Source organism: Anas platyrhynchos, chromosome 1, assembly GCF_047663525.1.
Source record: "Anas platyrhynchos isolate ZD024472 breed Pekin duck chromosome 1, IASCAAS_PekinDuck_T2T, whole genome shotgun sequence".
Classification (NCBI taxonomy): domain Eukaryota; kingdom Metazoa; phylum Chordata; class Aves; order Anseriformes; family Anatidae; genus Anas; species Anas platyrhynchos.
Genome location: NC_092587.1, coordinates 186,698,456 through 186,770,544, shown reverse-complemented (window position 1 = coordinate 186,770,544; position 72,089 = coordinate 186,698,456). Strand labels below are relative to the sequence as shown.

Below are 72,089 nucleotides of genomic sequence, written 5' to 3'. Positions count from 1 at the left end.
TTTTGTGTTTGCAGATGACAGCACTGTCACCAGGCAAAGGAAGTGGCAACCACAGTGTTAAGCGCTGATGCCACACCTCTGCTTTGAGAGGGAAGTCATACTTTGACACCCAAATGAAAGAAGACATTTTCATAACTGACTGTTTTGGTAACTTTTGGCCTATGTAAATCTCCCAGCAATGCATTAGGACCTTAAAGAGGTTTAAATGATGAAAGCCTCTCAGCTTATCTTTGAGCTTACCTGGAGTTACAGTGTTTATCCAGAGCTTGGGTATATTGTTGCCTGAAGGGTGACAAGACAGTCAGAGAACAGATAACAAGAAGTCTGTCAAACCGTATGCTCTATACCCTGGGTTATCTGCACAGCTCACTGTTTGATTCAATTTACCTAGTGATTTATAAACTTTAAATGGAAGACTGGCTTATTCCAGTCTCACCTTACAAACCCTGTATTTTCATTTAGCCTGGTCATGCTGTGTAACCCAGAGCTTGGGGCAAGGACACAGCAAGCCAAGCCTGGGGCTTGCTGCAAAAGCTAGTTTTTAGAATGTGGATTTGGTCATGTCTAAATTAGATACAACTAAGACTGCCTTGTCATAGAGGGAGGGATGCTTAAAAGCACCAAAAAGTAACAGCAAGGGAGGCTGTGCAGTCTGACCCACCATCAGGTGGATTAACTGGCCAGTTTCCCTGTGAAACAGGTGAATGGTACACTGTGGAGTCTCCTCAACAGCCAGAAGCCCACCAAGGCAAAGGATTGTTTTTCTCCAGTTGTAAATAAAGATTTTTAGCTATACCTTTCTGTCTGGCTCTGAGTTTGTTTTGTTTTTCTGAAAAGTGTGGTTATTTTCAACATAGCAGTCAAAGACACTGCTAAACATTCCCTGCTGGTGAGACTGATGGTGCAAAGACTCACTGGGATTTACAAGTCTGATTAGAAGTTGCTGGCCTTATAAGAGACTTTATTAGGATGAAGCTCAAGAAATGTTTCTACCACATTTTGTGGCCACATTGCAAGTGATGTGAGTAATGCATTTTCTCAACTGTTCACCCCCAGCAATTGGAGGTCCCTGTTCCTGCTTCAGGGATTGCTCAAATTCTTCTAAAGCTGCATCTAAATTATCATGATTTACTGAATGGTGTATTAAGGTAAATAGACACATATTAATGCTCCAGGTTGTAATGTGATTCACAAGAGCTCTTATCAAAAATAAAAAATGAAACTGTCAGCAGGAAGAGCTCTTTCGATGCCAGTTAATGTGATACAACCCTCACTTCTTCAAAAAATAGGGCTAACTTCAAAAAGGAGCAGGAGCCTGGATACAGCTTAATGCTCAGGTTGTATAAACATCAAACCAGAGTGCTCGTATTGCAGGAGCTCTGGGTCTCACTCATCCCTGCACCATCTCTGTCTCATTTCTCTCATGCCTTCTGCCATGTCAGAACTGCAGTAGAAAGCACTTTAGGCCAGGCGCCACGTTTTTTTATATTTCGTAAAGCACCTAGGATGCTTTTAGCTGCACTAAGACAATGGACATTGTATACAGAAGAATGAATTATCACCGCTGTGGAAGGAGATTTCTACACACTGCCCTAAGTCTGTGACTGTTCCTTTTACAATAAAAACAGTGGTAAGAGCTTTGGATACTGTTCAGTAAGGCATTAAGTGTCTAAGGGAGTTATAATACCCCTGTACTACCATGATTACCAAAGCATTAAACATCTGCACTGGAACAAAAACTGAATTTCATAGGCAAAATACATAGCTGTACTACCATTTTTAATGCATTGTCATCAAAATTAGCTTTTCATATAAAGCAACATTGTTCCTTTTGGTCAGAATCCAAAATTTCAGTTCCACAAGACTGCTCCTGAACTCCCTGCCATACACACACCTCTTTATTTTGGTGCTGTGCCATCATCTTTTCCAGTCTCCATAATGTCTGAATCAACAATTCTTTGTCTTTAATAAAGACCTTGCAGTTCTCCGGGTTTTTAGTCATTCTCTTTAATGGCTGTGTTCACTTTTCAGAGGTTTTATGCTGCCTGTGGAAGGACAGATGCTCCCTGATCTAACATCAAATATGCAGACAGATTATACCCAACTGGGCATAAAGCCTGCCAGTACAATGTTGATTCATTGGTGCTCTAGAAAAGATTTGAACCAGCAGTGAGTTTATGCTAAATCAGAGCTTGGCTTCAGATGGCTATGGCATTTCTGAAGCAGTAGGATCCCCGAAGGAAGATTTACCATACTGCCAAACCATGGCATTAAGGCCACTGGCACATGTCCTCTTCTAGTTCCAGCTTGGTCAGATCAGGTGGCTAAGTCCACTTATGTCCATGACTTTCCCAGAACACTTTTATGCTGAAGAACAGTGACCAAAACTCCCAAGCAGAACTTTTGCTTGTCTCTGGTAAAGATTGATCATTACCTCTGCCAACACTTAGCAAAGCTGTGGGAGGCAGGTGTTGTCCCACTGGGTGGACTTCAGCCCCTGCCTATGAGCAGGCTGCGAGAATAGCCTGGCATGTTCAATGCAACATATATGAACATGATACAACACTGATGTTAATAGGGCTGAAATAACTCACACCAGCTAGAGACCTGATGAAGGCACAAAGGTATTGCTAATAGCTGCAAGAAAATAAAATGAAAAATATAAAACTTCAGCTGAAATCCTCAGATATGTGGCATTATTGCTGACTGAGGCATAGCTAGTCCCATCAGCATTCTGCCTTGCTTTCCAAGGAAATGGGAAATGACCTGCAAGAACAGCAGCACAATACAGGAACTGACTCCCTTCCTTTCTCTCTCTTTTTTTTTTTTTTTTTCTCTTTTTAAAGCTTTGAACAAGAAATTTGTTCTGGACTGGAGAAGGAATATATTTTTATACCCATAAAAAGCTATTGTCTGGAATTAAATGTAATTTCAAAGACCTTTCTTCATTTCCAGCAAATAAGCACAGGGACCATTTTCAGAGTCCGCTCAGACAGCTCAACCAACTCTTTAAGATTTTGGTCACCAACCACTTACTGATGGAGAAATGGGCATAATGGGAATGTTTGGCAATAACTGCCTACAGGACTGAACTGTGTTTGCACTGAGTAGGCAAAGAGCTTCAAACTCTCCAGTAAGGTGGTTAAAAACAGTAACAGCAAAAGTTATCCAGTGATCTGCAACAACTATTCTGCCCAGCTGTAACCAGTACTTTCCTATAAATGAAGAGACATTTCTTCTGGGAATTACAGCACAGTTTAGCAGCTTTCACTTTATTCTGTCTCTCTCTCTTCCTGTCTCTCAGCTTAGCTGCTACAAGGAAAAAGAAGCTGAGAAGTGTCATCACAAGCCATACAAATGAGTAGCATCCAGAACAGAGTAAAAGAAAGTGCTAATCAACAGACTATATCAAATATAAAAGAACTAGAGCTGGTACAGCTCAGAAGAAAAACAAATAAATGACTAGGAACAGCTTCTAGTCAAAGGACCCATCCTGAACTTTCCATGTCTTCAGTGAAAAGACAAAGGGTCAACATACACAGGCAGAGCTGACCCAGAGCAGTTTCGATTTTGTTATGCTGTTCTGAGTGTTGGTCACTTGCTACATTGCAAATAATGGTCCCTTTTTGTCATCGAAAGAACAATAACTGCGACACCAAAATGCTTTTCATGCCATTCAGTGCAAGTCACTGCAGTGATTTTGTTCTGGCCTCTGCTTAATTCTTCCATCCCAATGGCTGCAGCGTTTCCCAGCACATCCAAAACACTTGGATCCGTGGTTCTTCTCCCTTAGTCCCAGTTGCACAATGATTTTGTTTACAGCTTATTTCTTCTCTCTGGATACAAATGATTCCAGCGAGGCACTCCAGCCCTTTCACAGTCTGACAGCCCCAGATGCAGATCACAGAGGATGGAGATGTTTGCTACCATCTGCTGGTGAACTAGGGCTGAGGGGCTGAGCAAGCATCACGGACCTGTCTGCTTTTCTGCATTCATTACCTGACCCCTTTTGAGTCACATTTATTTAGGGGTTTGATTGAAGCTAAGAAAATGCTGATACTTTTGTTGGGTGTCAAGAAGCCAGAAAAGCCAGGCATACTATACTGTAAGCAAATAAACAGGGAGAAACAGATACTAGTCCTTCACAGAAGAACAAATCTCTGGTAGCAAGACCTTTGAGGAGGCATGTGGGAGCTGCAGAACTCCCAGAAGTGTAATGACAGGCAGAAAACCTTGGTCTGCCATCACAGCTTGAGGTACTAAAGCTCTACCATTGCTGCTAGAAATAACAATGTCATTGCCTCAGAGAGTACTTGCTTCTATGGCAGTAGCTCCCAAATGATGCCTCATAATCCCAAGTGGGGCTAAGCAGTGTGCAGTGTATTTCAGGGTTGCTGAGACAAACAGTGGGGTCATATACTGTTGCTGAAGTGCTACTGTTGTGAAGAGTGAAGGAAATAGGTCAATCTCTCCTTTGGCTGCATCTCAAAGTGACAAAAACAACTAACAAATACACGAAATGGGGTGCGTCTGTACCCAAGAGCAGGGACAGAAAATAAACACATCTCTTGTGCCTGTCAGTTCATAGAAGCTGATGTAACAATATGGCTGGTGTATATATTGGAGAAGTCTTTAAAAGCTAAGTAGAAAAAGCATTTCAAGACAGCCATAACTGTTTCTGGATGCTTATCAAGGAACTTGTACTTGGAAGTGCTTAGCAACTCTATATTTAACTGAAATGAAGTTCAACAAGAAATGCACTGTTCTGCAAGCTGAAAACAACATCCAAGGTAAAGAACAAAGTGAAATTCTTCCCCACAGGTGCTGAGCATCCCCAGCTTCATCATCTCCTCAGCTTCAATGGGATCTGGGGACAAAGCAGCTCCCTGGGGTAATTGAACACCTTCCTAGATTAATCCCTAGAGTAATCCATTGCAGAATGAACCACAATCACGCTGCCCTCCTCCTGCACTCAATTCTCTGCAGGTGAACTTGAGACAGGGACTGAATGAGCATCACAGACCTGTCTGCTTTTCTGCATTTATTACCTGACCCCTTTTGACTCACATGCATTTAAGGGTTTGGTACATGGCTAGGAAAATGATGATATCTGCTGTGTGACAAGATGACATTTGTCATCACCACACTGTCCTGCTGCTCATGGTCTGCTCCTTTGATATAGGGTGCACGAAATCCATGCTCTTAGATTGTGAGCTTTTCTGCTAAGGCCCTTTGCTGTTTGCACTGCATTTACCCCAGTGGCTTTTGACTCCGGGGGTTACCCAGGCACCACCACAACAAAGCAATAACAAGCTGCACTTACTCTCTCAGCACAGGCCAGAGCAAAGTTCTCTGTAAGCCCAGCTGAGGCTTTTGAAACAGCAGCAAGGAAGGTTGCTGCTTGCTGCTGCCTACTTTCCACGCCTCACCTCCTCTCCTGCCCTCCCTGGCCTGTGCTTAGAAGGAAAACACAGGGCCCCTGATTTTCCTGGTTTTCTTATCACAGATACCGCTTGGGTTGTAGGACTCGAGCGTTGTTCTCTCATCCCTAGGGAGGAGTTTACATCGTCATTTCTCAGCAGCCGTTCCAATGACAAGTCCCTGCCCCAACGGCTGCAACTGGCAGGGAGGGCGAGCCATTGTGCAGCCTTTGAAATTTGGCATCAAGCTTGCGCTGGCTCCCAACCGCCTGCAAAGCAGCCCCAGCTCATTCATATATCCATGTCAGGCAGACAAAGCGCAGGGCTGAATTGGCAAGAAATCCCGAGGTAGGCTGATCCCCATCGAGTGAACTTCCTGGCCTTGAATAGAAAAGCACAGAGCAGCAGTTTTTGGTGCTTCCCCCCCCTGCACTGTTCAGGCAGGATCCAACAAAACAGTGAGAGGAAATCAATGGGATTCACGTGCAGCTAATCCTCAGCGAGTGAGCGCATTCTGTAACTAAAGCTGGTTGTGCCCTGTGAGTTTGAATTGCACTCATCTAAGCAGCATGCTGTCTGTTCCCTGGTTAGGAAATGGTAGGACTTTGTTGGTGTATCAATAGCTGTATGATCTTGTTATCTCTTCCTAAAGCCAGATATATGACACAAAGAGGTGCAATTCTAGACTCCCCTAACGCTGGCAGCAAAGGATGGAAAGTGCAGCAGTGATTCACACAAGCACTACCTGAAAAGGCCTTTGAAGAGGGGCTCTGGCCAAGCTGATAGCAGCCACAGCCCGATTTGTGTCACCCAGACATATCACGCAGTGCTCAGCCCCCTGCTCTCCCTATCAGCTCTGCGCCTGTCAACAGATCGAGAAGCACCAGCAGGCTGCTCTCCGAGGAGCTGGCAAATGAGCGGAGGCAGACTGACACGGAGACGTGAGAAAGAGCAGCCCCATCCCCTCCTCCAGGCTTCAGAACAAAGATGCTTGCGGTTTGTTATAAAGATGCTTCTTCCTTTGGTTTTCAAGCACTGGTGCCTACTTGAAAAGACACGTTCAACTCCGAGCCCTTTGCACTTGTCAGCACCCTTTTCAGCTGTCACCTCCCTCTAAGCCTTCCTGTACTCACGCCCTCCCCCACTACTAATTAAACTAGATTTTACAAAACAATATTTTGACAAAAGCGATGAGCTTTATGCACTACAGACCGTGAAATGCCTAGAGCAGGAGTCTCGTCTTTCTCCCACAGTTTCTGAAATATCATAAAAATGATTATTATACATATAATTAGAGTAGGCTTCAGCCTTAATATTTTTTCACCAATATTTCTAACTATAAACTAATTTCTGATAGGAATAAAAACTTCATAGCGTGGGGCAGAAACACAACAACTTGGGACAAAACTTGTACCATTCTTCCTGTCCATGTCTCTGTCCTCCCTCCTCCAGCAGTGATGTGACCTCTTTCAGCTTCAAAGGATTTAAATTAACTTGCAGTACCAGTGCTGTTCTAGCTGATATAAGGACATAAGCAAGGCAGGGTTGTAGGGAAGAAGTATCTTTCATCAGCCTGCCACTGTGAAAACAGAAGGCTTGTGTGCCCAAATCCTTGTTGGATTTTTCCAACTGTCAACAAAAGAATTGTTGGTCAAAAAAAATGTTACCTTCCTCTACAAAGACTTTTTAAAATTAACTTTAAAATTATTGGGATTTGTGTATGTGCATTTTGTTGTTGATGATTATTTGGTTGGTTTTGCTTGTAAGTTTTACTCCAAAGCCATCTGTTGGCTTGGCATCCCATTTTGGGATATATTCCATACAGTTGCACCTACTTTTTGACATATTTTTACTTCCAGGTAGCAAAAGCACAGCATGATAGGATCCAGTCTCCCTTCCCATTGCAATTCCTTCCTCTACATGCTTTGCAGCCCAAAGGCAGAGTTGCAAGTCCTCACAACTCTGATATGAAGGCATAAAAATCCAATATACCATTAGCAAGTGTAGGTAAGGCCACTGTATTTTTTGAAATACCATTTAGTGAACACTCACTTTGGGAAGATAAGATTTCCTCATAAGTAGGGAATCTGAAGTAATACCACTGTAAACTCCTACACAGAAAGAAAGCATCCAGTATAATTCATTTCAAGTGAATTTTACTCCAAACACACTTTGCCCCGGCAGCTGATTTTTATTTAGGATTTATGCTGCAAATGGTACAGAGCTGGGCTGGGGTCACACTGTACCAGGCACTTTAAAGGGCTTGCAGTAACACCTTCTGGGCAGTGTCTACCTCACAAGCCAAGAGAAAAGACAGGTCAAAAACTGAGAAAGGGATACAGCAGAGATATATGACAACTACTTATGCAGCATAATGAATCATGCAGAGCTGAAGGAAGAGCAGCTACCCTGCCCTGTCACACTATCCAGTTACTCATAATTGGCTCTCATCTTAAATACATAATAACAGATGGAGGTGAGGTTCCTTCAGTTACTGCTCTGCAAGCAATTGACTCTAAAATGAAGTTTTTAAAGCAGCACTTCAGAAGATAGTGAGTGGGTGTATTATCAAACAGCACTGTAGTGAAAGCACTGGTAAAGAAAGGAAAGGCAACGATGTTAGTCTCATCTCATCCTGACAATGCTGGTCTCTTCAAGATGAGATTGGAACGTGTGTCTCAAAGAAATGAAGATCTGATCTGAATCTCTGAATGGGAGAAACAGCTGACCTGCAAAGCAGCTCTGGCTTCTGCCTAATTTTATCACAATCACATGCCAGGTAAATTGCGTGTCTAGATTTTTGTTTGATTATTTGTGTTTTCCTTCAAGTCCTTTATTATAGGGTTGCATTTTTTTCTAAGTTATTGTATCTTGGTGAAGTTGACAAATCCTCGTCATCCCTATGTTATCTAGGAAGCTTGAAATATTTCCCCAAAACACTGCCCCGTCCTTACAGAAATTAATAGCTTGTGCTTATATACCTCTCTGCATTTGCTGTCGATATAAATACAGTAGCATTTCCAGACTACAATGAGGAAAGTGGCTGTGCATTTGGCTATTTTAAAGTCAAAAGACAGAAGCTTTAAAAGGCAACTAGTAATCTCTTCTCTAAAACCAGATCCATTTAGTCTGTCTAGTTCCAACCAGTGGTGCATACGCCATTTTGCAGTGCAGTTCCCTTTAAATGTTATTACTCCCCTTAAAATTTTGTAAACATGTCTTACAGTTGGAAAAACACGTAAAATACGAATTTGCTGTGCCACCAGCTGCTTTACATGATGCATATCTGAGCTTACCTTCCATGTGACGGAGGGGCAAGCTGCCAAGGTGAAGGTAACTTTCTCTGTCACCACATTGAAGGTGACCCGAAACATGGTTTGTATTCCAGTAGCCTCAGACCCGGGGCAGAAATCTTCAGCGATGGCCACACTGCTCACTTGTGTACATGCTGCCAGTCTCCTGTCACGCTGCACTATACGTTCAGCAAACCCATAATGTTATGATCAAAGCTGAAGCCTGAAACAGCTGTAAGGGTCCAGCTTTTCCCAGCAGCCTTGCTCCTGTGTGTCAGGACTAATCAGATTAGCTGGTTTTACTTGTCTGAGTTGGGACTAACAGGTTAGCAGAACAGTTTGGGTGGGGGAAGGGAGCAGAAAATAAATCAAATTAGGGCATTTAGTAAGCAGCTGAGATTTCCTTCCTGCTTGCTTTTGTCTCTTTACAAGGCTCACACAGAGCCAGGACAATGCACCACAAAAACGCAGCTTTGTTTTAGAGCAGCTCTTTGAATAGGAGAATTTCCCTAACTTTGCCTTGATTTGATTCGTTTTTGGTTGCCAGTGATCACCAAGAGGAGAGCTCTCCCACAGTAGCCTGGATGTTGTGCAGATAAACAAGCCTCAGACAGAAAAGGCAAGTATTGTGTTTTTTTCGTCCCACACTACCCGCCAAGGCAACACGCAGGCTGTGCCAAGAGATCAGTCACACGACCTGCTCTGCACAGTGCTGGATAACGATGGTCACAGATGGTCAAATCTGAAGACTAGGGCAAAAGGGTCAGAGGGACACAACAGGAGAGAAAAATGGACCAAGTCATGAACCTCAGCCACTTTAGAGTACCTTTTCACCTCTCTGAGTAAGGCAGATTTACCCTTAGGGGAAGGAAAATTAAAAAGGAGAAAGAAAAAAGGCAAATCAAGTAGTGCAGTAGCCTCCTCCCCACCATTAACAGTTCTTGACTAGATGCATGAGCTCTGATGATGACATGACATGAGAGACACTGCATGTGGAAGACCCCTGATGAACACAACCGATGCAGTCAGCTCTGCCTGATACCATCACACAACAGTACTAGCATGCAAACAACAGACTTAGTTTGGGAAATGTCTCTCATCTGTATTTATCCTTCCAAGAAATAAGTCTGTAGTTCGAGCGAGTCACTCAATTTCCTACCCTGCCGATGGAATAAGATCAGGTCAACTGGCCTCTGCAACTGCCTCTTTCTCACCACTTACTGAAGAGAGGGAGGCTATACACTGACATTTCAGAGAGCCGATATGACATGAGATCAAGACATCCCTTGAAAACTTCTATTAAATCTTTGGACTGAGTTCCAAGATGCATTTTCTTTCCCCTATTTGCTCTGTGGGTCTGATCTGTGACTCTAGGCAGATGTTTGTTGTAGAATGAAAAGGCCATCAGAATGTCCTGAATTCTACTAATTAGTAACTGTTCCATGAGTAAAACATCCATGGTGTTGGAAAGAGGCCATTTTGAGGACCTTTTATTCTTACAGGTGAATACTGTTTCATATAATTGTACTGACACTGGACAGAATAGACATGCTACAGCTCTCCAAAGGGAATAGTGCCTTGACAATCTGACCCTGTAAGAATTCATTTATTCTAATAATGTATGGCCCAGAAGAAGCCACAGAGAAGCAAAAGCTAAGGAATGTCCCAAACGTTTTGATGATGGCATATGGGTGGATTGCTGTACTTCAGTGCCTGCACTGGCAGGAGTGAAGCCCCCAGTGTTTAGAGGGCACAAAAGCCTCATCACAAGACTATTATTTAAAACCATAAACAAACAAAACCCCAAAAACCCAATAGCCTCATAGCTTAACTCCCAGCACTTCAACATGAGTCAGATGACAAAGGAGAACTTTGTAGGAAGCCCACTATGAACGCTGCCATACAGATCTGATGCTCACCTTTAAAGAACAGAATGATGTCTTGTCATGTAAGCCAGAGCTGGCTAGACAGACAAATCTTCTGTTTGTTATGATTATGTAGTAGTTTTTAAAAAATTACTATTATTTTCATAAAGAGAAAATAAGATTCAACTCCTTGTAAATAATACACCAATAGTAACATACTTATGAATTCCTGAAGAGACTCATGCACGGTGAAATGTGCTTCTTGCCTCTCATCAGCTGACTTCCTCTTGTCTGCTTTCATTTACCTACCTAGGTAGTTTCTCTTAGCACTATTCAAGTACAAGTCGACCAAGTGGAGGCAAAATAACATGAAGTATCTGCTTGCTTTGGTTTTATAAACTCAATGGTTTTTCTTTTATTTGAAGTGCTGGTTTACTGGGAATCTGAAATAGAAAGTTTCCTTTGTGAGAAAGACAAGCTTGTAAACTGTCTTCCAAGTGCCAGCAATGCCATTGTTCCCATGAATTATAGTTGTCACAGGCAGTCAGGCTCAGGTCGAGATAGGTCCTCTAGTAATTTGTGCCACACTGATAGAGAGCTCTGGGGATGAAAAGCTGTATCATGAAGACAAGTGAGTTTTAGGCTGGTATGGTCTCAGTGCCCCCTGTGCTACTGTGCACAGAGCGTGGTGCTTGTTCCTATTTTTAATCAACAGTCTCATGACTCCAGAAAATTACAATAATTGGGGTTCAAGGTCATTACAGATGCTTAGATTGCTGTAACTAATTTCCACTTCCAAGAAACAGAGCAGAGGGCATGTTAAACTGTTTTTGGAAAAAAAAAAAAAAAAAAAAAAGTTTCTGTGAGATACTGCTACAAACAAAAAAATTAAATGCATTTATACTTATATAATGCTGTGTACAAATTACTCCTGGGAGTAGTCCCATTGCATACATAATAAAGAAGGACTTGACCATAATAAAACAACAAATGTATTTTATTATGGAACTGATTAATTCAGAAAGAAGTGGCTTTGACATTTAACTCATTGATTATTGCACCTGTTCTTTGTAATCATTTTCCAGCTGCCTTATATTGGGTCTCAACCTTATCGATTAACACTGAGACAGGGTCCACCTGCAGATTGCATCTTGCACAGCAAAGCACCTAGCACAAGATCCTCACCTTTAACAAGGGCTGGACATTATCATGGTAAGAAGAAATGAGAAAAGAGCTCAACATATGAAACCTCCAAACTAGATGTTCAGCTAACACAATATACCTTTTCCTCCTCTCCACGTTACCTTTTAGCTTCTCCCTTCTCCGTTGTATCTTCATGCTCTGTGATATATATCTGCTTTTCATGTCTTGTTACCATTCATACTGTAAGCTCCTCAGGGCAACATTTGATTTATTCTATGTACAGCCCCAAACTTATGCCTGAGTACTAGCAAGGTCTCTGGAGCACCAGTGCATTATAAATTAAGTTCAGCATATTAAGACAAGCCTGAACTGCTACCTTCAAGTGTTTAGAGAAGTTATTCCTCAGACACATTTTCCCCTCCTGTTAATCCAAAGACATGCATAATAAATTTTTTTAAAACAAATACTCTCAATATGCTGAATATATTGACTTAGCAAATTGCGCAGAAGATCACAACTGGGAGCTCAGTGACAAATACTGCTTTATGGCATACTCAGAAATAGTCTCTACTGATTTTCCCTTCCCTTCCCTTCCGTTTCCTTCCCTTCCCTTCCCACACCTAGAATCATAGAACCATTAAGGTTGGAAAATCCCTCCAAGATCATCTGCTCCAACCACCCCCCTACCACCAGTGTCACCCACTGAGCCATGTCCCCAAGCACCACGTCCAACCTCTCCTTGAACACCCCCAGGGACGGTGACTCCACCACCTCCCTGGGCAACCCGTCCCAGTGCCTGACTGCTCTTTCTGAGCAGAAATGTTGCCTCATTGCCAACCTGAACCTCCCCTGGCACAACTTGAGGCTATTCCCTCTGGTCCTATCACTTGTTAGCTGTGAGAAGAGGCCGACCCCAGCTCCTCACATCTTCTTTTCAGGTAGTTGTAGAGAGCAATAAGGTCTGCCCTGAGCTTCCTCTAACTTATATGTTAGCATGCACCCTGCTCTTTGGTAACACCCCCACTGTTCTTCCTTCCCAAAGAAACAATCAGATCCAGAAGCATATCCCAACATGACAACGATTGCAGACATAAGTCCCGAGATCTGTCCAAAGAACAGATCCTATCTGTCCTGGCATACAAGAAACGTTAACTGAGACACCATTATTTTGTGCTAGTACCTGCTCCTCCCATGGACAAATATGGGTTTTACTCTGTGAAATATATGTACTATTGCATCTTGCTAGTGTATTACAGGCCATCATTGTGACTCTTCTACAGGGCCAACATTATAATAGCACAGCAAGCTCTGAATGGCAGTGGGCAGTCTTATCTGAGGTCCTGTCCCTCAGGCTTATTCAAACACACACTAACACAGAATGTGCCATCCACAAGCCACCAACAATACATTTTCAGGCTGCTGTCAAATGAAAGGAAGTGTAAAACGAAGATAGGCAGAAGCAACATGATCTGCCCTCCATTGGCTTAACTTTTTCTGGTCAAAAGCGCAAAGCTCATAGAGAGAAGGCCACTTAGGAATCCCAATACCTCATTTTATGAATCTGATAATGAGACACCTGTACTGGACTAAAAACAAATAATTGCACATTTTCACATCAACTCAGAAAACACATAATAACAGTGGTTTGGTGCATTTTAATTGCCAGCGAGCTGTGGTAAGTGGAATTTCAGGTTTTATTTATCCTTGCAGATGCTGCCTCTAGCCCCTCTGAAGTGTTTTGCGGGTCTTTTAGCCTAACATCTTCCAGCTGACCTAATGGAAAATGGAAAGCTTTCACACTCCTTGTGCTTTGAAAATATCTGCTTAAACCTGCCTCAATGAATTTCCCATCTCTTTGGATTTGGATAGTATTTGCTAGTATATGTTCAAGGAATTATGCCTGAAATCTCTCCCTTAAGCATCTTAAACCCCGTGAAATCAGTTTTGCTTATGACAAGACAGTGGAACAGAAAATGATGCAGACTCTAAACGAGAACTTTTGCTGTGTTTCAGAGCAGGACACTGCAAGAAAGGCTGCTTGCCTGCTCCATTATCCTACTGCTTGCACTGCTGTACAAGGAATTCCTGCTTCGAAAGAAAGCCTTTCTGAATTCAACAGCTCCTTCTGGTGGTCTAAAAGAAAATGCTTGATTACAGTCGGCTCATGGCAATGCAGCAGCATTAATGCACAATTCATTCAGTAATCATATGTAATAGAAGTTATGAGGTGAGTAAAATAACCATTAAAGTTATGATTCAATAAATATGCCATGCCAACTATATTTTGCATTACTCTCATAGAAGAGACAAGGTTTCTAGAATATCCTTTTTCTCCCATTCTACCACAATATTGCTGTGAATTTTCTTTCTTTTTGTAAATAAGTAAATATGAAGACAGGTGATGGGATGAAAAGTGGTAGCGGTCAAAAATTTTGAACTACTGGCCCAGAAAAATGAAGAGAATTCCTTAAGGATGTCTTTGGCAAGGACATCTCAGAGCAAGTGATTCTGATTTTGAGGAAATGATCAACATATAAGAGAGGGATCTGATACAATCCTTGCTGAAGACAGAGGGGCTTCCTCTAGTAGTATGAGTGTGCTTTTGGTCAGCCTCAAAGACACCACCTTTGAGGAGGAAAAATACATTACAAAATCTCCGAGCAGCAGACCTTCTGAGATGCCAAAGAGCTTTCATTTTCTTGATTTTACCCTCAGATTGTCCAACATTAGGACAGATACTATTCTCTTTTTAGGCTCACCCCTTATGAGTAACAACCACAGAGCACAACATGCATTCTGTCCTTGCCATACTCACTAACATCAGGTCATTCCCCAGCCACCCAAACAAAACATCACTTTGGGAGTTATAGGCAGCAGTCCCTCATCATATTTCTAAATGATGCATTGCTTTAATTAACAAAATTTCCTGTCGGGCCTCTACAACTGCACTTCCTATCTGACAGTCCTTTTAAGATTTATCTGTTGAGATGTTCATGGCTGCTGTCAGAGGGCTCCAGAGAAGATCTTTCACATCACACCCCCAGCTGGGCAGCGTGATAACTGCTCAGCTGGATCCCAGGTACCTAAGATTATGCTTAAGTGAAATACCAAATAGATCTTCAAGTTAAAACAGCAAGATAAATTTTATTTAAAAATATAAATGAGTCATGTTCTGCCCAAACTTTCACCAAATTTTGATCGGCAAAACCCAAAATTTTACAAAAGTAATGAATGAGACAGATATTTAAATTAACTGCAAAAGCCACAGCACATATCTTTATAAATACAACTTCCCCTAAAATATCTGCAATCCAGATTTTTTTGAAAGATAGTACAGCATAAATTAAAGTGAAATCATTTTTAAAAAGGATATATACTTGAAAAAAAAAGCACTAAGAGCATGAAAAAAAAAAACAACAAACACACCACCAAAACAAACAAATACAAAATGACAAAACAGACTCTAAACGATAGTTCAATTTTTCTATTTTATGTCTTTCCTGTCAACAACGTTGACTGATGTTAGTATGAATTTTAGGATATGGCCTATGTGGTACCATGACTGGGGTACCATGACTGTGGTACCAAAGGAAACCTAATCTCAGAGATAAAAAGTGATTATTTATGATAATGTGATGTTAGTCTTCGGCCTGGAGCTCACTCAGAATACAGGGAAAAAAACAGTTTGGGGTCGACTGCTGATTTTCCTCTACCATGTGGTTCAAATCCTTTCTAGATGTCAGTCATCCACTACATGTCCAAAGGGTGCTTCATATTACACCTGAAAGCAGTGAGAATAATCCTGAGCTTGCAAGAAATAAACAGAGAACACATCCTGGGAAAGAAATGTTATTTCTAATTTCCTAGTCATTTCTCAACCCATTCCAAAAAACTTCCATCCTGTTTCACCTTTCTTCCTTTCTTGTATTTTTTTTTTTTTTTTTGCTAATGCAAACTGCGCCACCTCTCCAGGTTTAGTTTATACCCCTAAGCTAATTTCTCTTGGGTCTCATCATTCTTGTTCTGTTGCCTGTTTCTTCCAACATCCCCTTTCCGTGTCCTTGCATAAGTTCGACTTGCTGTTGCTGAAGACGTCTCCTTTTCCACTGTTTTTATGAGCCAGAAAAGTTCATGTCTGTCATCTCAGTTCACCTTTCATCCTCCTCAGAAAGCATCTTCTGCCTTACGTCTCTTGCCATCTCTGCAGTGATTACGTAAGCCCTCTCACTGTGTACAGGAAGGCAGAGATTGACTTAGAGATGTCCCAAATTCTGCTGAACCATGCATGTGTACACGTGCTATTTTCATCCCCACTGTGCAGCTCAGCTGGCAGTGGCAGACTCACAAGCCAGAAGCATAAATACACGTACAACATTTATGATCCTCCAGTACTCTGCTGCTGTTAACATTTGCTCTCACCTGCTCTGCCTGGCAGTTTTCTCCACTATACATTTCTCTCCTGTGTTGCATAATTCCATATATATTAGTACCTTCTCTAGTGCTCACTCCAGGGCACAAATCTCACACATACCAATGCTATATGAAGGAAAATCACACACTGGTATTCAGAGGTCTCAGGCAGAATACAGAAACAACTCTCATGGCTTACTGTTTAGCCAAATTAGTTTTGGAGGACCTTACTCTGCCCTCTTACACAAAGAAAACTACTGAGCTGCTGAAGGGAAGAATTCCTGTTGCAGGACCTAACTCTCTGAGAACATTCCTGGTACATTTGCTTCTTGCAGAAGACAGTGAAACTATTTTGTACATCTGCAGAATGTGAGAGACATCCCTTTCTCTCCTCCATCCATGTTTCTTTCCAGCAGGACATTTTGTCCTGCTCTTTCCCAGAACTTATGTTTATGTCCTCATTCCAGCCACATGATGTCTATTGTGCTACCAACCACTGTGCTCTTTGTCTTCTGTACAGGAGGCAGTCTTAAGAAGGAAATTTAATGGAAAGATTTATTATAATCCTATAGAAACAGAGAGCCAAACCCCCATAGTTGCTTCTCAGCTTGAGCCTTTCCCTGCATGATTTAAATTGGACTGATTTATCTCGTTCCCGGATATATAATTCCTAAAAGACTGGTGCAAGGATGCTGACAGCAGCTTGGCAGTCTATGGTTTGCTCTGAGTCAGATCAGGAGTTTCACCCGCTGTTGCCCACTATTGTCATTTTCCCAGAAATTTTCACACCTCCATTTCTTTGCAAAGCCAAAGCAGCTGCGCTATGACTCGCTGCTCTGCCATCAGCTGGTAAGAATAGCCTGTTTGTTTTTATGTCAATAGACAATTCCTGAAATGTCCTTGTCAAGAGAACAAAGCACGATAATCAGGACCACAAGACAGCCCTGAAAACTTGCAAGCCTTGCTCAAGCAAGGCTGTGAGCAGTAGAGAATGGAGAACTGCCCCAGAGGGGGCCAGGCCCTGATTGCCACTGCTCCTGGCAGCCTCCACCTGCAGGAGGGACAAACAACTGATAAACAGCCCTGACATTTCAAAGCAATGACAGCCTGGGTCTCTTTTACAATTACAATGTAGGACAGCAGTATGTTGGTAGCAATGAGCTCTGCCTAGACACATCTTTGAGTGTTTCAAACATTGACTATAACACCTCATCTCACCACTCATTTGCTTGACTATCTCATCATGTTTTCATTTCTAATGAACTCTAAAATCTAATTACCTTTACAAACATGACTACCTGAATATAGTTAGTCTACCTAAACGATGAACTTTCTTTACATGAAGTTACTACTTGCCCATTAAAAAAAAAAAAAAAAAAAAGATATATTTACAAACCTAGAGCTCAGAAAGCAAGTATTGACTATGGGATTTTGAAGCATTCTTGCTTTGGTTTGGTTTGTTAGTTTGTTATTATGCAAATTTATTCATTCAGAAAAAGTCATCTGAAAAAGCCTAAAACCGCTTGGATTACCCCACAGCTTTCTGATAATTTAGATCACTGTGTAATGCTACAATTTTGAAGTGTAAGAAACACCATTTCATTTCCTGACTAGCTGATCTGCATAGGATTCATTTTTAAAGTTGCTGAATTATGCTAACAAGATCACAATAACTAAAAGAGCTTTGGGAGCAAGAGGATGGAGTTGGGAGTTAGCTCTGCAGTTCCTCTGAGTGCAAAGGTTCATGTTTCCTCTTGAGCTACTCTGAGCGAGCAATACAAATCCTTAGAGCTCACATTAATGCAAGCCTGACTGACAACCTACCATTCAGAGAAGCCATCTCAGATTTCTGCAATTAGCATGTGCTCTAAAATTTCTGTTTCTGTAGTCTTTGTCTCTAATTTACATTTTGAAAAGGCTCTTGAGAATGAAGATGCCAAGACTGAGCAAATTCACTGCTCTTTAGATGCATTCTGCATATCTCCAAGTGCAATAAAAGTGTGTTTCTGTTAAAATCAACAGGATAAGTATCACATGGGAAAAAACTGTTCTTACCGAGTCAGAAGCACTGACGGCTTTCATGGTGAAACTCTGGAAAGAGACAAAAAAAACTATTCAATCCACTGAAATACAGAGACAGTGTATTAAGTAATGCAGAAAGTCTCAGACTGCACTTGCTAATCCCTGAAAATCTCTTCATGGCCTTAATAGCAGCTTTTTATATGGAAAACTGTATATTCAAGATGTCTATACACACCTTAATCATGGGAAAAAAAAAAAAAAAAAAAAGAAAAAAAGAGAGAAAGCAAAGATATATTAGTCATATATTAGTCATCCCATCTGCTTCAGTGACTGATTTTTCTCTTTGACAAGGCTTGCTTTAGAAGACACAAGAGATCAGATATTTATTACTTACCCAGGAAGGTTGTTCCACATTTTAAGAGTATTTTGCTGAAGAATAGGAGGCTTGAAAATCAATGAAACAAAGTCTGTAAACATCAATGCCTAATTAGGAACCATATTGGAATGGTGAAGTCAGCACATAGCAGGCAAAATAATATTGGTGAGATCAATTTCTGACATTTTGGTCTTGGATTAAGTACATTATACACACTTGAAGTTCCATGTTTGCACCCTAGATTTCCTGGACTTATGATGCAAGTTGTTTTAGGCCAGGTTCCTAACAAATAAATATGCTAAATTCCTAGGCCATTTTTAATATTGATGTCTTCACTGGGCAAACTTAACCATGTCATTCTTTCAGCTATTTCAACTACCTATTTACCTGGGATGCCTTGAATTTTTGGTGCCCATGAGAGGCAGAAAAAGAAAGGAAAAAGGAAAAAAGTCCTTTTAAATGGATTTTTACAAAATAGTAACATTAGCAGTTCTCTGTTCAACTACTAGTATGCTATTTAACCAACTCAAAGAGGTACAAAGGATTAAATATCTGAATGAATAACATTTAGTACTGTGTAGCTGTTCATTATACTGACATCCACTTTGCTGTATCTGATAATAAATTAAAATGATGACATTTATTATTAGAATATATAAATGCATTAATACGACTGCATTTTCCCCACACAGAAAATCAACTGAAATATTTACATTTATCACTTTCTTCTTCTATATGCAGGAAGCTTAACATGCTGATTAAAATGACCTTTGAAAATCCATGTTACTTATTCCTATGATAATTACACGGCACAGTGCATTAGCATGGGCATAACCAGCACGTGAAGGGACATGATCACTCCCCCTGCTCATCACTCCTGAGGACACATGGAGTACTGTGTCCGGTTTTAGACTCCCCAGTAAAAGAGAGATATTGGGAGAACTGGAGAGTGTCCAGAGCAGGAACACCCTGATGATTGCAGACTGTAGACACAACATATGATGAGGCTGAGAGCATAGCAAGGCAAATTCCTGTTGTGTTAAAGAAAAAAATCCCTTATGAGTGGTTGAACACTCTCACAGGTTGCACAGAATTGTCAAGCAGCCTCCACCCTTGAAGTTTTTAAAAGCCTGACTACAGGAAAAAGCACTTTGCAACCTGATTTAACATTGAAATTGGCTTTGCTTGCACAGATGGTTGAATGGGACACCTCCAGACGTTTTTTTCCAAACTAATTCTTAATATGCATCTAGATTTTCATTACTTGCAAAGAATGTGTTTGGAGTGTGGAGCTAAAACTCTTTCTGTTTTTCTTCATGCACATACTGTTCTGGGAGTAAGAGCTGCCCATGAGTACCCTGATTACAACTGTATTTAAAGAAAACACTTCTTCATCTAAGCACTTTGCAGACTCAAATTCTAATAAATAAAGAAATGGCTTCTGGCAAAATATTTACGCAGACCATGGAGCCCAGGTAGTCACTAGGGTTCCCTTTACAAGAGAAGGAAGTTCCTTTATCTCTTCATTCACAACAATGGGAGCTCAGAATGATCCATACAGATGTAGTGGCCCACAATGCAGATGTCTCCATTTCTGAACTGAACCCTACTAATCCCTGCATGGTGAAACAACTGCTGCGGCTCTTATTGCCCAATACTGCTTCAGTAGCTCCATGTAAAGCTGTTTCTGTCTGCTGTTTCTCTTCTGTGTTAGAGGTAAGTTTTCAGGACTATCATTCTGTTCTGCATATCTGTAACACCTAGCACAGCAGGTAGCATCTACACCAGCAGGCAAAACAAGGCCAAGGCACAGGTTCAGGATGTCCTGTGATCACCCTGTAAGCATGCTGTTCATTTATGTACTCTGTGGCATGATTTTGGCCTAAACCAGCCACCAGTTTCATACACCACACCAAGGTGGAGACAGCATGGAAATAACGCCCAATAAGTACTGTGGAAGAAGGCATCTGGTTTTCAGAGAGAGGGTTAGTGAGCTTCCCTGTAGGAACACAAACCAAGACATACACTCTAAAGAGTGCTTCCTGACCCCATTTCATTCCCTAATACAGACGTTGCCATCAGACCAATAAAAGATTAGTTATGAATAGTGTTTCTCAGGTTTACTGTCATATACATACAACCTAAAATAATCCCTTAATGAAACACAGCAGGATTTTTATCCCCAGGCTTTAACTCAGCATTGTAAAAAATATGTTAATTTTTTCCCTCACAAAGTAAAAATTAAGAAAATAACCTAGAAATATGGAATACTCCTTGGAGTTTTAATGGAGAAAGCACAAAGGTGATTCTATATATCAAAATTCAGCACTCCTTTCTTCAGTTCAGGGAAAGGCTGAACAAACAGTGTAAAATCCTAGCTACTCTGACACTTCGTATTTACAATTTCAATGATTTTGACTCTAGTAACATATTTCTCTACCACTTAGGACTTGGAAAAGCTCATACAAGGTTCAGTATTACAAATATAGATATTCAGAAGTTATTATTTCACTGCACTTTCAGTATCTTTAGATTACAGCTATCAGATAAATTACTGACGAATAAAGCTGCTGAGCAGTTTTTATTCTTTTATATCATGATAATTAATTTCTAGTAAATGGACAATAACAGAGCTGTTCTTCTCTCCCTATCTATGGCTCCCTGCCTGGGATCCAGCAGCCCAGCTTATCTGTACCAGTCGCAGGCAGACGTTGGCAGTAACAGATGCCGATAAACAATGGAAATAGTACAGCCAAAGGGAGGGCAAAGGAGGAGGGAGAGAGCAGTGACTGCTGTTTGAATAATTAAGGCTAGCTCACCACAAGCCAGACATGCTGCCATCCCCTCTGCAACCTCCTATCAGCTATATCAGGTCCACATAAAACTTATTCCTGTTTATTTTTGAGTAAAAATAAAGCTAATGAAACACAGCAAAAGTGGATTCTCAGTAATCTCAGATTGCATAAACTCTAAATCTCTGGTGATGCTTTGTATTTGTAGTGCAATGTTGCTGTAGCTTGCAATGATCCAAGGATTTAAACAAGACAATGTTTACAAAGGTATCTTTGATTGATAGAGCTGGAAAAAAATATGGGCTTTCAAGCACGTAAGCTCTTTTTCAGCTCTAAATCTCCAAGGTAAACTGAGAGCATGAATCACCGCTCTGATTTTAATTTAATTGAATTAGTCCTTTTCAAGGAAAAGGACAGTTGATACCAAGGGAGCATAAGAAAATGTTAGCAGAAATAGAGGTGATAATGTTTGAGACACTGTGGGACCAGAAATCCGTAATTACTGCCTACAGAACAGTGAGCTCTTAAAAGAGGATATGGTGTAGAGAAAACACTGCCAACCAGTTTTTCTACTGTATCCATGATTTTTAGTTCCCAGGCTAATTTCTGGAGGCATTTTTCACCTCTATCTGAAGGATCAGGATTAAGAGATCAAACTGTGGCTTTTTTGCAAAATACTTCTTGCTCTTTGCTGGATCTTTCTTTCTTCCTTCCTTCCTTAATTAAAAACAATTATCTGTGTGAATTAATTCCACTATTCAGTTCTTGTTTCATTTCTCTCCTACAATCTTCATTTGGCCCTCTGGATGAAGTATAGCATCACATCTTGGGACATAAGATCCATACATCCAAGGCTGGACACAGAAGTGGTGGAAAGCTCCATTGTAGGGCATGACCTTCTTCCATCCGAGTGCTAGCACACGGTGAGATGGGATGCCAGTGTAGGTGCAGTCAGTAACATGTGGGAGAAGAGCTCTTTTTGAGATACAGAAAGCCTGTACATAGCATTATCTAATGATCCCAGATTCAGATTTCCTGCTGGAGTAAGGAGGAGGTAAATTTCTATACACGCCATACACAGTCACCGATGAGCTGGAAGAATGACGGTCACTGTAGCAACAGTGATCTGATCCTCCAGTAGTCTGAAGCTGACCTGACAGGCACCAGACCCAAGCAAACATGCAATTGTCCTATTAGTCTTTAAAGAAGTTAAAGAACACACTTGTGAGCTTTTCTGATACAAAAAAAAACTTTTGTCAGAGGAGGGGGAGGGGAAGATAGAAAAATGCAAACAGATTTAAAGGATGTTATTTAAAAATGTTAACAAGATTAATCCTGTGAATTCCCATATCTCTTGCTTCAGCCTTTAGCAACTTACATTTGTCTGTGATGTACAAGGCACGTGTGCTGCAGAATAAACACCATCCTCCTTCTTTTATAAGTTCTTTTTATAACAGCAGAACGCCTGGAGGCAGGACACGCTGACTATCTGCACAGCATCCTGCAGGCTTCTTTACTGACACGAGGTGCACCATTTCTAGGTAATGTGACAGAGCCAGTGCACGTTCCTGTTGTTTCGATGGATTTTACTCTGGAAAGTAATAATCTGTTGTGCCACGTGTGGGGGTGGGGTGGGGGAAAGGAGCAGGGGCCCGGTACCAAATGTCATACAAGCACTGGTCACATCTACTCACATCACACTGCTGATACGGCTCGGGTTGACCTTGATGCTCTCTGCCAAAGAGAACATTTATGTAACAAGTTGAGCAGGCGGTCCACAGCTGATAAGTGTGTCAAATAAGCACACCAGGACTTTTCTGGTGCAGTACATCATCAAGCGCTTGGCACTGATGGGCATATTTCCCAAGGTGACACACAAAGATCCATCTTTTAAAAGACAAGCTGTTTTCCAGGATGCCCACAAAATTAGTTTTGTTAAACTAATTATAAATTCTACTGAAGCTAAAGTTTATTATTGCTTGACAATTTTCTATTTCATTTTAGCCAAGGTGCTAGGGACTGAATTAAAAATCCCTAGTGCTGAAGGCTATCTCCACAGTATGCGATACAGCAGGTTTTGCAGGTATAACAGATTTAAGGCCTCCGTTCAGGAGACCACCAGTGGATGATACAAAACCAAAATGAAGAAAGAAAACATTAACACAATGAGAGCTGTGTGCACTAGGCGGTATGACTCAGAGGGGCTCACAGCATGGAAAATTACTCTGGTGGTAACACAGGAGCAAATGAAATGTGTTTCAGGCCAGTCAAGAAATGATTGCTTTGGAGATGATAGCACCCACGTGTAGCTATCTGTAGGGATCGTACTTCTGTTTTCTTTCGTAAGAGAATAATAGCTTCTATCAGCACTCATTACTTTAGTGTTAGGCATTTAAAACCTTTGAGGAAAGAAAAATCATATTTTAGTCAAGTAAAAATAAACTTTACTTTTCCAATTTTCCTTCTTTTTTTTTTTTCCCTCCATTACAAAAATATCCACAAAGTGATCTAATAAATTATTAAATAATACAGCTGAACACACAATTTGAGAATTGCTTGTGGTCAGTAGTTTGCTAAAAAGGTTTAAATCTTCATATCTGGACAGATAGTCAAGAACAGATGAGTTGTGAACAGGCAGATTGGAATGATCACTTAATTCTCAAGTATTTATGGAAAAGAATATTCCATCATCTCTCAGACACTGATGCTGAGTACCTAAAGATGACACAAAGCCTTATTTTTGCTGAAACAAGAGGAGGAATATTCAATGCATAATTAGTGTACTGTGTACTCACTGTCTGTGATAAACCCAGTACATTTAAATAAAATTATCCCAACCACTAATATGATATTTTTACAAGACTTGCAAAAAATGCTATTTTGCTTTCAGGAGTTAGTTTTGCACCTGATCATTTCTAAATGAAATTTGTTTAATGTACACAAGCATGGAGCAGAAAAACAAGCATATGCTAGACTCTGAGTGAAAGTACCACCACCGGACTTCCACTCTGCCTAAAATAAGGAGAGCAAAAAGGCCACTCTTTATGAGTTTTTTTACCTGCCTTGAAATTCAAATAAAAGCATTAGCATCAAAACCAATAATGCTAAGATATGTAATATATACACAAAAATACCTCCCGTGACACTCAGAGAAGAAATGTAAGTCACGGATTTCATTGCCTTACCTAGGAATTACTACAAAATATGTTTTATTGACCAAACGAAAGTGGAAGAAGGCAATAAGTAACAAGCCATGGTAGTTCTCTGGATCTGCAGAAATCAGTAGCAAAAATCCCATCGATTCAAGTGCCCATAAATTCACTAGGAACAAAAGGAATTTAGAGGTGGAGGAGGAGCTCTATCCTTTTGAGTTTCAGTAAGATAATTAGTTAAGCTTCAATAATTTTCAATGCAGGCCATAATTGCTTGAAAGAGCTATACTCACATGATGTGTGTCTTCAGCAGACAATGTTGTATCACGGGGGATAACCAACATAATTATATGGCACAGTTTGTCTCGAATTAATAGTTCTGAGAGTTCAGGTTAAGACAGATTCGATTTCAAGTTGTCTAAATCAGGAGCCTAAAAAAAACTCTTTTTGTCTTAGCTCTCTGTAAAATAGAACAATAACCCACTAAGTGATTTCTGTTCATTACAGGGCTGCAAACTTTCCAGGCTGCTTAGAGTTAAGGGCTCTCTGATTAACACCGTTGGGAGATGTTTCAACATGAGCATCAATGGCTAGTCTTCACGTCGGTATCCTTTATCCTACAGAAGTTCTCCACACTTGACTGGACTCCTTGAAGTGGCTGAAATGATACTTTTTAACCATAGGAATGAGAAGTGAAGCTGACAACTAGAAGTGATATCATACGATACTTCCTGCCCTAGGAGCCTGTTTCCAGTTCTTCAGTGCCTGCCAGATGTCAGCCACCACGTCAGCGAGCTCCTGTGCAGGATGCCTGCTGCTGGTTTGGTTGTGTTTCAAACTGAGGTTAGGAAAAAATCACAAGACCTCTTGTTAAGAATTTCCAGCAGCACTTTTTGGGGGGAAATAGGCTTGAAATTTAGTTTTAGTGAACCATCTGTCCCCCAGGAACATGCTTTTGTTATTGAACTAGAGGCAAGGACACTCTCTCCTGTGTTCACACAGCCCCCTTTACTGGTGAGATGGAAAAAACTGGATTTGAGAACACACAAAGCAACAAGAAAAGAAAGGATAATTCTAACAACTAGATAAAGTCCTCTTCTCTCAGATCTTCCACTTCCTGTTTCATTCTACTATATGTTTTTCATATATATATATATATATATATATATATATATGAATATTTTCATATTCCTGTATAGCTTGTCACAGGAATCAGGGAAATTTCTGTTTGGTTTTTTTTGTTTTTTTTTTGTTTTTTTTTTTTCTTCTCTTCCAAGTATAGATTTAAGGTTGCAAGTTCAAATTTTTGGCATCATTCAAATCCTCAAAGCCATTGAGGATATCCTAGCAGACTTTCTCCATTTCCTACTGTTCCTCGAGTTACCCAGCTTTCAAAGAATCGCAGAGCAACTTGGGTCGAAAGAGACCTTAAGGATTATCTAGTCGAACCTCCCATGGGCAGGGATGCCACCCACAAGCTTTCCTACTTGCCTACATTTCTGTTTGTAAAATCTCTGTGATGTTGACACATCTGCTGCTGGCTATGCACAATACACTTCTCCTCTCCAAGAAAAACAGTTACCTGAGTTCATGCTGTGTAGTTATCCAATGTAGGATTATTTCAGAAGTCTTTTGCAGCATGAAAATGTTGCTTATAACTTTTATATGCACGACATGTAGATAGGATATAAACAACTGCTCTATATTACAGGATCCTAAAAATTATCCATTAAGTACTTTTGGCCTATCTCTAGAAGTAAAGAAAGTCCAGAGAAAACATACAATATATGCATGACTAGAGAGATCTTAATTAACTTTCGGATGATTAAACCCATTGCAGATGATTAACTCAATTTTGGGAGTATGCGGACAGTATATCAAAATATGCCAGAAGGTAACAAAAACATTATTAACATTCACTCCTAAATGGTTCATCACAAACCACTACAGAGCCCAGGAGACATCTCACACCATCAGTCTTCTGCAGGGACTTGTACTATCGAGCTTGCTGAAAAGATCCCTCTTGGACAATACTCAAAAACCAGCCTTGTATGTGAGGAAAATCAATGTTATTACTTTTTTTTTTTTTTGTCATTAAAAGTTTTTATTTTGTTTTTAAAAGTTTCATACCAGTTTGCACTTTCTGATACCAAAGCTGTTCTTTTCTTAGAAATTTACCATTTGTCAAATTCATTAAATTTAAATCACTTCTGGTGCCATCTCCCACACCACTGACACAGTGTACTTAGTGACTGTCATTTTTATATATGGATATATTAGCAGATGGAACACACGCAGGATCTCTTTACTTTCAAGTAGCAGGAAATATTTTATTAAACATTTTTTAAAAGAAGGTGTGATTTCAATCAAAAGCAACTAACATAATAAATCTTATTCTGGAGTAGGAATTTGATGAATGGGACATGTTACTGATAGTATTTCAGTATCTTCACAGCTATTTGTTTTTAAAAAAGTAAACTAAAAGCGAGTTTTTCCCCGAGATATACATCTTCTCTGTAAGACAGTGAACACAGAAATATATTTCATTTTATTGAGGAATACACAACACAGGCTAATGAAATTCAGTCCCTTAATAGGGTTGCTAATGTTAGGCAACCTCCTTTCCTGTAATTTTGTCTGCTCAAAGAACAGTTTTTTCATCTCTGGTTTTAGAGAAAGAGAATAAAGAAAATATGAGAATAAGACAAGTCAAGTGAGGTCTCAGTTGGCTCTACTGCTACAATTCATTTTTTGCAATTCCTTTTTTTAAAACAAACAAAACCTACAGCACCAAAACAAGCATTTAAATCATTCAAGTTCTACAATTCTCCATCTAAAGAGTGATAAATTTTCCAGTCTAACTGATGAACTGAAAACATCGTCGCAGAAGTAAATTTATTTCAGATGAGTGAGAAAGCAAGCATTGCTCTTACCAATAATAAAAAATAATTAAAAACAAAAGACAAGATTTCTGCAGCACAAAAAAGAAAGTTAGTTCAAGAGACTGCAATCCAACTGAAGCCAGGTAGCTAGCTACACAAGGCCAGTACAAATATATATAATCAATTCTTGTCAAACCCTTCTGGCTCTGTCCTGCCATATTTTTATGTAACGTTTGTTAAACAAATAAGCCTTCAAGGGAACAACCTGTTGGATTGCAGCAAGGTTCCTTCTTTAAAATATAGTCAGAATCTGGATGTTAGAATGTCCTCATGTTTTTAATGATCAAAATAGTCAGTAAGATTTTCTGACACAGATGCTATAAGAGAATTTTGGTTCTAGTATAGTTAATTCATCATTCATAATCCATGACATTCTTTCTAGTGATGCGCATATTATTTTAATCTTCTGAAACCATCTACATGATAGCAAAACATTAAAAACAACAAGAACAACGACATTCACAAAACAAACTCCAGTTTATTATAAGCATCATGTTTCAAATTGCTACCTCAGGAGTATTTCAGCAACTACTGAGCAGTAACATCCTAGCAAAGCGCATTTTGGCAACTACAGAGATCCCGTTATCCAAGGGCTCATTAACTGTTGTTCCACTACTGCACTATTTACCTCTGAGAAGTGTTCCTTCCTAGCAGGTCGCTAGCCAGTGTGGGCAGCTCACATCCACTGAACCCTCTTCTCCTAATGAGCGGAGGACAGTTTCTGCATCGCCAATGTGAACATTAAGTTGTCTTAACTTCATTTGATCCAGATTTTTTTGTTTTAATAGTATTTTCAGTATTAATTTCCTCTGAGGATCTGTTTGAATACAAAAACTGATCAGAAGCCCATATGTCAGGGTTTAACAGCTAAATGGAGTGAGAAAATCTTCAATTAGCTGAAAGTGATTTCAGCCAGACAGGCTGCGAAATACGTCAGTCTCCTGACCTAAAAGCTGCAAAAGCTAATTTAGCAGCCATTATATTGTCTAATTATTAAACTCTAGCTGAACATCAAATATTTAGAACCATTAACTGGAGAAAAAATAAATAAATAAATGAAACCACCAACAAAACAAAAACCCAACACAAATACAGCAAATGATTTAAATGTTGGAATTGTTTTGGATAGTACAAGCACCAGACTTGCTGAGGAAGTGGGAATGAATCACTGTATTAAATTAAACAAACTGGCCAGCTTCCAATATCAAATAACTACTTGCATTTTGGGCATATTAGAAGAAATATGCCTTTTTTTTTTCTTTTTCTCAATGATCAGTATTAAACCAGTTTCACAAATGGTTTGCAAAGGTAAATTGACGTTATTTAAAAATGGAGAGAAAGAGAGTACAGAGTAAGGAATTTTAAATACATTTAGATGAGCGTGAGAATTAACTGATAGCTCTTTCCAAAACACATGAAACCATATGCACAGTTAGTATATGAGGGCTGCAAAGTTATTATTGAATTCTTTCTTCAGAAAGCACATCATACCTTTGGTTTTGATACACTAAGCAATAGCTGACAAGTCAGGTGTTCTCTGAAAATATTTAGTCAGATAAAGTTAATTCTTCTTTGCTGCCCATGAGCGTCTGTGCATTAAGCCATCTGCTTTTGTGGGGGTATAGAACACACACAAACACACAAAAAGCAGGTCAGTTGTCAATAAAGAGCTAAATAAAACTCACCCTGATTAAGTAGAATGTCAGAATATAACCTGAGACATAAATTTACATCATTGCCTACTGTGGTTTATCATTTTTGAACACTGTATCTGTGCAACAGTAGCCTCAATCCCTGCCAGCAGTAGGTGCAAATTGCTATTTTTATGATTGCCTCTTGGGCTACCAAAAACCTGTCCTAAGCAAATCTGCAGAATTTTGAGAATATAATATCTAATCATGTTTCTTAACTCCAGTCAAGGATGAATTTGTCCTGTCCTATCGTGGTTTTCAGATAGTTGCACAAGACACAAATTTGACATCTTAATTCGTGATATTTCTTGTTCTCTCTACCAGATTATGTATGCAAATGTCATTGTTTTATTCAACATAAATTGAAAGCAGATCTTTGTTGTCATTATAGTCAAGAGGAGTTTTACAAACAGCTTCACAGAAGTCAGAACTTCCTTGTGAGATTCTAATCTGACCAGTGTGTCATTGTTCCTTTATTCCCAAATATTTACAGCAGAAGACAAATAATGTGTCAACCAATCTTAGCTAAATAAAGCCCATTTCAAAAGCTGATGTTCTCTCACAACATTTTTAGTTCACCAAGGAAATTCTCACTTTTATCCATACAGAAAATATTACTTACCACTGCTCATCTTCCTCTGCTTTACTTCATTCTTCATCAAATCATACTCCCAAATGGAAGTGTCTGTACCAGCACCCTCCTGAGTAATCCTTCACCTCTTGCCCTTAAAGCTTGCTATCCCTGCACTTAAACATGGAGAAAAATAAGGCCACAACAACCTAGGGTTTTATGTGATATCAGTTAAAAACAGACAAACAAACACAACAAAACAAAACTCACAACAGTCTACACTTCTAGTCTCCTAAGTCAGTTTCAGTAAGAAAAAACTACACTTTTATTGGCTTTGCAAAAAGAACTAGCATGCAATGTAACGTCATCATCTTTTCCAAGCAAATAGCAGTAGATATGCATTAAACACTTCTAAATCTCTTCTATCCCATTTACTCTCCACCTGTCTCTCACACTAAGAGCATCTCATTGAGGCAGAAGCACTAATATCACACCAAGTAAAATGGAATACAGATCTATATATTTTAAAAACACAACTTCTTTCCCTGATCTTTCTAGCGTTTGTATAACAAGTATAAAGATAGTCAAGAGATGGTAAAACCTACAACTAAGCAGAACAGCATTCAGCTTAACGACTCAATAGTAATTACGTGTTTTCTGGGAGTACTCCTCTTTTCAGCGGCTCAGCCATATGGACAAAGCAGAAGTTTGCTGGTTCTGAGTAAAATAATTATACATATTCTTACGTATATATCGTTGCGTATATTGCATGCCAGAAAACTTAAATAACAGCAAAATGTAATGTTCAGTATTTGGTGCAATGTTGACCTTCTTTTGAATCAAAATAAGGCTTTGAATCTCAGTCACCCATCATATATATTCAGACACCGGGACGTATTTGCTACTTGTGCAGCAGACATTCCACCTGAGCAATGGCAACAAGAATAGTGCAATAGGACTATTTCTAAAATAGTTTGTGCTCATTGTTTTACAGAAATTTTATGATAGGTTACTCCTTTAAAAAAAAAGGCCACCACCACTTTTTTTCATCTGTATTTGTGTGCAAAAACATCTAAGCACATACATTTTTGGAAGCCTGCTGTTCTGAAAGCTCTGTTTTTACCCCTTGTATTGCAGGCAGGTCTGAAAGCACTGCTGAGATGTGCAGAGCTCTACTCCTGCACCAGCCATGCCCACACAAAGGAGGTGCCGGGCGCTCTCCTCCTTCTCCCTCCCAGCACACTGTGGTATTTTTCTAGTGTTGAGATTAATAGACTTAATTAATGGAGTTCTTCATAAACAACATTCCTTTTCACCCTTGTTATTGTCTACACACTACAAAAACAAACAAACAGATGCCATGCTTCCAACAACACAGTGTTGAAAACCCACATGATTAAAATTAAAAGCATACCAAGCACCACCCAGAACTGCTGTTATTTATGACTGATTCCTTGCTTCACTCTAGCATTTTATTAAAGTGTCAGGGGACCTCAGGGCATCAATAAGCCCTGCCAGGTTTCATCTGGGCTTCCACCAACCTGCCCAAAGCTCAGCACTCCATTTTAGGACCAGGGCTGTCAGGCCCTGCCCCAAAGAGGCCGTAGCAGGACTGGGCTCCGGCTCCCCACAGCCCTGCCCTGCCTGACCGTGGGCCCCACTGAACCAAGCCCATGTCCTGTCCCCTTCCCCAGGGTGGTGCTGACGCCAAAGAATGGGGCTGGCCTTGGCTGCCCTGCCACCATGAGGAGCCCCCAGCTCCCCCAGTGCCCTGACATTCAGCTCCAGATTGCCCAGAAGTAGTTTGGCTCAGACCAAAAGCATCATGTTAATATAGGAAATACCTTCTACAGTATAACTTTTTAAAAAACATGACCTGTACCTCTTAGAGTCCTAGCTTCTAGATTTCTAGTGTTTTTAATTCCAGACATCATTAATTTGCTATTATTCCTAATGATGACTGTCACAAAGTCTTCAAAACCAAAATACATAGACAGGATCCTTCTTCCCGAGAGTTGAGGGCAAAACAAGGTATCTCCTAGAAATTTCCATGGCTTTTCACAGAGCCCCCACACTACTTCTGTATCAGCAAGGAGGTAAAGATAAAACAAAGCAACAAAAATAAAATAAAATAAAATAAAATAAAATAAATCCCTGGCTAGGTATTTTAATGTCTAAACTGCAGAATGCTTAATTATTTTCAGAATTCTTTTACCACAATCAAGTAGTTCCCACCCAATTTATCAAAACTAATACATTCTCAAGGAAAAAAAAAAAAAAAAAAAAAAAAAAAAAGTTGTCTGATTTTGAGCTACTTGTGCTATTAAGCCTTCTATGATTTTTATATCATTCTTCGGGAAAAAAAAAAAAAAAAGAGTATTTTTTGAGAGATGACAGGTCTTGACCCACATTGTTTCCATCAAACAATCTCCTAAATAGCTTGGTTTCTCAGGAATACAGTTAGAAGTAATTATTGTTATTGCTGTTTCTGGCATGTCTCTTCCTACCATGGCAATATTTATTAATAGTTAACATGCTATTTTTCTGAACCCTGTAAGAACATCTCTTATGGGCATTAGCGTAAATGTTATTTCCTGCTTTGATAGTATTGCAGAAATGACCTTTTGATTGCTATTGCCATTTTTTCATCTTCTACTGTAATAAAATTAAAATTTAATCAGAACTCCAAGATTCAAAACAACCCAGGCAAGACTGTGTTTTCCAGAATTCTCATTAATAAGCATCAGAATACCAAACCTCTGACAATTACAGGTTTTTGTTGTTGCTGTTGTTTAAAAAATAAAATAATTATTTTTAGGATCCTTTGTTGTGGCAAATAATGAGGATTATATTGATTCTGTTACTTCTTTGGCAGATGAAGGTGTCTTTGATCATAAAAATATGAATTCCCACAGCAATCCTTTAATATTCCTTTTCTATCCTGCTCCCAAAGTACAAACAGCTGCTATAGGGCAATAGAGTGATATTTTAGATTAAAACCATTAGATGTTGACTCTAAAGAGCAGCTGCAGTTTAAATAAATAGAGAAAAAAAAATAAATTAAAAAATCTCTGAGACATGAGTTAAAGGGAAACCATTTTTATTAAAGGAAGGATGATCACAATATAAATGCCAAGCTCTTCAACAAATGGATTTTCTATTTTTCCATAAGCAAGACAGCAATATATTGATTTTGTAAAGAACTAAGAGTACCCCAGTAACAAGTAAAACTTCAGTGTTTCATTAAAGCCAAAAGTAAGCATCCAAGAGAAGACAGGAAGGCAGCACCTCAGCCTCATGCCTTTGCTAACTGCTATTCTCAAAATAGAAATATATCCCCATTTGATGGTTATGGTGGGATTCACCTGACCTACTTCCAGATGTCTAAAGGTTAACTGCCTAAATTTAAGCTGGTCACATCAGCTCCACAGTTAATGGAGAAAAACAGGTACCAACAGCAGGTGAGTCATCATATCTTTCAGTTTTCTTATTTATTTTGCTTAACGTCCACACTTAGGTGGTAAATCACAGCTAGTCATGCCTATCAACAGGCACCTTCAGAAATACATAAAGCCACAAGAGTGCAAGTGACCCTCTTTCTTTCCACTGGCAGTAAAGTACCTCCTAGGCAGTTGAAGTCAGGAAAAATGAAATTCATTCCTCCTGATTTGTGAGGGTAATAGGAGGACATACTTTGTCTAAATCACAGATAGCCTTAGTTCTCTCTAAAAGCCACGTAAACAGGACTCAGAAGCCAGTTTCTTCCATGATGATGGAGAAAATTAAACAAAGGATCGTACAGGGCCAAAGGATCATAAATGCATCATGGAAAAATTAAAAAAAAATAATAAAATAAATAATATGTATGAAAATATGAATTGTGTAGAGAAAGTAACAAGTAAACAGGAAAGAAAAAAAAAAAGTAAATTTCTGCTCTTGAAATAGGTTGATTTGGAAAGAAAGTCTGAATATACATTGTATATGATGTTCCAAGCAATAGCCAAAACCTACAGGGATTATGGCCATAGCCTAAAAATGCCACTTGGAAGGTGCTATAGCAGGCTACAGTAGAATAGCCAAAATTGATGAAGAATGCCAGAGAAAAAGCTCTCACTTTCAAAAGTATTATTAAAAGTAGACTTTTCATTTTGATCTATTATTTAAAGTAAGAAAGACTCTCTGGTAAAGGACATACAAAATCAAGTCAGCGCTTAAAAAGAAATGAAAGGATTTTTTGCAAATCCATCAAAGTCACATGAATATTTATATCCCTAACAGACAGTACAGTAATTTTCCCATCACCATGTAGGTAGAGCAGCAGTTCATATCACATTTCTGAATGAAAATGCAGTCCACACAATTTCTTTAGTTTCTCTTTCTATATGGCTAATAGAACACCTGGTAGAAAATTGCTCATTGAAGTTAATTAGCCTTCAATTATCACCAGTTACATTTCCAGCTGTTCTGTTTCATCCTAGACTTCTTAATTTATTCATCTGTCATAGTCAGATCTGTTTCCTCTATACACAAGATCATAACAAGAAGAGGGAAGAAACCCTGTTTCTGGGGAATTAATCCCGCATCTGTCAGATTCCTGATTGCAGTTTCATCAGTAATCCAGTGCTAGTAAGCATGAAATTTACAGCAATTAATTTTCTACACAGAGTCAAGACAGCTCTTTACTTAGTCATTCAGGTATACATATCTCAATAAGACTCATGAAAATTAATCTGTATCATTTGGAGTTACCTAAGGTACATAGATTCTTGCTATTATCTGACAGTTAGATAATGCCTGGCATACTGTGAAGCTCTAAAATGAAGTCCTTAAGTAAAAGGACATACAATTTGCTAGTCAGTATCATAAATGTAATAATAAAATAAATACTACTCATGCCTTTTTGCAGCTAAAGATAAAAGGAAAAAAAATGTGTTTTTTTATATGATATGTAATAATGTAGCAGTTATTTTGAAAAAAGTCAGAAGATTAAATTAAGTAGTCCTCCATGCCATGAAATATATCCAAATAACAACAATTTCCTCAAATATGGTAATTATTCTAACTTGTTTTGTTGTTGTTGTTGTTTTGTTTCATAAAATTTTAATTTATTCCTTACTGATCTTGAATATTTACAATTTGAATAATATTCTTCAGGGCAATTAATTACAAAAACTGTTTGGTTTTTTTTCTGACCTTAATTGGGTGATGATTTAATTCATTCCTTCAAGTGCAAATTCAGACTTATGATTTGTGAAACACTACATATTTGCATGATTATAATTAACTTTCTTTGAGTGCTTGTGCAAATAAAATTCTGTGGCTCAAATGCCTCCCAAAAATGAACTTAAGAGCAGAATTCAGAGAGAAATCATATGTAAATCTCATGAACACTACTGCATTTGCTGGTGTCTGCACCCACCCATCCAAGGTAGAACCCCACGTAGCCCTTCCTCCTTCATGCCCCATCCACTGCATGGTTGCCAGTAGCTCTGGCATTACTGTATGCTGAAAGAAGAGTGAGGTCAGCCTTTATACGAGTAAATATTTGCATTGTAAAGATCAAAACCTGCTTTATTACATATATATAACACCTTTCATGTTCTTAGAGTTAAGGAAGTGGGTATTTTTGTTGTCTTTTCTTGCCACGAGGTGCTGAACTAACAAATACATATTGGTATGACAATCCTTCCCGAGACAAATCTGTTTAACTGCAAAAATCTATCTAGGTATCAGTTTTGTCTGAGTAAGAAATAGAGATTTAGGCCAAAATTAAAAGAATCCTATTTTAGGCATATAGCTGAGATGCCCAGCATAGACTCCCAGTGTGTGCTTTCCTACAGGTAACAGACAGATCTGCAATACCATCTGAACGTGTAGTCTCTCTATTGACTACAGAGGAATTGAAGGTCAGCTTGGGCTCTTAAATCATTTGTTTACCCAGCGTATCTAGTTTAAATAGAAATAGAGAGGCCTCAGTCAACAATGAGTAATTGGCAGTTAAGATTACAAGTTGTATCCATAACTTCCTTTTCCTGGTTCCTGATGAAAGAAATAATCATTGAAAAAAAATATATATATATCAGTTTTATAAAATGTTTTTTAGCCATCTATATAATTACTTGTGAATTCCCACTCTGCATTCTTAGCCGTGTTTTGTTGAGTTAATACAGAATGAATTACTAATATATTTTTTCAATTGTTATTTAGGATGTCTTTTCCGTTGAAGAACTAAAGTATATATCTATCTTTCCAAAAGCTGCTGAAAGAGGTGGCAAGGGTGAAAAAGTGGGATACAGGCCAAAGGCTATGACAATTTTGGTCCCTTGTTGCCTTCTGTTACTGAGAATTGGTCTTTGTCCACCTGAGAGGGATCAGCAAGGACTTGAGAGGCTTATTTGTAACTTTTCTGCCTATGGGCTTTTTTTAATGCCCCTATTAATGCTTTATTAATCTCCCTATTTGTAAAGTGACCATCCTCACAAAGTAATGGACCAATGTTACAAACACACACACACACACCTAGCCTGCTCTGCTTCTCACTTCTGAAGACCCTCTAACTGTCCGTTGTAGCACACCAGTCACAGGACTCTTCCCACCAGGTTTTGCTTACGCCAATGATGTTGTGACTCTGGGACTGAGCCAAGGCTTCTAGCTTCTTTTACTTTTTCCTTATGCTGTGTGCATTTATAAACATTTAAAATGTGCTTCATTACACCCACCACCTTGTGGAGCAGACTGAAGGATCTCACTAACACACTCCCTCAAATCTTGCCATACTGTCCCATAGCTTATGTCCCATAGCTGTTTTTATCCCTTTCCTCTTTCAAATCTAGTTTAAAGTTCCATCAATCAGCTCTGCTTTATCATTTTTTTATAAATCATATAAAACTCCTTTAATGGGTAGCTTCTTTAAGTGGGTAAGAAGACAGAAGCTGTAATACGTCTTGTCTTGAGTAAAGCTGTAGATACTGAGCTGTGTTCTGGAGACCCACGCTGTCTGATTGTGGGACTCGTATGCCACAGTAGGCACATAGGTTCAGGAAAGTGATATAAACCATGGCTAGCAATGACTGCTGAACCCTGAAGGCCCCTAGACCTAGATTTAGATTACAAAGTCCTCTGCATTCCTAAACGTAGGTTTTCACACATGCTCTGAAATGTTCTTGCTAAGGTTGTAGATGCAACCTTTGGAAGACAATCAGGGAGGCTATCCACCTCCTAAGGTCCAAAGAGCTCCACCTGCTCAAGTCCTTCATCTGGGCAGTGGTCCTGCCACCCTGCCCCATGGTTAGAGCTCTTCTCTGGGCAACAGGTTCCAGGTGCTCCCAGGCCTGAGGTGGTTGAAGTCACAGCTCCTTACCCCCAGCATTAACTTGCCCCAGGTCCTACCTTTCCAATAGCTCAAAGCAAAGCTGTGGAGCCAGAGCACCATCAGACAGAGCTGTATAACCAAAATATTGTAGCTCAGCCCTTCCCAGTCTGGAGTGAGAGATTGCAACATGTTCACAATATGAGTAACTGGTGCTGAGCAGTAAGTAGGCTACAACAGATACCTATAGAGATTCCACTAGACAAACACCTCTATTTTTCTATATTTTTATGTTATTTCCATATGATATTTTTTTTTATATTAGTAGTCCGCAATGTTTTGCAACCTCAGGATAAATTGAAAAAATGTAGTGAACAGACATGAGCTAGTGACACCCACTTTATGAGTTCCTATGGCACCCAAATCTTTGAAACCAGGGAAGAGGCCCAGGCACACTCAGAGCAAGGAACAAAGAGACCTGGAGTCTCTGCTTAGCTTTTCAAAATACTTTAGGCTATAATCACCTAATCTCCTTGCACTTCTATCACCCACCTATAAAACTGAACAACCTCTTCAGTATCTCTCATGAGCATGTTGTGAAGAAAAATCCATTTGGAGTTTACAAAGCTTCACATATTATGGGAATAAGCACTCCAGAAAAGCCTATGAATTAATGAGCAAGGACTGTTTCTGCTGATGCTTTTATGTGCTCCTTACTACCATACCTGACAAATGTAGTTAGCATCATTAAGGCTCTCTGTTGTAATATGACACAGAAATGAGACCTAATGAAATACATAGAAAAGAAATAATATTCCCCTTCACAGCAGCTGCTCAATCAGAAACTTAGGTAAAGTGAACTAATGGACCTTTCCACTTATATTTTTGAATTTAAAAAAGGCAGGGTGTTACATATCACTATCTATTTACACCACTGCATTCCTCATTTGCTAATAACAACATTTCTCCCAATGATTATTGTAGATAAGTGAGGTTAAAAAAATGGCTAATTTACGTGCAATATTTAATGAACTATGCATGAGCTTTAATGAGCAAAAGATAAATGCAACTACTGCCAATTTCTATGCGCTTCTTAAGCATGATCACTATGAAAATCCAGAACTTTTTGCTTATCTACTCATACTTGGTGTAAGTGCATTAGAAAATTGGATTTTTACAAAGGCAGTAGTCTGTCATCACTTCTTTCCCTTTTTCCAAATTCTGCAGTAATTGTATACGTAAATTTATCTATCCCTACATATGCTAAATGTGCAGATTTATCCTGAACCTTTACATTAGCTAATGTGCTTATTATTTGGTAACTACTTATTTGTCACAGATCAACACACAGAAGACCCTGCCTCCATCCCTTGCAGCCTGCAGAAAAATTAAAATGCACTGGGAGCCCCAGTTCTGTCAAAGGACAATTCTTTCTTGAGTAGCTTGTTTGATTTTGAATTCTCTTTAATGCTGTGCTTAGGTGATGGGAGATTCATGGAAGTGGCTTAGGATAAAATAAAGCTTCTATTAAATGACAATTAGAATGATGCCTCTATGATGCCAGGCCCAATACCCTACCAAATAAGACAACATGTTCTCAGTAAACAGCAATGGAAAACCTTTGTTTCAAGGAATCCCTGCACTTGCTTTCAAGTTTAGTTTTAAACTAACTGCTTCTGGCATCCATCCCCCATTAATTAAGGATTTGTTACTCTTGAGAACTGTCACGCTTTGATTCACAGGGAACCTTTCACTTCCGAACCTCCCTGCCAAATTTAATTCCTCCTCAGCCAGCCATTTTAATCAGCAGAAAAAAAGATACTTCTGGCTTTCTTCTGGAAAACAGCATTCTGACCACATTTGATATTACATTTTTTTCCCCCAAGAACTAATAGCTAATCTGTATTTGTTTTGTTGTGTGCTTCATGAATGTTATAAATTCTAATAGATCAGCATGTTGCTTGCAGTTATCTGCAAAAACTTCTACTCTTGGGTTTATTAACATCTACATTACACTTTTTTTAAACAACCATTAGTTGCTCACTGATCCTTTATTTAAACCTTGCTATAAATTGCATGGAATAGACTAGATGCTTCTGCAAAAGTCAACTCAGAAATTTGCAAAAGTGTAAGTAAACCAAGACAATCACTGGAGGGCCCTGTAGCCTCTCCAGCCAGTATCAGATAAGAAAGTTGTTTTCTGCTCCTTCATTGTGGTGACACTGCCACACTGCAGCCGAGTCCCAATGGGTCTGTCCTGCAGCAGGTGAGGACAGAAGCTGAGCTGAACCCTGATTTTCATGTTGACAACCCAGTCTGATGCAGTGTGCATTTGATTTCTTTTTTCTTTTTTCTTTTCTTTTTTTTTTTTTTTTTGCAAATAGCACTCTGAGGTCATACTAAATATTGCATGAAGTAACAACACGTGAATTTCTTTATTATTTTTCTGGATCATGTCAGGCAAGTCAATTCTCTGCATCCATTTTATCTTCTGCCTCCTAAGATCTGTAGTGTTTTTGGAACAGGGACCAGCTACAAACTGTTTCTTGTGATGTTCCTTCCAGCACAAAATCCACTAGTTTTCCCTGAGGTCTCTAAAACATATTTATGACATGAATATGTAAAACTGTAGTATGTATTATGAATGTAGAATACCTGTTTATCTGTTTTTAGTAACTAGTTAAAAAATATGAAGGTACTTTTAATGAAGGTACTTTTAATTAAGCTCAAATAAAGTGATCTTGGTGTGTTTTCAGCAGCAGGACGAGCTTGGTTAGGTGTGGAGCTAATCTCAGTTACCTAAATACTGAGCTGATTCTACTAATTTGACATATCCTTTACTGGCATAAGAATAAATAATAAAGACAAGTTTTATTTTTAGTTACTGAAACTTAGACTAACTGTTTAGAGTGAACATTCATCAGTTCTGCTGCATTTTGTGCTGAAAAGGGCTTAAAATGGAGTGTCTTGAGTCAAGGAATTGGAAAGAATAATTATCTCTGAAAAAGTTTTCCTCAAGAAACGAAGATCAAAACACAGGAGAGAAGAGACCAGGGCTGGTATTGAAAGTAGCGTTTGAACAGAGAGAGATTTGGGTTTATATTCAGTCCTCAATATGTCATTCAGAATCAAAGTAAGATAAGATATGCTGAAGAGTTTGGAAGGGTGTGTGTATCCACAGGACAATCTCCTATTTTAAGGGTCATGCTGATCACTTGTGAAGAGGAGTGACCTCCATCCTCTCCAGAGGGGTGACCTCTGTCTTTTGCTTTGGTAGCAGACATTTGGACATCTACCAGAGAGAAGAGTTATCACTGGAGATTTATATTGTACCCAGCTCCTTAAAAGCCAGATGCGTGCATTACTCCTTATATTGAATATCATTGCTTCCAAAATTCAAAGTAGTTTTGCATAAGATTGGGAAGATGAAGGCTAATTAGTTCCACTTTGTCAAGCTTGAGTTAATCCAAAGCAGTTTAGCAAAGGCTCTTTAAGCAGTATCCCAGTTTTGAGGAAGAGTGCAGCAATGTTTCCATCAGTCTCTCAGTGTTCAGAGTCCAATGTTCAATGTTCAACGTCAACTATTAGCATCTTCTACGTTGGGAAATCCAGGCTGCAGGCCTCCTCCGTTCTGTGGCTGGCTCGCTCCCCACATTGTAACTTCTGTACCACATGCACAAAGTCACATGTTTCTCCCTCTTCTCTCTCTTCTAACTCTTCTTTTCCATCTTCTTCCTCTTTCTCTTTTTCTCCTTCTCCTTCTCCTCCTTCTCCTGCTTCCTGCTTCTTTTTTATTACCACATTTTTCTACACATTTGTCTTCAGAGAAGAAACAATATCTTACCTTTCCCTGCATCCCCAAGGCAGTCTGTGAGGCTGGTGCCTGGAGCAGCTACACCACCACACATAGAGTTAAAAAATTAAAATAATAATAATAATAATAATAATAATAATAATAATAATAATAATAATAATAATAATAAAAAGAAATAATAAAAGACAGGGCCTACCCTCAAGGATGTTTCATTCTAGCTGTGGTCCATTTCTAAAATTACAATATTCAGCAGAATACAACTTTTTGAAAGACTTACATGGAAAAAAGGCAAAAAGAAAAAAGAAAAAGAAAAAGTAAAATCATGTTTGTTTCATATGTTTCCTTTTCATACAGCTAGCAGCACTCATTCTATAGCATTCACTATTTAAGTGCATGCCAAGTCTCAACAAAAATAACCCATTTATTCTTAACTTCCAACAGACCTGTTCCCTCATTCCTAAGTACAAGGCCCCAGCTTGCAAACTACTCTGTGTGGATGGAGAGATTTGTGCAAAGGAACTTGCAGGTTCACAGCTCATACTGAATAACTTCTGCCATGAGGAGAACCAAATGATAAAACAGATGGACCCTAAAATATTTTTTTCATTATTATTGGTATTATTGGTGAATTAATAAACTCATGGGAGTGCCGTATTACAAATAAACAGTAATGCATGCCCTGAACAATTTACACTTAAACCTTTGCCTTTACAGCAACTTTCATTCTAGGAACTCGATCCTTTAAGCACTCACAAATTTCCTCTTGCAATCAAAAATACATAAATGAGGAAATTGAGCCACAGAGAACTGAAACCTTTTCCACAAATCTTACACAAGAGCTCTGCAGGACTGCCTTCAGGAAACTTGGGTGCTAGGCACGTAGGTGCTGCTCAGAAAGAAATGTCCAGCATGTCTTAACTCCTCTAAGGTGTTAGCAACTCTGCATTGCATCCTGCTGAGACCCCAGGCACTGGGGAAGCAAAAACTGCTTTTTGAACCCTGGTGAGGCTGGGGACTCATGCAATATTAAAGTACAGCAAAGCTTCTCTGCCAGAATCAAAGGAGAGATCCTGAAGATCCTGCACAACTCAACAGCCCTGGACAGCTCTGTTGTCCAGAAACCTTCTGTAAGTAATATAAAAAGCCATGCTTCTTTGTGAACAATCTTTAGTATGTTCAGATTTTGCAAGTTTAAAATACATCTCTGGGCAGTTTTAGCTACAGAGTTTTCCTGTAAGTGGATCTTCTTTTCCCCTTCTATATGACATCCTTTATCCTCCTTTCCCAGTTTTTAATCAGAACCATATCCCCCTCCTTCTCTCATCCCTGACTGTTCACTTGAGGTTTGTATGAAATGTCTGAAAACCTTGTTCTTTAGGCCCCTACAGATGATCAGTGTTGACACAGAAATAATAAACTAGCACTGTATCTTATATTTGAGAGAGAAAATAAATAGGAAGAGACATCCCTACTGTGAACTTCTATGAGGATCTGTTCTAGTGCACATTCTCCCATATGTATCTGCTTTCTACTGACTGGGGTCACCAGTAGGTACCTGCAGAATGTATGCATCCTGCTGATACGGGCAACAGTCTGCACAGAGTTGAGACACTGATAGCCTGGCTATCAATAACTATTTTATTTTCTTTATCAGAGACTAATATCAATAGAATATTAGTTACCACGGCATTGCACCAGATCTACCATCTACCTACCAAATTGATACGTAGCAGAATCTACTGTCTCCTTCACCCTCCAAACAGCTGGTACACGTCTAGAGGTTAAGCTCCACTGCAGCCTAACATAACCATCTAGAACATCCTAAGGGAAAAGCTCTCCTGACTTTATTTAGAAACTGGAAGGTATGTGCTGGGCTACAAAGTCCAGCCTACTCATCCTCATTGTGGAACTGGATTTAACTCCTGCAGTGTATTGTGCAGCAATCAGGGATGTGCCAGCCTCAACTAAAGAGCAACTTACGTGATTCATATTTGTTGCAAGCTGGCAGGGGTCTGTTAGAAACACTCAAACTGAATGGATTGGAGAGTTTGGAAGTTTTCCAAGCCTGTCAGACTGCTTTGAGACTGTCTTCTGGGACATCAGCAATGTAGATTCATGCTTTAAGTTAAGGCATGGAAATCTGGCTTTGAGCTTCTGGAGTTGCAAATGCTATAAAAACAGCTTGGAGAAGCCGTTTACAAAATCTGATCTTCTCATCTAGACAATGAGTAAGAACCAAGAGTTCTGGATTGGGAGAAGATTCAGCAGCCTCCCAAGCAGTTTCTCACACAAAGATATTTACAGAAACAGAGCAGAACAGAAAGGTGCTTTCATCCCTACATCCAATGGACAATGAAGACTGACAATGCTCTAGCAACCCAGGTAGTATGTTCTTTTCCAAATTCTCAGAAGGCTAGAAGAAGGATTAGAAATAGATTAAAAAAATATATATATGTTTCTGTATGTGTAAAGGTCCAGAGGAAAAGTAGAAATGTCTTGATCTATTCCTGAAATTTTTATGAAGTCAGAATAATAATCTATGCATAATATTTATTTCTTATTATCTCAATGTAAAAGTCACATACTATATTTCTCAGGGGTAGTTCAGAGATTTAGAGACTGTCTAATGTTTTCCAAAACACTGAGCATCATTCACACAATATAAATCTCTAAGAAATCAATCTGACATCTTCCAAAATTGTTTTGAAGCTGCTCCATCAGTCGTCCTATCATAACATACAGAGTATTGAGCACCATATACAGAAGTTCTACCTGTGCTGTAACTCCTGGTCTGTGAAGAATATGGGGGAGAGAAGGAAGCCTTCTGATTTGTTTGAGCTGTGCTCAGTAAATTCACTCTTACTGAGTCCTAGAATCTTTGGACAATGTGCGTACTCTTGCAGTTTTTTTCTGTTTCTTCATGTCTGTTCCTGAAAGAAAAACTACTCCATACAATTGACTCAATGTCACAGGGCAAGCCAAGCATTGTTAAAGTGCCAGAGCTGAAAGATTTTTATTTGATTTGTGAGGGGAGCACAGAGGCCTTGCTGACTCTCCCACTGGCATTTCCACAGCTAAACAAAACCAGGAGCATGGGATTCTGTGAAAGGCACTTAGTTTTCAGCTACTGACTGCCTCTTCCAACCCAACCTCTGTGCATTGGAGACCCCTTATATTCTGTCTGGGCCAGAAACTTGAATTCTCTGAATATGGGGCTGGAATTTGCAACTCCCTCAGCTGAAGTCATGTTAAAACTGCCTCTCTCAAAAATGGTCTTACTCTACTGTTGGCATCTCCTCACTTTTTCACTTCAACAAACATGCAAGACACAGATCTTTGGTCCAGGAGCCGTGCTCCAAAAAACCTACTATGAAAGCTCTCTGAGCAAGTTCCACAAGTTTAGGTTATAAATAACATAGGTTGCTGTGATCTTAAGTAAAAAAAGAGAACACCAATAAACTTTCCCTTAAAGAAAGCACATCGTGTCTTTGCAAGCTGCTCCTGAACAGCACAGCACAGAGCTATAGCCTCCTGCAGCCTTGTGAGAACATGAAGGTGAAGGTCACGATTACCTGAAGGCCTGGGTAAGAAACTCGCAGGGATCATGCAATGCTGATATAGACTCCTTCAATTCCTGCAGGACACAGGCTTAAAAGGTAGCTCCTGAGACACCGAGTCAAATTCTCAGTTGTCAGAGGAAACGAGGACACCAAGAGACTTTTTCATAAGTATATGACGTTCAGTCTAAGAATTTGTCTATTGTTTTGCCCTTGTTACTCTTAGACAAATGCTCCTCTAAAGCCAGACTGTTCTAGCAGTTAAAAATCATCTTCTAATTTCCTGCAGTTAATAGTCTCTTGCTGTTTTTTTCAACATTATCCCTTAACACAAATAGCTTTCCCTCCCCCCCTTCCAGGTTTATAGAAAGCAATCATATCTTTCTGTAATTCAGAAGAAAGCTGCTTCTCTCCCCTCCTCCTCCAGCAGCAAGTGCACATTAGAGACACAAGAAAGGCAAGGCCATATCAAGCATGCCATATTCTTTCCCCTCATAACCATAGCTCCATCACAAACTGGTGGCAAATGTACTAGGCAGAAGAATACTGTACCCACAGAGCTACCGAATTCCCTGAAGCAATGACAGCAGTGCTAAACTCAGCTGAAATATCACCCACGGAGCAGATGTTTGCTACCAGACTAACAAAACCCAAAGTGACAATGGATAACAAGTAAATAAAAGGATAGCAAGGACAGTACTCAAGCCAGTCCCCTGGCTCTGTTAAATTTGTTCCTATGGACAGCTTCTGGGATCTCATGGAAGCTCAGGCCTTAAAACAAATCAATTTGTTATTCTTTATCAATAAGACCATGTTTTTACAAGAATTGAAGAGGGTATATTAATGGCATCACATCTAATTCTGCTTTCACTGCATTTCTGTAAATGCAGAGCGATGCCACTTTGGGGCATTTACTGCTTACTTGGGATTGCAGCCAAAGACCTCCTTGAATGGAAAAGACAAGGCTCTACCAAGGAGCTGATATACGGATACCCAGCTGATATACAGATGTGTGTCAGCCATCATCTACACAAGAGTAACAGAAGTGTGCCACTCTTAAGAGAAAGCTGTCTACATTTGACTGTCAGCTGTTTTGCTTGAAAAAATGTGATCAATAATATTAATGATTAGGCTTGTTATTTTGCCTAATATAGGAAACTACTACAGCCCACATGAGCAGGTGAATATTTTGCGCCTGACTAGTGAAGAAAATTATGAAAAATAATTATTAAATATATTTTGGAAGTTCCTGAATAAAAATGATGTTTATACTCTGTGTGTCTGTGTGGTACATTTTCTTCTAGTACTTATGCTTCTAAGAGAATTTAGTGCTTCTCCAAGAGAAAGATTGACAGCTATGGAAACATCTCTCTCCTCTTCATTCGCAGACCAGGTACATCAAGAACATCTCTCTTGTTCTGAGCACTCCAAGGTGACTCTCCACTTTGAAGTTCGTCTTTTCTGTCAGTGATGCCAGCGGTTGTTCAGTTCTGCCTGTGGAAACCATGAGGCACTTTGAAGTTTTCTTTTCCTGACATTATTAGCAATACTTTTAATCTATGCATTATAAAAGTATGCTTTTTTGAAGCCTTCTCATGGTTTTCTGTGAGAATATTCAGTGTGGGTGTTTATTTTATCTCTGTGTTTCAAAGTAATGGCCCATTTTTCTTGTAAAGCATGGTCAGAAAGATAGATATATCCTGATATGTCATCTTGAGTCTTGTTGGAATGGATATACCAATTTAAATCCCTTTTATAGAATAACAACTAATAACAATTAGCAATCTAACACTTTAGAGAATAACAATTAATAAAGGAATAAAAGAAACAAAATAGAACTTTTTATCATATGTTATTATTCCTTTCCTTTCCTTTCCTTTCCTTTCCTTTCCTTTCCTTTCCTTTCCTTTCCTTTCCTTTCCTTTCCTTTCCTTTCCTTTCCTTTCCTGTCCTGTCCTGTCCTTTTCCTTTCCTTTCCTTTTCCTTTTTCTGTAGGGTAGTCAAATACTGGAACTCATTGCCCAGAGAAGCTGAGGAGTCTCCATCCTGAATTATGATTCAGAAAATAATCTTGAATGACTAATGCTGGTCTTAAAATATACTGTACTTGACACTGTAATGACACATTTACTGACACTTGAAAGGTCTGGACCATTTCTTTTTTGGCCTATCTACCCAAATAGTAAAGAATCATGGCCCTGCTTCACTGGGAAATCTTGCATATGTAAATTAGATGTGTGGTATGGAAGACTATAGATAGGTAGGCTTCAGGCTATGTATAGTCTATATGTAGACTATAGACAGATGGTCTCTTTGTATCTTTAAAGAAAATACTGAACCTCTGAAGGCTCAGGGAGGTGTGTGTCTGATAAATGTGTGATCACATTACCGTATGCTCCATTTCAAAAGCTGTGATTGTTATTGCTAGATCGCATTTTCTTTGTATTACGACTTACATACAAAATTAGCTCAGGGATATTACAGGGTGTTGATCTATCTGTGGAGGGGAAAAATGGGATGCCCAGTAATGCCAAGACATGAATAAAAACGGAAGGAGTAGTTCAGTGTATAGGGACCCAAATTTAATGGCATATCAGGGTCACTCAAATTCTCTAGATAAGATCAGAGCAGGAAATGAATGCAAGGCTTATGCCTGCACAAAGAGGCCATTCTTTGCAGAGAGACAAGTATTGCACAAAGTGAGTGGGCAAAGTTTGCCTCCCACATTTCTTTCATTACTCATACCTAACACCTGCTAGTTAACCAACATCCATTTTTCATGCTGGCCCGCTCCAGTTGCATTGAACATTAATGTCAGTAAGACAATCTCTCACTTCATGTTGCCTTGTACAGGTAAAAATGGTGGTGCTGCCAGAGCAGTGCAACCTGGATTCAGAGTTACTCAGCGAGTTTTAAAGCAGGACGTGCCTGATTCTCAACCCCCAATGGGGGACGGTGTTGCAAAAACATTAGGGGAAAAGGAAACTGCACTCAGCAGCAATGTGTGACTGTGTAGGGCTCAAAAGAACTGTGCGCTGTAAGAAAACAAATCTTCAAACAGGCAGAGTGGCAATTTTCCATTTGGGGATGCAAGTAGGACACCAGACTTCATTAGCATTACCCTTCCTTGTGGAATAGTTATTGTAAATGAAAAATCCCAATTCTGTGTCTTGCCTGGAAAACATCATATATAGCAGCTGAGCATGTCTTCATGCTGAAATGACCCTTGACAGCCCAGTGGCTCAGAGGGACTGTAGTTAATTACCACCACCAGTATCTATGCAGAAGAATATCCTTGGAAATCACCTGCATGGATATTAAGCCAGCTTGCAAGAGCTTGACAAATTGCAGCGTGATCACACGTGGCTTTGGTCTTGGACCTTACCACTCTAAATTATCACCATACAGATGCCTTCCAGGGGGCTGCAGTGATTTTCACTCTCTGAAACCATAAATCCATCAATTTAGTGGGTTGGAAAATGGATCGATACCTTTTAATATATGGTGTGACATCATGTACTATATAGTAGAAAGGAAGTTGATGATGAGACAGAGAAAATGGCCTGATACACAACCACATCTCTGGCTGCTTTATAAGGAGAAAAAAAAAAAAAAAAAAAAAAAAAAAAAAGAAAGAAAGAAAAAGAAGGATACCCTTCTAACTTCAGTGTGGCCAGACAAGATGTGGTTAGACACATTTATTCTGTAGGATCTAACCATACTGACAAGACTCTGATGAATGAGAATTGCCCTAAGCACAATATTATCTTTTTTTTTTTTTCATTGTCAGTGACTCTCCACATAAGCTGTCTTTCATGCCCTAATTCTTTGTGTTGGTCTGTATGCATTCTGGGCTGTGGTGCTCTGACATGCTAATGAATTTTGCTGTGATGGTAATAACTCAAAGCTACAGGACACCTGGTGATATCATCATTACCACCCTGTGTATGATTATTTTGTCACCCTGCCAAATTTTAGTCCAGCATTTTCAGCTGAGAAAAAATAACATGTCCAACAGGGAGGACAGGTAAGGGGTATTTGGCAGTGTCCCTGCATTAGGCTGACCTACATTGTGAGAGCTAACATACAAGAGCTGTGTGTTGGGAGTACGAGTGTAGTGAGGGCATTCACTTGTAGGGAAGGGACTTTCCTTTGACAGTTTTTTATCATTTTTCAAGTGAACTTTGTGCTGGGAGGAAGGGAGTGAAAAAAGCTGAGTTTGCTGTGTGAGTTGTACAGACACATTTAACACAAGGATTCCCAGGTAGCAGCACCACTGTCCCTGGCCTGATGGCAAGCTGGAATAGGTCAGCTTTTGTGTCAGCCTACGCCATTCCTTCAGAAACTGCCCCTGGCTCCTGAGTGAGTATTTATTGTTCCCCTCGGCAGTGAGACTGAACTCATTCGTGAATTTCATCTCACATGGGTCCGGGTCATTAATATCAATGATTTTCTAGAGAGACTGAACTTTCAAAATGGTGTATAATCATTAACAACAAACCTTGTAGCAGCCCACTGAGATGTTATCAGCATGGTTTTCTAAGAGGAAGGAGATGCCAGAGTCTGTGCCCAGTGACTTCGGCAGTCACAGCTCCCAGACTGTATTCTTAATGTAGTAACTTTTGGTTAACTGAGACTGGACCAATAAAACACATTTAGGGGAAAAAATATATATCTTGCTTTTACATGGTGGTCATAAGCCTCAAAGAGCTTTCTAATGGAGGTAAGCACTCTTAAGTCCATTATAAGAGTGGGGAAAAAGAAGCACTGGAAAGCAAAGTGATTTTCCCACCCACATTCAGTCATTCGTTGACCACCTGAGATGCATCTAGGTCCCCTGGGTCCAGTCCAGCACACTTTCCCAGGTCCCACATTGACTCCTGCTAGCAGTTCATACCCCCTTGGATCTGCTTTGCAGAATTGTTTATGCTGAGAGGGACCTTCTGAGAATACCTAGAGTAAATCCCTCTTCAGCAGAGCCACCTAGAGCAGGTTTCCCAAGACTGTGTCCATCTGGGTTTTGATTGTCTCTATCCACAATCTTTCTAGGCAATTTGTGCCAGTGCTCAGCCACCTTCACAGTGAAAGAGGGTTTTCTTTTGTTTTTATTTGTGTCCATCACCTTTTGTCCTGATAGTGGGCACTATTGAGAAGAATCTGGCTCCCTTATCTTCATTCTCTCCCATCAGGTATTTAGACACATTAATAAAATCCTCCTGAGCCTTCTTTTCTTCAGGCTGATGAATCCCAGCTCTCTCAGCCTCCTTTCATATGAAAGATGCTTCATGTGGAAGACACTTGCCTCAGCATTACAAGACTGACACAATGAGGTGCCTCCAAAGATCCACAGCCCTGCAGAATTTTGTGGTATTCAATGTCATAAAGAAAGTAGTCATTAGTTTTACATTTTGAGTTTAATCTATGTTTGCCATTCAGTTTATGGTGTAAGGAGCATGAAGGATTCTCACTGTATTTTCTGCAGAGCTAAGAGCCAGTCCAGGGTTTCTCAGCTGCCAAAGTGATATTTTTCTGCCCCAGGTACTAGAGCAAAATGACTCTGTGATACTCCTTTTCTCTTATCTTTCAGTTTTCCAAATGAACAAGATCCCATCACTTCTCACTACCCGAGATAGAGTCACCTGTCACCCCCATGCAGCCCAGGCCCACTCCATTTCACACCAGCTCCTGTGAGAAGCCTCGTCCCTTACCTCACCAGTGTGTGGTCCCTGCTTCACCTCAATCACTGTCACACAAGTGAGGAAGAGCAAATGGAGAAACCCAAGCTCAGGCCAGATCTTGTTCTTGTCTCTGATGGCATAAAAGGAGAGGCCAGAATGGTGAGCCAGCAGTAGAGGGTTGGAGGGATGGAGAGGTGGAGCTTGCTGCTCTGGTTGTCTTGGGGGACATGGAAGATGGGGACATTGTTCATATTACTCTTAGCATGGCCAATCCTGATGCCCCCATTTCAAATCTCTTCTTCTTTTCCTCACAGTAGGCAGGGGGACGTGGAAGCCAGACACCAGGCTCAGTTCCTCAGCCAGCATCTCGTACCAGCAGCTCCCTCTGAACTTTCCCAATGCCAGCAGTGGGATGGCAGCTGACACCAGCCACCAGACAGCCCAGGTGGTAGCCAGTGCTATGCTGGCCTTTACTGGGACAAATACTGAAACCTTCTCTCTCTGTATCACTCTCCATCCTTATCTGCAAAGTTGTGTTGTGTACTATTAGTAAACTAGATATATCAGGCAGATACTATCTGTAAAAATTGTGTCCCATAGTTAACTGAAAGCTCTTGAATAAAATTCATGAAGAAAAAAATAAATAAATCTGTCCCAATTTATACCCATTTTCTACCTTTCACAAGCATTTTCTTCTGATTTCATTTACAGTTTGTATTATCACAGCATTTTCGATGATTTTAAATATAAAGTTTCATACCATCTGAAGCAAATATTTAGCAAGGACCATTACAAATGCAAGTGAAGACACAACACCATGAAAACACCCACCTTTCTTAATACTGCAGCCTTGAAAAGCCCCTTGCTTTGCCTGGTGCCAACAGCCAGTAGTGCCCTCTCTATGCTGGACTGAAGAGTGCCAAATCAGAGCGCAAACGTAATGCTCTGCTGACCAGTTTCCTATGGCATTTCCTATTGGCATTTAGAAGCAATTTCTTCTGGGTCCCAGTGGATGCACAGCTGTGAGGGTCACACTGCTGACAGTGTCACTTCCATTTTCATTTTTCTATTATGACTTCGAATCTTAGAGGAAGTGACACATGACTTAGGAGGAGTAGAAGTTTTGCAAGCTCAAGACAACTTCCAGATGTTATTTTTCCTGGGGCCCTACTGCAGTATTGCTCATAGGTTGTAAAATGCCCCTGCCTAAAGCATCCACATAATGAGATCCAGTGGATGAAGGCAGCCTAAGGGGCCACAGTCAGCATCATGTCTTGTCCCATCACCACAGCTGGAAGGTGTTGGAAACAGAGATATGGCAAGGTATTTTCTTAAATATATCTTTTAGATGTCTCTAGATGATGTTTTTTTGTTTGTTTTTCTAACGTGAAGGTTGAAATCATGTGAGGGCTACAGATAAAAAGAAGGAAACCATTACAACATTACAATCCAAAATTTAAAACCACAAAAACCAAGCAATGTTCTGAAAAGCTGGAGAAAAATCATTTCATTTTAAGCCATTACAGCAGGAGCTGCCACAGCAGTCTCGCTAATAAATTAGCAGTCAGGTCACCTCCATATCTGGGTTACAACTGGGTCAAATAAAAACTGACATCTCATTAGCCTTTGCTATTCATCCAAGGCTTTGACTGTAATACCAGGTCTTCCTGTCTTGAAATCATTTTTCAGTCCCAGGCAGAGGCCGTTGAGATTTTTGATATTAGTGAAAACACCATGTTTTTAAAAATACATAATCTTATTAATGTATGGTACTGCTTTAATAATAACAGTAACAGCTAATAGTAGCAACAATAACAAAATGCATTTACATCACTGGAACATAAGTCCATTGGTTAAGTTTAAGATCCATCCAGCTCACTGAAATTAGTGTTATGTGTAAGGACAGGACAGGCAGTGTAACTTTCAAATTTCATCAGTCCAGAGAAGTTCCTCATCAAGAAGTTGCAATAGTAATTATTTCTGTGTAATAGTTCTCAGTGGTTTTATTTTCTACACACTCATGGAGTGAGTTCATCATCCCGCATCCAAAACACTCTGTGGCGTAAGTTCTGTCATTTGGCTGTGTGAATTAAAAGTTCTTCCTTTCAGTTGTTTGGAATTGAACCATTTTGAGTATTGAAAGTTCATTTTGTAGCTATAAAGTCATAGATATAAGAAAGGGTGAATACTGCTACCTGCTTAATATCTTCACATGATGCAAATCAAGGTATCACCCTCCCTCCCCAAACTGTCTCTTTTCTGGTTTGAAGACACTAAGATTATTTATTTGTTCCTAAAACAGATGCCGTTCCTTTGATCTTTTCTGCTTCCCTTCTTTGCCTTTTCCATATCCTTCTTGTGACAGAACATACCTGAATAATATACAATATTCGAGGTGTAGGTGCACTATGGCAATATGATTCTTTTTGTGTTATCTTTCTTTCCTAAGAATCCCTAATTTTAAATAGTTTCTCTGCTTTTCTGTAAAAGAAGAAATGTCTGTTTTGGGAGTCTCCAAGAACTCTGCTGTGGTGAACACTGACACAAATAATGCATTACAATAATACCATCTTGATGGATGGTGGGATGATGCACTGTCTGAACTAATGATTAGAAGAGCTGCATTTCCCATTTTAATGAGACGCAATGATGTACGCAGATTTGACAGCTCATTCCTGATAGGGTGCCTGCCCCTTGTTGAAAGACTTCCTTGCCTAAATTTCAGAAGAGAGAGCCATCATTTATGTGGGTGTTTTCTTGCTCTGCAGGCAGCCAATTATTGCCTATCACATCTCATGCAGCTGCTATTTTGCACACACAAGCACAGGCAGATGTCACATCCTATTTTCACTATTCCAACCAACCAGTCAAGACAAACATGGAAAGTCCAATCCTTCAAGCCTTGAAGACTGAGTCTGCATTACCATCAATCATAATATTCTTCCCTGTGCTATGGAGAAGCCTAGCCATTATTAGTAACGTAAGCATGTAGCTAACATGCTACTGAGCAACAAGGCAAGGATTGCATTTTCAAATTCCTATCACTTTAAAGTTTTAGCTGTATGTGGAAAAATTGGTTTTATTTCCAACCGATGAATGTAGAAGTGAATGGAGATTAATATCTTAAAGCCAAAAAAGTACTAATTCCAATTTCTGATCTTGGCTTGTAATGACTGTATCTTGGCTTGTAATGACTGTATTGTAATCTATAATCAAATACCAGACACAGGCAATTCTTTAAAGCCTTGATTACACTCCATCAGCTGCTTTCCAGCTTTGACTGTGGGTGGTGAAATTCTTCTTGTGTGGAATGCCAATAAATAAAATTACTTCAATAGAATCTCTCACTGCTAAAATTTGTCTTAAAAAATTGTTGAAATAAAGAATTGGAAGGCCACAAAAATGATCAGAGGGCTGGAGAACCTCTCTTATGAAGACAGACTGAGGGAGTTGGAGTTGTTCAGCCTGGAAAAGAGAAGGTTCTGGGGAGACCTTATAGCGGCCTTCCAGTACCTAAAGGGGGGCCTACAGGAAAGCTGGGGCAGGACTCCTTGCCAGAGAATGGAGATTTGATTTAATGTGGCTCATGGACAATCCCTGCCTCACTACACCCATGGCTGCATGAAGGTTTGCATGGCTTTCCATGTGCAGAAGTAACAGGGAAACAGAAGTAACCAGGGAAATGAAAAGGGAAATCTTTGGCTTGTATTGTGTCCCACATGGCCAGACCAGAGAACTCGCTGACTCAGTGACTCGCTGTCTTGCTGATACAGGGTCCCAGCACACAAAGGGAAGCCGGACAGACCATATAGACTGAATGCACACACATTGAAAAGCTGATTTGTCCATGAACTTGATCTTTTGATTGTTCCACAGGAACATCGATATGAATAAGAGTGGTTTAAGCTGTTGTAATACACCCCAGCTTGTACTGAATAAAGGTCTCTCTCTGGAGGGCTCCAGGATTCATTTAATATATGGAAACATCTGCCGTGCCTCAGACAGAGCAGCTACATCATCTTCTGCTTTGAACCACAATGGAAGTATAACCACCGATAGTGAAGAAAACCATTTTATGATTGGATGCAAAAGAAAACTCCATCAACGTATTTCATTACTGTCATGAGTGACTGAGTGGTTTTCCCAGACAAAATTCAAAATGTTTCTATCAAAGAGTTTACGGACATTGTTAGAAGTAATGTTCACATACTCTGACTTGATCAGGAAATGAAAATTGGTACATGGATGGATTTTTAGTCATTATCAAGATAGCATCAGATCAGTGTAGAAAGATTTTGTTTCTTTTTTTTTTTTTTCACCAATGTGTATTTCTTCTATGTAGGGATTTTACTAAGTAGCACCAATGATTCCCATGGCAAAATTAGATTGAAAAGGAGAGAGATTAGTTTATTGTCTGGTCCTTTTGGCTGAGTGGAATAAAGCAGTCATTAGTTCGTTTGTTATTACTGATAACAATCGAGTATTACATAAAAGCTCTCTCTACTGAGAAAATCTGATTTGAAGTTTGTTCTTAAATAGAGCAAAACAGGGAAGATCATTCAACCCTTGTTGTAGTCACTTGCAGAGCTAACGTAGCATCATCCTTTATCTGAGGAAGATGTGTGACTGAATGATACTTGTAGTGCTGTCTACTCTGCTTTTATAAACTCACCTTTCCCTGACTCTAAGGGAGAATATGCACTCATTATATTTAAATGGTTTTATTTTATGATAGTTGGTATTAGAGGATTACAACACATAGGCTTTATATACCAGAATATGGAGTGAAAGTCTCCACATCTCTGACCTTACTCATCTTTTTGATTACAACCCTTTTCTTAATTAAACAGTGCTCTTTCTGAGCACCTCTAAAAAGCAGCTGGAAATACAGTTGGTTCTCAGGTACTTAGGGTAGCACCAGCTTTTGAACTGCCTTTTTTTGTCTCTTGCATGGTCAGTAGGCTACACAACCCATGCTGGCAGTGTTCAGAGCTTGTGTCATCATGGTCAGTTGCCTTGTTAAAGCAAGTAGTAGGCTCTGTAAAATTAGTAGAATCATATTGTCCTAACTCTGGTGTAACTCTATGATGAATCGGGTTACAGATATGTATTATGTAGGATGAATAACTGCACAGCAATGGCTTATAACCATCCCCTGAAACAGCCAGGTGCAGTGAGAAGGTGCAGCTCTGATCAATAATAGTCCTGAGACTGGGAAGGGCAGAAGAATCACAGGTGTTTTTCTCCCTTTACGACAACTGACAGACACCTCAGGAGTTATCATTTTGAACAGATTACTTAGATCCTACATGGATTACTAGAGGTATACAGGTTAAGACTATATTAGCTGTGGTTATTGTCACAGTTAATCACATGGGATTTGATCTTCAACTGGTGCCAGTCTGACCAGATCCATTGAAGAAATTAAGGAACACTCTATGGTAGCAGCTGAGGAGCAGAACTGTGTTTTGCTGCATAAATAACTTGTGGGAATTATTACCTGTATATCACAAACTATTTCGATGCCACAGACATGATCAAAGCTGGAAGAAAAGAGTATTTTTACAAAATAAAGACACAAATATGCTTTATATTACATTTGTAAAGGTATTGAATACCTTTACATCCACTGAAAAACAGAAATGACCCAGACTCCTGAACCTGCTAACTAAAGACAAACGCATTCTGTCAGACAAAATCCTGTGCCTTGGCCCAGGGAGAAGAGACTGTCCAAAGGTCATCAGGCTCAAGGGAGGGGCACACTGCAAGAGCATACTGCAACCACACACTGCAAAAGCAGAACCCTCGAGAAGCTCTGGCTAGAAAAAAGCACCTTGCTCTTCAGCAGTGGTTACAGAAAGAGACACCCTGAGGCAAGTCATCCCCAGCGAAGTGAAGAGGTACATGGCTGAGGGGATAAACAATGTCACCTATAGGCATCGCTCCGATTTTAAATCTCAGACACTGACTGTCAAAACCAGCATCTGGTTTGCATCACACTGGAGTGTTTCCAGGATTGTCCCCTTAAAGTGATGGAAAAGAGTGGATAGAATTGCCTCCAATCTCCCTGAAGTGAGACTGAAATGTAATGACATTTGTGAGGACCCAACAAAGTAAGGCAACTGGTCAGGTCAGAACTCGAAGAAGGGCAGGACTTGTCATGCCACAGCTCAGAAAACATATTGGTAGTCATGTCAGATGTTAAACCTCGAGAATATGGTTTAGTAAACATATTGAGTTATTATTGCAGAAGGTGGAAACAAACTCAGTGACAATGCCTTGTCTCTTGGCTTTTCTTTCTGAGATAACTTCTTAAATCAAACAGACTTTGTCTCCTGGCATCACTGTGTCCTTTGATAGATGACAGCCTGCTAAGCCATAGGGGAATCTGACAGACTCACAGCCAAAGACCTTCAAGGTGGTGTGAAACTGTTGAACATTCATTCAGCTGATGAATATTCCAACTGCAGAATCTCTCTGCTTTTCCTGAGCTTTAAAATGGGGTCTTTACTGGAAGAAATGCTTGCAGTAAGAATAGATTTTTTTTTTTATTTAAAAGAAATGGTCCTTGAAATTCAGTAGATGTTCACTATGTTGCATAATGATATACACGGGCATTTGCAGAAATAAAATGTTATCTTTTCTTATGGATGAGATAGAACACTTGTTTCTTGAGAATAAAAGTGCAACGTAATTTTTCTGTGTGCTTACATGTAATGAGATATTGAGCTCTTGATACATGCTTTCCGTTGAGATGAAAGGCAGTCATGCATTCATGTTTACTGGAAGGATGTCTGTCATACTCGATGCCACTGTTGAAAGTGACACCTTTTGAAAAATCTGCCTCTTTCTGGAACAAGTATATGTTTTGAAAGAAAAGACTTGGGGACATAAAAGGTCCTAATTGTGCTTTACTGCTGCCATCTTCTGACATCAAGGTTAAATTGCAGTTTTTGAAAGAATGAAATTAGCCCAGACTATTTTTTTTCTTAATGTTTTTTTTTTTTCCAGTAAATGCCATTACATCAGTAACAAAACAGAGTAGGCTTTCACATATGTGCCTCTGACTCCTGCAGAATATTTTGTGATGGGAACTGTGACTGTATGAAGTACAGTTAAACACTCTACCAGATGGGATAAATGGTACCTGAATTTCATTCTGAACATTGTTGGTTACATGCACTACATAGGAGCGTGAAGGTACAAAGACAGGGCGGGTCTAATATTCTCATTCTTTAATTCTTTTTATTAATCATGATGATCTAAGTTGACCTGGTCAAAGGGTTGGGCTAGGAACACATTTCTAAAAGAAGCGGTGTGATTCCAGTCACTGGTCATTAATGACATCCAAAAGCTTTTTTTCTCCATCAGGAGCACAACTGCACAGTAAAACCAGCTCAATAAACAACAACAACAAAAATAAAATAAAATAAAATAAAATAAAATAAAATAAAATAAAATAAAATAAAATAAAATAAAATAAAATAATAAAATAAAATAAAATAAAATAAAATAAAATAAAATAAAATAAAATAAAATAAAATAAAATAAAATAAAATAAAATAAAATAATAATAAAAGAGGAGCAAAACAGAAGCATCCCCTCCACAGGGAGGGGGAAGGTCTATGGATTGACTACACATGGCTACTAGAGAGTTTCCTAGTGACCGTGTATGGCTCAGATGCCAAGGTAAGGGATGATACAAAAACTTGAGATAGGTACAGTTGGTGTGAACATCATATGAACAGGCATTACATGGACATGCCCTTCGCAATTACACAATGCAGTGACAATAGATGGAGACCCTTACAGTATCAATTTCCTGTGTCCTACTTGGATATTTGGATTCCCGGTAGTTTGTCTATAAGAAAACTGTCAGATGATGAATTCAGCAAAAAATCTGGGCCACAGGCTATGGCATGTGCTATAAACTGCCAGATTTGGGTTGTGACCAACTCTCACCCCAGAATACTCATGTTCCCCTCCTCCAGCGATGCTCAACTTGCAGCCACTTCATATACATATACACTTGCCTTGCAGTGAGCTCAATTAATGCAAGGTTTGATGCAGGCTGTGCTAACACATTTCCTTTGAATTAATTTGTGCCAGAGCCGTGGAAGAAAGAGTAGCATGGGATTAATCTATGCTTCTCAGCAAAGCTAAGCCCAAGGCACATTCAAGCATTGCTGTGACCAAAAACCTGTAGAGCAGCTGAACTAATGATGTTTGCCTTTAAAGGTGGATGGAAATAAGTGGTGATGGTTTGTTTTTCACTTTTAAAAGAATGTATTCCAGTTATTAAAAAATAAAAATAATAAAGTTATTGCATTCTCAGCAATGAGACAAGGAAGCATGTGCTGTCGCGTGGCATCAGCTATGAGCTGTAACTGGTTTCCAGCAAGTGGTCCAGACTGGAGCCTCCCAGGGAAGGTAGTTAAAGTGAGATGCTTCATCTGGGCACCTGATGCTAGTGCTTGCTAGAACTAGCTAGCACTAGTTTTGTATCGCTTGTCACACCCATCAGCCGGTTATTTTAGGTCTGTTCTGACACTTCTGTGCCAGTGCATTTTTATGTCTCTCTTTTATTTCCTTTTTTTTTTTTTACCATGTGTTCTTTCCTCCTCACCTCTTCTGCCTTTCTTCTCTGACGTACCAAATGCTTGCTCTTCTTTGTGTTAAGATTCACTGTCTGAATAAAAAGAAAAGGAAATTTTGTAGATAAGAAATCCATGCAGATTTGATTATCCCACACCCTCCATATATCATCTTGCAAACTGCATGGAAGAAATAACCCCTTATGGACTGCTACAGCCCTTGGCAGACCCCAATCCTGCTTGGAAATAGTGGGTTTAGAGTTTCAAATATTGTTAATTTTAGGTTTAAGAACTGGGCTGAGATTTTACAGGACGAGGGCTTAGTTTTACTGGAAATTCCTCTTAACTCCTTTGTTTAGCAGAAATCAGTTTCTACTTTCTTTTTTTTCCACACCAGTAAAATCTCTTGGAAAGTAATAATCCCACGTGATTTACTGGTACTTTGGAGTGCTGCCAGCTTTGTTTTAATCCCAGCTGCTGTTTTATCCTCAGGGTATTTCAGTTTCTAGTGAAGTGCACTGCACAGTCTCCAGAATCACATGCAAGCGCAGATTTTAATATCTGTAGTCAGTCCCTTTGTTTTGTTCCTTGCAGCAGAGCTCTGCTGGTCCTCTAACTTGACCAATTTGATAACATTTAAACTACATTCGGACAGATGCATCCCCTGGGTAAAACTTCTTCCCTGATTAGTCTGGATGGGAAGCATCTGTTTTCCCTCTGGTAAGAGGAGTTCCTAAAATCAAAGCACAAAGACAAGCACTGGCCATGTTGCACGTCGCGTGCTGAAGACCAGCAAGCGAGTGGTTTAGCAGTGGAGCTTGAATGTGGGCAGGCTGACCCAAAGACATTAGCAGAAGAAAATGAGAAAAACAAGCAAACAGGGTATCATACCTCCAAATGGAGTGAGCTCAAGCTGTAGCAATACTTTTATCCTTAGTGATGGGGAATATGTCACCACTGTGGTGAAGGTCACAATCCTAAATGTATAAATGCCTAAAACCAGCAGTATTGTGAGCTGACAGATAATGTCACTGTATCCGCAGCAGCCTGGTTCTCCCCTTCTGGCTCCTCTCCTTCCCATGTTCTGGCCCTGCTCAGTCTCAGGATCTGCTCCCTCCCATTCTAAGTGCCAAAATGTGCCCAGCTTCTCTGAACTGCAGCGGGGATGGGGAGGAGACGTGGTCTGGTGCTCCTTTGAGGAAAGGTTGGAGAAGAGCAGAGGTGACTCGTGTCCTGGAGCCACAGGGAAGGGGTGTCCTGTCCTCCAAGAGGGGATGGAGGGGAAGAAAAGAGGATCCTGATGCCGCGTGCTGCCCCATGCTAGGGTTGCCACCACCATAGGGTGATATTGTCCAGAGACAGGTCTTCTGCCAAGGGAGGTGGATGAGGGGAACAAGATGATCTTCAATCCTTGGTGACGGGTTTCATCTTGGAGGGAACCAGTTGGATTAATCTGGAGGTGAACCTGGAAGTAAAAGGATATATAAGCTGTGTGAACTGGGGACTGTCACAGGGCTGTGCAGATGTACCCTGAACTGACACAGGGCACAGAAGAGAGCACTGGACTACAAATTCATCTAACCTTCTGGTTCCAACCCATCCTTTCGAGATCACCTGTCCTTGTCACCTCAGGAAACAGGACAGTCTTCTCTCTTGCAGTGACTCTGTGACCCACAAAACAGGATCTTTCCACCTCCAGCTCTCCTGCTCTCACATGTGAACTCTCTCCCAGGCCAGAAAGGTCAGTGACTCCAAATCTGGGCTGATTTGGGGTCTGATAATGCCAGGGTGCTGCAAGCTGGTCTGTGGCATCATCAGGAGGGAGAAAGCTGGCCATGCACCAGCAGATGTGTTGCTTTAGAGGTAAGTAGTCCATTAGAGGACTGAGGTCTTGATGTTCCAGTGACATCCTAAGGACAGGGACATGACATGGCCTCACGTGTATGGCTCAAGCGTCAGGAGGGAAGTTCTGGAGGGGCCAAAGCCCTATTTCCCTGCCACCAAGAAAAACTCAAATTTTATGGGAAAACAAAACAAAACAAACAAACAAACAAACAAAGTCCTGCACACTGCAGTCTAGATTACAGATCAAATCCCTTGCTGGGACTTGTACCTAGGAAACTATGAGCTGTGTTGCAGTGGGGATTCTCCAGGGCAGGTGGTTCCAAGGGCTGATAGCTCCCATGAGGATGGGGCATTGGAAGAACCCCCACTGTGAAGTTTCACCTATTTTTCATTTTCCTTAATTGCCAGGTATGTTTTTCTGCTGTAACTTAGTTCATACAGATCCACACCCGTGTTTCCAGGTTTCCTCAGAGGCCATCTTCATTTGCAAGCTATTATTTCCTCATGTTTGTTTCCTGCCCTGGTTCTTTTAGCCCCCTCTCACATCCATCTCCCTGCAATGCTGAAGCAGTCAGTGAGAAGAGACAAGGTTAGCACAGACCTCAACACTGCACAAAGTTGGGAACCAACCAGCAGTGCCTGCCCTAGCAGGAGAGAGAGTTGCAAGGGAATTTTCAGCACAGAACCATCATTTCAATAAAAGAGAACAATGTCAGTGTGACTCCCAGGCAAAGATTTCAAAGATCTTTGAGTGAGGCAGCATCACGCACACTTGTGGAGAGAGAAAGCCTGGGGGCAAGGAGGCGAGCTGTTCGCATGCATCTGGTACCCAGCTCTCAGTCTGTGAGCCCTCCTCTCCTCCTCAAAACACAAGACTGTGTGACTCTAGGATATGCCTGCTGGCTCAAGTACAGGGAGACAGGAGACAAACACTTCTTGAGGGGAGAAAAAAAAAAAAAGAAAAAAGCATTTTTGTCCTTGCTGCAAGTGTTTTAAAGGAGCAGCAACTGCCATGAAAAAGGTAACGAGAAGGAAAAATAGTTTTGTTCAATTTATAAGTGAGCACATCCTTCCTCTTCATCTGGATTGTTTTTTACAGAATATCTCAGTGGGCTGCATATTAGCAGGGACAGCTTTAAGCTCATCCAACAGATGTAATTGTACCAGGCATCTCGGTGCATCTTTCCCTAAGATCCAACACTCTGGATGCTCTGGTTTCCTACCTGTTGTTGGCCTTGTGTCCTCCTACAGCCACCCCCACCAGAATGAAAAAAGTCAATTAAAAATAGAAATAGAAATAGAAATAGAAATAGAAATAAAAATAAAAATAAAAATAAAAATAAAAATAAAAATAAAAATAAAAATAAAAATAAAAATAAAAATAAAAATAAAAATAAAAATAAAAATAAAAATAAACCAGCACCAGGCTCTGAAGAACACAGGGAGAAGTAGGCCAGAGCCAGATGTTGCTGTGATGGGGATGGGGTAGGTCGGCTTCCATAGCCCACCTGGACGAGATACCACAGACCTTTGCAGACTGTAAGTAAATCTAGATTATATAGGGGAAATATGCAATAAACCATGGCCATGGGAGAATCTGAGTGGGGAGTCATGCCTGTGAGACAGAGCTCTGCTGGAGACCACCAGTACTGCCATGGCCAGGCGACAGGGATGGACCCAGGAGAGTTGCTTCAGGGTATAAGAGCTCAATTCCTTCTGGACCACCTGCAGCGCCTACACTGGACACTCTCAAGAGAATCCTGATGCCAGACATGGTCATCTCCCATCCCAAACCACTGTCATTCAGCTTATGGTCTTACAGTTTGTCTTCTGTGCACACCCAAGACTTCTGCAGGCTGAGCTTGTTTAACCCTTGCTGAAGTCCTCAGGGTGTAGAAACCAGGTGGACCAGCACCCATGGGTCAAATCCACAACATGCTCAGGAGCAAAGGGGCACTGTGCATGATTTAGGACACCCTTAGGGACCGTGGTACTGCTTCAGATCCCAAGATGTGATGAGCAACCATAACCCCATTTACAGATACCCATTGCCTCACAGAAACAGGCATCATGACTGAGAAGCTGTACGTCAAACAGACGCATTATGTGACTCATGCACAGAATCACATTAATTTAATCAGATGCTAAGAAAAAGAAAGCCAGAAATCATGCAAGATCCACTTTCTTGTAATTCATAGAGACGCTCTGAGCCCACACTCCCTGGCACTTAGGGCTGCACACAATTCCCAGGTCAGGGCACAGATGGATTATGTAGATGGGGACAAATCAAATGCTGTGTAGCTACAGGAAAATGCAAGCAGAATTTACCCTGGAGCTGCTGGAATTAATAGACCAATGACAACCATCACAGAAAATGCACCAAACAAGGTTTCAAACTGAGAAAATACAAAATGTACAGGGAAAATAGCATACAGCTGGAGGCTTTTAATCTGTCCGCTGCAAAACAGCCCCAGAGTTGGGAATTATTGTGATTTCTTAAAATCAGCTGCCCTTTTATTACTTGGACACTGAGTATTTGACGACTTGTGGAAGCCCCTGACCAGGCATATATGTTTTTGTATGTATTTACATTTAACAAGAATGAATCAGTAGAGCATGAATATCTTCTGAAATGCTCTTCGAGACTGTTGCCCTGTATCAGGAATTAGGGCAGAAGTGGTAGCAGTGTTTATACGTAAGGGAATGGGGATCGCATCCTGAGAGGAATGAATGTTTGCATATAATCTTTGACAGATGGAGATATTAATGCTTTTATCTTATGGATAAAGAAGACATATTAGATGTATTACACAATAGTAAAAGCTCTGTGATGAGGATAAGCCTCTGGTCTTTTGGGTGGAAATCTCTTTTCTCTAGTTCAAGCGGAAAGCCTCTGGTGAAGGGCTGATGCGCAGGGGGGAGCTGATCACAAATCTGGCAACACTCAGTCCTGAGGAGGGACTCAGGGTGAATTACAGGAGGAACAGCAGAGAGAACACATCACAGGATATCAACATTTTAGTAAGAGTCATTCAGACTCAAAAAAAAACAGAACCAAAACCTGTGTGGTTAGAGACAAGAACTGGGAAGAGTAATAAAACATCAGTATCCCAAAATTATGGATAGATATGGAACAAAATCCTGAAACACATCGACACAAACACCTGCTGTTAAATTGATTGCTGTTCTGACCTGTGATCCTCCTTCCTCCTTCCCCACTATTCCCAACCTCCCATCTGAATGCAGTTTGCCTTGAGTTTAAATGACAAACTCTGCAGGAAATGGAATATGTATATGTATATGTGGGGAGCTTATAGCCAGTCTGTTTACTATTGTACTCAATGGCAATTTATTTGCCCATCCTGACCTCCTCTCCTGGAGTTATTGATCCTGCCAGGATGACTGACAAGAAGTGGGTCTGGAGCCCTATTATAGCATGGGAGAATTATGGCAATTTTGCAGCATTTGTAGCAAAAGGGAAGCCTTTTCCCAGGGCTTTTTAAAGCTTCAGTTCTATGTCTGGTGACGTTTTCCTGCTTTTGCAGCAGTCCCAGTTGAGATAAATGAAGGAAAAACAGTCTCTGAACTGAGCTTTATCAACCTGGCTTTATTTGTGTGCTTTAAAGAGACGGCAAATCAGGTCAGGATTAGTAGCAGTTGCTGGGATTTCAAAAACTGCTCTGTTAGCTGTGACCTACCAAGGAAAACAAATGAAATTGGCTTGTGCTCTTGTTTGTGTTTATACTTCTGTATGAAAACAATGCATTAGAGGATTGGGACTGCTTTTTCTTATAGCTCTAAAAGAAGAAATATGTATGTCTAAAATGTCAAGTTTGCCTTTCTCTATTTTTGCTGAACAACTTACAGGAGGTCTCAGGGTATTCCCAGCTCTTAGCTAAGGTGGAAGAATTATCCAAGCGTTTACCAAGAATATATATTCTTCTACATATTTTTAGGAATTTCAATGAAGCAGAAAAGAAATCCCTGAAGGACATTAATAGTTTTAATGAAAAATCATTACTCCTCTCAGCAATGTAGTTTTCGTATATATCTGTACTATTACAGTTATCCAGCAAATCTATCAGGACAAGCCCTGGAGTTATTATAAAAAGAAATCAAGATAATATTATTGTATAAAGAGGGAAAAACTTTTCAGGCCTGCACCATGCAGCATAAACAAGGAAAGAAAGCAATGATAATTCTCTTTTCCCCTTGGCAGGACACCCTTAGATGGAGCTCTAGACATTTACCAGAGAGGAGATATGGGGGGAAATGGGTCAGTGCCTGAGAATAGAAGAAAAAGGAAAAGAAGATAACCCCCATTAATGCCTGTGTGTAGGTCTTTGTTCTCTTCCCTCATACGTGGGGCTGACACAGACGGTCTTGTGGCTGGTTGCAGCTATCGATGAACAGAGATGTGGCCCCATTGCTGGAGCGCTGAGGTAGCTCTGAGTGAAATTCAACAGGATGTTGATCTTGCTGACAAATGGCAAGGAGGGCTGAATATTAAATGAAACGTTCATTAAAAAAATCTCCCAAAGCAAACAATAAGTGCTCTATACATCCAAGCTGAACGTGATCAGAGTGTGACAGCTGAAAGGACCACTGAACAAAAGACATGCTGTAAAATGCTGTGTAGCAATTGACTAACAAAAGCTCACATGCAGGAGGCACAAAAGAAGAGAATTTAGAGGAAATCATAGATTTCAGTGTAAAATTTCTATTCATGCAGCTTAACTCTGAGAATTATGTCCCAAAACATCAAGTTAATGCACTCACCCTGAAAGATCCTTCTTCCGTGGCTTCCCTCCACATCCTGTGCCAGCAGACAGAGGGCCAAATCCTGCCTGTGGGTAAAGGGCTGAGTTACATCACTGAAGTACTTGTATACTTGGTGGTGCTCCTTTATAATGGAAATCAACAGCTAATTGCAAGGCTGCTGTTACTTCTCCACTGTTTTTCTGTTTTTCAGGCAGGTCTGCAGCCCCTGGACCAGATGCAGCAGGCTGTCCCCAGCAGGCTCATGCCAGCTCTTTCCTGCCCCAAAGACAAGCACCCCAGACCTGATGTGCAAAGAGAAACCACAGAAAAGTGCAGCATTGTTCAGGAGACTACAGAGATAACAGGAAAACAAAACAAAAAACACATATGGTCTGGAGAATAGCTGGATGACAATGAGTTAAATTGAGAGAAGAATCTGGCCCAGCATGTACACTGGGCAAAACCTGTGTTCCTGCAAGTCAGGGAGGGGAGTAGTCTGGGGTACTCTGTTGCTTTGCATTACTTCTGATTTTGTAACCTTATTGATTTAAGTGGACTCTTCTTGGAAGCACTTAGCACTTCTGCTGACTTACGGGCAGAGGAGAGGTAAAATAGTTGTATTTCCCCCACCCCAGACGTCTCCCCTTCCCACACTCCACCTCCGGCGAGACAGGGAAGAGCACAACAGCCAGGCAGGGTGGTGGCAAATCATCCCTCTGCTCCTGGCCACAGATCCCACTCCTCACCAGGGACGTCTGAGAGCATCATGAGTCATTGCAGGTTGTTCCTCAACAGCTGCTGGAAGATAATGGCAGAGTCATTCATTCATTAATAATAATAATAATAATAATAATAATAATAATAATAATAATAATAATAATAATAATAATAATAATAGAGAGAAGATTCAGCTTGGAAGACTCAGTCTCTTCCCAGGTGTGTGCTCAATACTGGGAAAAAGCTGTATTTCCTCTTCCTAAACCCAAAAGACACTGCACAGTACTGCCACCTTTTAAACTTTTTATTTTTTAAAACTACCAGAGTTGAAATTTAAGTCAAGAAGCAGGCAAAAGAGTTTCAAAATGAATGTGTTTTAACTCCATTGGTGTTTTCTTCCAAATTCAGAAATTCTTTTTCCCCATTGTGAAATCTTATTTACTCCCCTACATGCCTCTTTCTGCAGCTTTTGTTCAACAAGCCATTGAACTTTTCCTATCGCCACCCTCATGACATTTCTACCCCTACACACATCCTGTGGAGCCGTGTGGAGAATGGGGCACACTGGGGTGCAGGATGAGTGCGCAGCAGGGGAAGGCAGCAGCATCTCATCAGAGCATGCATCAGGGAGCTGACTTTGTGAGGCTGGGAGGCGGCAGCTTGCAGGCAGAGGTTGGTCTGTCCACACCTGCCATCCGTCTGTCCTGCCGTGCCAGATGCCAAGGTCGGCTCCTGGCATTGGGCTCCTGGGCTCACCCAGCTCCAGGAAAGAAGGAAGCACTGCCAAAACCATTCTCACTTCTCCTCCTGTGGGGCTGTTCATTAGTAGACACGTGGGTGTAGGACTGGAGTACAAAACTAGAGTTGTGTAGGGGCGATCTGGTGATATGGTGTGAAATTCAATGGGGACATGCATTTTGGGGAGGTAATACATGTACCCGTAACCTTTCTAACTGAGGGTGTGTAGATTTGGCCTTGTCTACACAATGATGATCATTTCAGGGTCTCCTGCATGCTTTGGGGGGTTTTCTGTGGTGTTGAGGAGAACTGAAATCTCTAGAAGTAACGGTAATGTCTCAGGAGTGTTGTTGAGCTCCAAATGGGACTTGTATTGCAGGTGATGTATCAATAAATGGGAAAGAAAGAATCAGACCAGGTCCTGCTGCCTCTGATGACCTGCTCGGACAGACAGTGCTTCAGGTGCTACCTGGTAAAACCAGCCATAAAATGCTTGACTCCAGCTCCTTGCCATCAACCATAGCTGCAAAGGGAAAGCAGGTTTATAGAGAGGCCCAACAACAATGTATGTGGCTGAAGGGGGTTGAAAATCATCTCCTCACCTGGCTGAGCAACGCCTTCTCCTATGGTCCTAGTGACACCTAAGATTGGTGATGGTGGCAGTCATCCAAAAAGGGCTGTTCCTGGAGAAGCATGGCAACATTGCACATCATGTACAGTTGGCTTTGATGCAACAGACAAGAGCTGTCAGAGAAAACTTCCCAAACAGTATGCTGGGTCCTCTCTTTCAGAGCTCCCAGTGCAGATCTCTAGTGCAGAGCTCCCAGACACTAGGGGATGGCTCACATCTCCCACACGGCTGCATCTAATTTGACCCCAAACCTAATCTGGGGCCCAGGCTTCCCCTCACCATTTACGTGTGTCCACACACACATTTAACCCCAAGCACCTGCAGGGGACAGGAGTGGAGAGAGTCATGGTCGGAGGCACCGGGCGGCATGGGACGGCCGGCTGCTCCCTCACGGGTGAGCTGGCCTGTGACGGCGGCACGGGCTGACAGCAAAGCACAGCGTGGAGATTAATTGCTTCTAATGAGCAGCACTGCAGCCCTTGGAAAAGGGCTAACTGGGGACCGCTGAGGAAATGATAACATTTTAACCCTCTGTGGTGTTGGTCCTCTTGCTGGGAGCTTTTTGGGAATGCCATCCCCACGCCTGGAAGGGAAAGAGTTTCTGCAGAGCATTGGCCTGGATTTACACCTCCATAAAGAGCCTGGGTTTGGGTTTCTGCCACCTGGCAGAGCTGCATGAAATGACCTTGTCTCTCTCCCCTTTTCTTCTTTTCCCTTCTTTTTCTTCCTCTTTTCCTCTCCCTTTCTATGCACATCTTTCATATAAAGGGAGAAAAACAAAAACCAAAAAAAGAAGGTCCCCAGGCCAGGACAGCTATTTGAGCTAGCCCTCCAGACACCACAGAACGGTGGAGGTTGGGAGACGCCTCTGGAGGTTGACTGGTCCATCCCCCCTGCTCAAGCAAGACCACTACAGCAGGTAGCCCAGATACATGTGTACACAGGGAAGGAAACCCACACATTCTTCATCCACCAGCAGCACCACAAGCTGGTGTCCATTCGCCCTCCAAGCAGAGCCAAAGGGAGGACCCCACAAAGGGAGGACCAGCCACCACAGTGGCCATTCCTTCAGCTCCCAGCCCAGGATGAGACGGAGGGAGAGGAGTAAATGAGATTTTCACAAAACAAGCATTTGTAGCTTCAGGGACAGAGGAAGAGACAAAAACTTGATGGTCTGAGTGAAACACAGGCAATGCTGTCACCTGGGAAAAGAAAACTGGGAAGGAAAAAAGTCAACAATTGAGTTGTGACAGCTTTGTGCAAAATCACCACAGCTTTTCATTGCTGTTTTCATTTTGGGACTGACCTAGTTTTTTACGTGATGAAAAGGTGAGGGTGTTACAGAGTTGTGGAGAACCGAGCTGGCCCAGGCTGAGCAGAACCACAATCACAAAAAACACATGCTGTTTGGGAAGTTAAATTTTTCTCATTTAACTCAGCCCAAACTGAACTTGTTGGGAAACTACATTTTCTGGACCTTGCTTTGTCTTTAGGGACATGGGAAGAGCACCTTTTCTGAGAGCAAAGCACAGGTGGGTAATGAGGGGAGCCCTGGTAGGGGGTCAGTCACAATAGCTGGCTCTGGGCAGATGTCCAGCACACACGGACTGGTGGCAACAGAGCCTACAAAGTAGAGCAGCTAGTCACTAACCACAAAAATAATAATAAATTAAAAAAAAAAAAAAAAGAAACAAACAACAACAAAAAAAAAAGAGATCAATTCACTTTGCAACACATGGAAAAAGCTGAAGGTCTGTGGTGTGATTTTTGTTTGGACATGTTCACCTTTCCCTCTGATCCAAGACCCAAGGACAAGAAGTGCTTTTCAAGAAACCTTGAGTTACAACCATTCCAAACTCCTTTGTCTAGTTCAATGTTTACTCCATAAATCTTTCCTAAGAACACCAATTTTGGATAATAGACTTGGGATTGTTAATGATTTTCTGAAAACAAGAGAGGATGCTTTACTCCACCAGATTGGTTTTATGCTCAGAGACCACAGGTCATGTAGTGACAGGAACTGTAGTTTAGCTATTAACCAAGAGATTCTACTGAACAAAGGGTTTCCCAAGTCATTTAAGCTAAAAATACTCAATTTTGGAACTTTTATTGTTAAAATAATTTAAAACATTTAAATCACTAATACTGTAAAATATATGTGTTAAGGATTTTTTAACATACGTAACAATTGTGTTTGTATATAGATGAGAGACAATATTTCAATCAATTTCAATGCTTTGGTGTCAAAGTAACTCAGCTCCAAGGTGTGACTTATATTTTTATAAATATAATTTTGAAGGATTCTTTATTCAAACCAAATGGTTTGTAAAAGTAATTTTCTAAAATAGTTAAACTCTTTCCTCTAGAGATAGAAGCCACATATCTGACTAGAGCAGCTTATAGGGTGATATCTTTTTGTGCAACAAACAGCTGCTCTAGAGCACCTTAAGCTCATCTTTATCTTTGAAGGTGGTAATAAAAACAGAGCAGACTACTGCATAGCAAAAGTTTCCTTAAATAACATATCATGTGGTACAATCTCAGAGAAAAAATAGGGAAACCTTACATGCAAGAGCAGCTCTGTAATTGAGATTTGCTTGGTTTGTTTTAGTTTTTCTCTCCAAGCGTTGCTGATGAAGAATGTGCTTTTAAGAAACTACAGACTAATGCGTGGACAAGGGGAAAATGTCCTCCTACAACAAACAAGACGTCTCTCATTAGCAAACTGCCTGAGTGCTACTATAAGGCATTAGTGCAGCTGGCACAGCTCCCGAGAATAGAATTATTCATTGCCATGGTTACCCATGCTAGAAATATTATCCTCCACAATCGTTGTAAACAAAGATCCTTTCACAACGGTATAAAAATCAGAGTGCTTGAAGCAATTAAAGGAAATTATAAAATTGTACAGAAGTCGAAGTTGTGTCATGCAAGCTCTGCAGCTTTTCTAACACCGGGGGGGTTTCAAAGCCCTCTGGGAAGTGCTGAGCCTCTCCCGGACTCAGCGAGGTGCAAAGCTGGGGGCTGCCCTTGGAAGGCAGGGCCAGAGCCCTGATGTCTCCACTGAGACCCCCGGCAGCAAACCAGCCCTGCTGTGGGTATGTGGCACTTGGCACGGGTGTGCTTCTTGAACTGCACAGGAGAGGCTGGCAACAGCAAGGGGGAAGGAAGTTATCACTCATCTTGGTGATGAATAATATCAGAGTTAATGTGCAGCAGCTGATCCAAAGCATCCTAGGGGAGGATGGTGCCTGGAGCCAGGAGGGCTCAGACAGGAACAGCAGCCACAAATAGGGCTCCTCCCCTGCGCCCAGAGCAGCTGGAGCAGAAGATACTCCACCAAGTGACTTCTGTGCTGTGCAGCGCAATCAGGGCAGCCGAGGAGACTGCTGCAGAGCCGCTGTGTCCTCAGCTCAGTTCACGGCAGCCAGGGATGAGGGAAGAGCTTGTTGTTCAGGCACTGAGAGGGGACAGAGCTGTGCAGGAGGACTCACTATCTCACCATCCCTATTCCAGCATCACCACCAAACCCTGGCCATGGCCAAGGCCTCACTGCACTGGGACAATGTGAGGCTGCCCATAGGATGTCCGTGGGCAAACACCCAAAGAGGTGGGTTGGCTCACCCCAGGCAGGCTCCCTCTGAGCACCAGGCAGCACTGCTGTGCTGGGCGGGTGACGGAGCCCTGGCACAGGCTGCCCAGAGAGGCTGTGGGGTCTCCTCCTTGGGGAGCTCCAAAAGCCGCCTGGACGTGGGCCTGGGCAGCCTGCTCTGGGTGTCCCTGCTTGGGCAGGGGTGGGATAATTCAAGACAGAGCATTAACACCTATGAGGAGACCCAAGAGGTGACATGACAAGCCCTCAGGATACTGCTTTGGGACCAAAAAAGAGTCACTGAAATAGAGCCCACAGCAAAACCTTGTTAAATTAACTAGCATATCTCCCTTGGGATGTAACATCTAACGAGCATGCTTCAGCACAGATGATACACCAGGGAGCTGAAGCAGCAGCTTGCCCCCACCATGATGCTGCTGGTGGCAGCTGCCCGATGGTCCAGCCATGGCAGCACCCAAATCTTGAATGCCGGCCCTTGAAACGCAAAGGGAGAATAAACCCAAGAAAAAAATACCCAAGCACAATATACCACATGATTTTGAAACAAATGCTTTCAGGGTTAGGTTTTCCAGTACGTCCGTTCCACAACACAATGCTCTTGTGCAACCCAGCTGGGCAGCCAGCACAGGGGAGATCCCTTTTATCTCCAGACTAATATCCCTAAAAATAAAATTGACTTTCCTCTTTGTAAATTCATGAGTCCTCCATAAGTAATGAGGCAACTTCAACCAACCTCACGGCGACATCGTGCACCTCACCAGGATGGTTTCCTTCTCTTATCTTTCTTTTTGAGGCTGCCCAATTAAAAAAGGATTACATACCACCTCAGATTTCCTCGGCTTTTCTCTCAGATCTCATAGGGGTCTTTTTTCTTTCTCTGTTAGTAGAACATGATTGATGTGTGGCACCCCATAGCCACAGGATATTATTGAAGCAAAGAACCTCAAAAGAGTCTCTAAAAGTGAGTATTTATGCAAATGGGAATCATTTCTTCTGTAGTAATGAGAGATACAAATAACTTTTATCAAAACAGAGACAAGCCACAACCTGAAGTTAATGGGGTGCCTCTTCTGCCAACCAGGTGCTGTGCAATTACCCACTATAGGGCCTTTATCTGTCATCATAAAATACCTCCTCTGCTGACAGCTGTGGTTG

At 40.6% G+C, this 72,089-nt stretch overlaps 1 protein-coding gene and 3 long non-coding RNA genes across 5 annotated transcripts in view; 1 reads left to right on the top strand and 3 right to left on the bottom strand.

Annotated features, from left to right (window-relative positions):
* The window catches only part of SPATA13 (spermatogenesis associated 13), a 163,716-nt gene extending 140,795 nt beyond the window's left edge, over window positions 1–22,921 (bottom strand). Inside the window, exons 1-2 of one of the 2 annotated variants that reach the window (XM_027469295.3) lie at window positions 22,700–22,921; window positions 18,187–18,222 (exon numbers count right to left, since the gene is read on the bottom strand). In XM_027469295.3, coding sequence (XP_027325096.1) covers window positions 18,187–18,213 — 27 coding nt within the window. In that variant the 5' untranslated portion in view covers window positions 18,214–18,222; window positions 22,700–22,921. Of the gene's footprint in view, window positions 1–8,716; window positions 8,947–18,186; window positions 18,223–22,699 lie in introns of those variants that run through there. The other variant, XM_021274482.4, reaches the window with a different exon arrangement.
* Window positions 22,922–41,030: 18,109 nt separating this feature from the next.
* Window positions 41,031–51,079, bottom strand: LOC140001335 (uncharacterized). The gene is made up of 3 exons (XR_011806482.1): window positions 50,867–51,079; window positions 50,066–50,165; window positions 41,031–45,851 (listed from the first exon to the last, which is right to left on the bottom strand). It is a non-coding gene; the product is annotated as an uncharacterized lncRNA (long non-coding RNA).
* Window positions 48,510–50,618, top strand: LOC119715994 (uncharacterized). The gene is made up of 3 exons (XR_005263599.2): window positions 48,510–48,719; window positions 49,945–50,194; window positions 50,350–50,618. It is a non-coding gene; the product is annotated as an uncharacterized lncRNA (long non-coding RNA).
* Window positions 51,080–58,809: 7,730 nt separating the features above from the next.
* On the bottom strand, window positions 58,810–66,033 carry LOC110353268 (uncharacterized). Its single transcript, XR_011806745.1, has 3 exons — window positions 65,895–66,033; window positions 65,254–65,321; window positions 58,810–60,094 (listed from the first exon to the last, which is right to left on the bottom strand). It is a non-coding gene; the product is annotated as an uncharacterized lncRNA (long non-coding RNA).
* Between the last annotated feature and the right edge of the window lie 6,056 nt (window positions 66,034–72,089).